At 39.2% G+C, this 72,089-nt stretch overlaps 2 protein-coding genes across 12 annotated transcripts in view; both read left to right on the top strand.

Annotated features, from left to right (window-relative positions):
* The first annotated feature begins 20,474 nt into the window (after positions 1–20,474).
* SLC19A2 (solute carrier family 19 member 2) lies at positions 20,475–58,284 on the top strand. 3 transcript variants are annotated; one of them, XR_004680293.1, is made up of 7 exons: positions 20,475–21,028; positions 27,714–28,301; positions 35,092–35,314; positions 36,428–36,620; positions 36,981–37,122; positions 39,125–39,746; positions 57,807–58,284. XR_004680293.1 is itself a non-coding variant. In XM_035010870.1 (6 exons), the coding sequence occupies exons 1-6, from the start codon at positions 20,825–20,827 to the stop codon at positions 39,251–39,253; spliced, it is 1,479 nt and encodes a 492-aa protein (XP_034866761.1). In that variant the 5' UTR covers positions 20,475–20,824; the 3' UTR covers positions 39,254–39,875. The 3 variants fall into 3 exon arrangements, 2 of the variants coding, with proteins under 2 accessions (XP_034866761.1, XP_034866762.1); XM_035010870.1 differs by lacking the exon at positions 57,807–58,284 and having other exon boundaries at positions 39,125–39,875; XM_035010871.1 differs by lacking the exons at positions 20,475–21,028; positions 57,807–58,284 and adding an exon at positions 26,078–26,154 and having other exon boundaries at positions 39,125–39,875.
* An 11,862-nt stretch (positions 58,285–70,146) lies between these two features.
* CCDC181 (coiled-coil domain containing 181) overlaps positions 70,147–72,089 on the top strand; it is a 42,256-nt gene continuing 40,313 nt past the window's right edge. For 3 of the 9 annotated variants that reach the window (XM_035010879.1, XM_035010872.1, XM_035010881.1), the window contains exon 1: positions 70,662–72,089. This exon is cut by the window's right edge and continues 122 nt beyond it. The gene's annotated coding sequence lies outside the window, so the exon portion shown is untranslated. The other 6 variants (XM_035010877.1, XM_035010878.1, XM_035010875.1 and 3 more) reach the window with 5 other exon arrangements.

A 72,089-nucleotide genomic window follows, 5' to 3' on the forward strand; every position in this document is an offset into this window, starting at 1 on the left:
ATCTTTTAACTCTTTATTTCTAATTTTAAAATTAAATTAAATTAAATTTAATTTAAATTTAAATGTCTCATTTTGACATAATTTACCTTTTTCCCCCAATTACTAGTATGATGAACAAAATTTTTCCAAACGTTAAACTTTTACCACTTATGAAATAGGACTTAACTATTACTTTTTAAGAGTAATAGTTTTATTTTATTTCTTATCTTACGGATAAGAGAAGTCTGAAATTTTAATTTTCACCATGAACCTGTTTGATCAGAAAGTATAAAACATCACTACTAGATAAATTAAAATGAAGAATGGAATAAAAACACAAAAGTGACATCTATATAATGAGCAAATTATGTAATAAGGTATTTTAACTACTTCACATTTCTACCTAGCACAATAAAGAATAAACTGGTTCCAAGGTACCACAAGGTTTGGCATTTTTACTGCAAGCTTTAAATCATAGTGTTATTCTACTCAACAAGACATCTCTAAGAAAATGGCAGGTTCATAAGTACAAAAATTATTCTATCTGGTAGGTGGTATTCTACATAGCCAATAAGAGAATTCTTTATAAAATGAGATTTTAAAAAGTGCAGAATGTCTGATAATTATCTCAAAGGCTAAAATGAGAAAAATGCAGAACACAGCCATTGGTTAATATGTGGCTTTGAGAAAGCCAGAAATGATTCTATTCCAAGAAATAAGCAATAATGATAAAAGATGTAAATAATATACTATATGCCTTTTTAAGCCAAAGCATACTTTTCACCTCAGGACAGTTTTGTTTTTTACATTCTCAATTCCCTTTATCCAGAACAGGATCCCATTCTAAGCCATTATTTGAATAGAGTTCATAACGTATAGTTATTTTTCTCCACAGGATATTTTCATTTCAGAACATAAGCTGCAAAATGGCAAATGATTAAGTCAATGAAAAAGAATTTATAGCATAATAAATGCCAATTTACAGTAACTGTCAACAGACTTCTACACCAAAACCTGAAAGCTGCTGGAGTAGAGGTCACGACTAACATGATTGTTACATGTGCTCCGACTTCATTTACAACAAATTACTGCCATAAAACCCAGAAAAGAAACCTTAGTGGGTCCTTTCAATACACCTTTGTCAAAATTAATTGACCATATATGGATAGGTTTATTTCTGGACTCTATTCTGTTCATTGATCTACGTCTCTTTTTATGCCAACAGCCTATGTTTTTTATTACTATAGCTTTGTAATGTAGCTTGAAATCAGTAAGTGTGATGCCTCTTCTTTCTTCTTCTTTCCCAAGATTGCTTGGATATTTGGGTCCTTTTGTGGTTCCATATGAATTTTAGGATTTTTTCCCTATTTCTGTGAAAAATATCGTTGGAACTTTGATACGGATTGCACTGAATCTGTAGATCACTTTGGATACTGTGAACATTTTAACAATACAAATTCTTATAATCCATGAGTAGGGAATGTTTATCCATTTATCTATGTCTTCAGTTTCTTTCATCAGTGTTTTATAGTTTTCAGTGTACAGATATTTAATCTTCTTGGTTAAATTTATTCCTAAGTATTTTATTTTGATACTATTGTAAGTGGGATTATTTTCTTAATTTCTCTTTCCAATAGTTCATTGTTAGTATATAGAAATGCAACCGATTTTTGTATATTGATCTTGTATACTACAACTTTACTGAATTTATTAGTTCTAACTATTATAAATATATAAATATATATATATATATATAACATTATAAGAATAGTGTTTTGGTGTAGTCTTTAAGATTTTCTAATATAACATCATGTCATCTGCAAATAGAAACAATTTTACTTCCTCCTTTCTGATTTGGGTTCCTTATTTCTTTTTCTTGCCTAGTTGCCCTGACCAGGACTACCAGTGCTATTTCGAATAAAAGAGGGAAGAATGGGCATGCTTGTCTTGTTCCTGATCTTGTTCCACTGAATATGATGTTTAGCTGTGGGTTTGCCATATATGGTCTTTTTATATTGAGGTATTTTTCTTCTATACCTAACTTGTTGAGAGTTTTTATCATGAAAAGATGATGAATTTTATTAAATGTTTTGACTACATCTATTGAAGTGATATTACAATATAGATTCTTCATTTTGTTAATGTGGTATATCACATTTACTGAATGCATACATTGAAATATCTTCGCATCCCAAGGATAAACCCCACTTGATCATGGTGTTTGAGCCTTAATACCGTATTGTCAAATTCAGTTTGCTAATATTTTGTTGAGGATTCTTGCATCTATATTCATCAGGGATATTGGGTTGTAATTTTCTTTTTTGGCATGTCTTTGGCTTTCACATGAAGGCTCATACTCTGGCATTGGTATGGGCTCATAAAATGAGTATGGGAGAGTATCATCCTGTTTAATTTTTTGTAGGAGTTTCAAAAGGATTGGTATTAATTCTTCCTTAACTGTTTGGTAGAATTCACCCATGAAGCCATGTGGTCCTGGGCTTCCTTTTGTTGGGAGGCTTTTGATTACTGCTTCAATTTCCTTACTCATTATTGTTCTGTTCAGATTTTCTATTTCTTCATGATTCATTGGCAGGTTATATGTTCCCAGGAATGTGTTAATTTCTTCTGGGTTATCCTAGAAGGAATTTGTTGGTGTACAATTATTCATAATAGTTTCTTACAATTCTTAGTATATCTGTGATATCAGTTGTAATGTGTACTCTTTCACTTCTTATATTTCAGTCTTTTATTTCTCTTAATTTAGCTAATGTTTTGTCAATTTTGTTTACCTTTTCAAAAAATCAGCTCTTAGTTTCATTGACCTTTTCTATTGTCCTTCTAGCCTATATTTTATTTATTTCCACTTTTATTCCCTTCCTTATACTAACTTTCGGCTTAGTTCTTCTTTTTCTAGTTCTTTCTTTATTTATTTTTTAAAGATTTTATTTATTTATTCATGAGAGACAGAGAGAGAGAGAGAGAGAGGCAGAGGGAGAAGCAGGCTCCCAAGGAGCAGAGAGCCCGATGCGGGACTTGATCCCAGGACGCTGGGATCATGACCTGAGCCGAAGGCAGACGCTTAACCATCTGAGCCACCCAGGCGCCCTTTCTAGTTCTTTAGATGTAGTGTTAGCTTTATTTGAGATTTTTTTTTTTAATGTAGGCATTTATCACTATTTTACTGCTGGACAAGTTGCGGGGAGATGGTAGGGGACATGCCCACCAGCTCTTTCAGGCTCCTGAGAGGATCTCAGTCTGCTCCCACATGCAGTCTAACTAGAAGCCAGAACCTCAAACAGCAGGTAGGAAAGTACAGAGTCAAATGCCTTCTAGGGAGAAACTGGGAGATGAATGTTCTTGCCTCTCCTTTCTGTGCTGAACTGGAGAAGGTAGAGCTGCAAAAAGTGCTTGTGTGCCCATTTAGAAACTGTTTTTGTTGTTGTTGTTTAATATGGTCCTATGGGACTTGTAGATGTCAAGCCCTGGTGGCTATTGGAGTTAGGTGACTTGGGTACCTGTTCCTTGAGTGGCAACTGCAAAACTTGAAGCACTTTATGTGTGGACAATTTCCTTCCAGGAAAAAGCTGGCAACTTGGATTTTTGTTGTTGTTGAAGTGAGCCAGGGAGAGAATATGAGACAAGTGCCCTCCAGCTTTTTAGGGCTCCTAGGAGGATCCCAATCAGCACACACATGCAAACTGATTAGAAGCCAGACCCTCAGGCAGCAGCTGGGAAATTCTGAACTCAAACCCCTTCCAGGGAAAGACTGGGAGATGGGCACATTTGCCTGCTCCATCTGCACTGAGCCCTGGGGAATAGGTGGGGGAGTGTTCATGTGCCTGTTTAACAGCTGCTTCTTTGTTTGGTATGTCCTGTGGAACTTATGAATGCCAAACCCTGTTGACTCTCTGAGCTAGGAGATTTGGGGACCCACCCCTCGCACAGTAGCCTTAAAAGTTGAGCACTAGATGTGTGGTCCAAACCCTTCACTCACAGGAGAAGCTGGGAGTTGGGAGTTCCCTCCCAATTGTAAGGCACTGTGCCAGGACTGGGGTTTATGGTGTGTGTCTCAGCATTTCCTACCCGTTTTGATGTGAGCGTTTTCTCAGTAGGCTAATGTGGAGGAGTTACTCAGTTGGTTTTTAGATATCTTTCAGAGGGAAATGATTCATGTGTAGCTGTACATTTGGCAAATCCGTGGGAGGAGGGAAAGTCAGGAGCCTCCTATTTTGTCATTTTGGTCGATCTAAAACACTGGCTTTCTAATACTGTATTCTCATTATTTCTTTCCTTTAGTGATTCATGTTACTGTTCCACCAAGATGTCTCTGATTTTCATTCTGTTAAGAGCAAAAGAGAGTGTCTGAATGTAAAGAAAAAATTCCTTTGGTCTCTCCAGGGCCAGCCTCATGGATGTGTGATCTGTTCAGTCACAGAGTCCCCACACTCTTAGGGGCCCCATGCTTAGTTTAATGCTCTGTTGTCACCCTCTTGAAATTCTTAGTAATTTTTTAACTAGGAGGCTGATATTTTTATTTTGCAATGGGCCCCACAAATTACGTAGCTAGGTCCCTCTACTGAAGAAGTGAGCAGGATCTCTCCTGATCTAGAATCTACCAAGATATAATAGGGACAAGAAAATAATGTGGAGTAATAGGTAAGGGATGAGATGAGGATGGAACATGAGCTCCAACTTTGTTATCCTATGTGAAAAGAATAAGTCCCCAAAGGTTAAACAACTTGCCTGAAATTATTGCTTGTTTGTGTCAGAGCTGAAGCTAGAAGCCAGATGATCAGACTCCCAGCCTCTTTTTTAGTCTGGTTTGTCTTCCACAGAATGGATATTGTAACATTTATAAATCATCCCCCCCCAAACAGGTAGACATGAATTGTTATTTATTAATATATAAATATTAATTAAGAATGCCTGTCAATTGATCTGAAAACTACTTGTTTGGGGATCAGTGAGATGTTTAGTTACATTTGATGCTATGTGGAAATATTAAAACCCCTCTTTTTTAAATAAAAAAGCATTTCCATATTTTTTATTCCTCTCTTTGAAAACCTTTAGATGAAATTACAACTTTTGTTGCATAATATATCCTCCACTGACATATCATTGTGCACTGTTTGTTCTATCATAAGTAGTTGCTATGCAAAGGAGCTAAATGACTCACAGTAGAATCATGACTTGAAGAAACTAACAAATAAAATCCTAAACATTACTAATAATTCTAGTTGAGAATTAGAAAACAGTCTGTGAGTGTATTGCAAATATGAAAAGTTCAGAGGAAACATAGAATTACTGCTCCAGGATTTTTTCAAGTTGTTAAAAGCAATTACAGACTTCATTATTTTTAGGAATAACTTTGAATAATCACAATTATTTGAGTTCAGAACCACTTTGGCAAATGCAGGGAAGAAGTATTAACCAAATAGCTTGAATCCTCTATAGAGCCATAAGTGCTTTACCATTTACTTCTCCAGATAGGCCAAGAAAGAGCAATTCATGGGTCAGTGGATTTGGGTTCTACAACCGGCACATATGCCCTAAGATAGTGAGCCTGACACACACTTAAGAATATCTGAGATTTCCACGCTACCATTTTCTTGGCATTTTTTCCTAACAAAAAGTGATTTTATAGAAAATTCTGAATGCCTAATTTTCCTGAGTTCTTATGTTTTCAGAGACTAGAGATGGGGCAAGCAGTAAGACACTGGCGGATAAAATGACTTTGTGTGGAGTGACATTTACATTATCAATGCCCAGGTAATAAGTTTTTCATATCTGGATAATGTGCTGTAAGCTTTAAGATTTGCTATCTCTTGATTGTATGAAATGTCCCCACCAAAGATATTTATGTATTTTGTATTTGGTATATGAAGAGAAAAAATAATATGAACATCCCAAGTTGTACCGCCATGTTAATTTGTTTTTAAAAAATATTTATTTACCTCATCCTATCTATACAACAAAGCACAATGATAGGCATTGTAAGAGAGTATATATTAAAAATGAAAGACACTGCTCTGGCTCTTTTAACATTTATTATTTAGTTGGATAGAGAAGACAAACATAAGAAGCAAATAAAACACTAAAAGGAAAAGCTTTTGCACAGCAAAGAAAACTGTCAACAAAACAAAAAGGCAACCTACTGAATGGGAGAAGATATTTGAAAATGATATAGCCAATATCTAACTCCAATATTTGGAGTTAACATCCAAAATATATAAATAACTTATACAACTCAATAACAAAAAAAATCTGATTAAAAAAAAAAATGGGCAGAGGACCTGAATAGACATTTTTCTAAAGAAGACATACAGATGGCCAAAAAAACACATGAAAAAATGCTGAACATCATGAATCATCAGGGAAATGCAAATCAAAACCACAATGAGATATCACTTCACACCTGTTAGAATGGCTAGAACAAAAAAGACAACAAATAACAAGTGTTGGCAAGGATATGGAGAAAAGGGAACCCTTGTGCAACTGTTAGTGGGCATATAAATTGGTGCCACCACTGTGGAAAACAGTATGGAGGTTCCTTAAAAAATTAAAAATAGAATTACCATATGATCCACTAATTCCATTACTGGATATTTGCACAAAGAAAATGAAAACACTAATTTGAAAAGATATGTGCACCCATGTGTTTGTTGCAGTATCATTTACAATTGCCAAGATACGGAAGCAAACCAAGTGTCCATTCATTCATGAATGGATAAAGATGTGGGATATATATATATACAATGGAATATTACTCATCCTTAAAAAGGAATGAGATCTTGCCATTTATGACAACATGGATGGACCTAAAGAGTATCATGCTAAGTAAAGTAAGTCACACAGAGGAAAACAAATACCATATGATTTTACTTACATTTGAAATCTAAAAAACAAAACAAAAAGCAAAGCAGAATTAGACCCATAAATAGAGAACAAACTGGTGGTTGCCAGAGAGGAGAGGGGTAGGGGAGATGAGCAAAATGGGTGAAGAAAAGTGGGAGGTACAGGGTTCCAGTTATGGAATGAATAAGTCACAGGAATGAAAGGTACAGCATGGGGAACAGAGTGAATAGTGTGACACATAGCAGCTATGCTTGTGGTGTGTGCAGTTGTTGAATCACTATGTTGTACGCCTGAAACTAATGTAACATTGTGCGTCAACTGTACTTCAATTAAAAAAAAGAGGCAAACAGAGACTATGGGCAGATTACACTGAGTAGTAAAAAGTCAGTCAAAGCAGTACCCATGTAAGATGGAGTTGCACTGTGAAAGCTTTTGAAGAAGGTCATTTGACTCAGATCTTGAAGACACTAGATGCAAATCAAGGAAATCTATGCAAAATGCCAAAGCAGGGGATTGGGATAAGGTCAGTGAAAACCAGGGTAGTATAAGAGCTTTATGTTTAAGTTCAGGGTCCTGTAAGCTTTCCTCAGCCTGCCCACCCATTCCCTACTCCTGATAATGCCTTATGCATCTGTCTCCATCCCCTGCTCCGTGCGCATGAATCCAGTGTGTTTGCAAGGTCAAAAAAAAAATAAAAACAGCAGCTACCCAGGAGGACCCAACTATCTGAGGGTAGGGCAAGAAACACATACAGATACAAAATATATCCCTAATCTGCAAACTGTGAATGATGGATGGCGGTAACCAGATTAAAAGTAGGTTACCTTTAGAGATGGGACAGAGGATGCCAACCTTGGACAGGATTCTGGCTTGCTGAGTGGATGGGGCACGCTGGTCAGAAGGAATGGTGCTGGAGTAGGGCACCAGGTGGGCATAAGGGTGTCATATGTGGGACACTGACCCACTGAGAGATGAGACAATCACATGGGTCTATTTGGATAATGACAAGAGTTCTGTTTCGTTGTGTTTCAGTACTAGCCCACAGCAGAGCCTCCCGTCGTTCGTCCGCACATCCTTGCTTTACATTCAGGGGCAACTTCTCAATGTTTCAGATAATTTCATATACCCACCTGCCTTTGGGGGCATGAAATTTGGTAATGGGTTTACCATTCTGTTTGTCCCAACTGCCTTCTATCAAAGTTCTTCTTGGGGACTGTAGAGGCTTCTGGAAAGTCGGGAATGTGGCAAGCCTGTTTCCAGATGTGACAGATAAGAATGCAAAACTTTTCTCAGTAGTCTTAGGGAAACAGTGACAAAGACTGTATTTCTATGTAAAGTGCTTAGAATAGTACTTGGCACATATTAAGCCCTATACATGCAATGATTATGTAAATATGATAAACTATATCAATATAGTGGTATTATTATGAACAATTGTTACTGATTACTCTTGTGTCGAACACCTTGTTTTATACCACTCATTACTTTTTTTAAAAAATCGTGGTAAAATACACATAACAAAAAATGGTTGGCACGTACATTATAGGAGTACAGCTCGGTGGCATTAAGTACAATTGCCCGGCTGAGCTGCATTGAGGCTCTTTCTCTGTAAGCCCGCATTTTCCCAGTAGGTGGCGTCTGGTTCGACTGCCAGAGTTCAGCAAGTCTCACCCAGAGGTGGAGCATTAATTATCGGGGCTAAAAGACTTGAACAGCTTGCGTTGACTTTCTTCAGTGGGTTTAACTGGCTTAATTATGTTTTCTTCAAGGGTAGGGACTATTTAACATTCGTTTATGTCTGGAGTCCAGAGGGCTAGTATGGGATTCAGAAATTATTATAAATTATTCAGAGACAAATTGGATAATTTTAAACAGAAGTAAGTAAAAATTTTATGAGTATACAGTTCATTGGTTGCCAACGAAGGAGGCATGAAGCAGGGAGATGTAAATCAGCTGTGCCAGAGACTAAATGAGGAAGAATGCTCACCATGCTACATGGCAGTATGTATTGTGAAGACTATAATTTTCTGCAGTGCGTCATAAGGGTCTTTACAAACTATTGGCTGGTGATGATAGTGTGGTTTGATATTGGTCAGGTATGATAAAGAATCTTCTCTGCCCTCCTAGCAGCTACCCTCCTAAATCAAAAAGTCTCACACTTCTTCCGAGGCAAAGTAATTGAGAGCACCATGCTCTCAGCAAAAAAAAATAAAATGCTCTCGACTTGTTCCCCTAAAAGATGTAAAGTTGCTTATAAGAAAAGAAAAACGACCACTAGATAACTTACGTTAGAAATAGAAGAGAAAGCAAAAACAGAAGTGGGAACATAAACGGGACCCAAGAAAGAGGAATATGGAAATGCAGACCAGAAACCCCCACAGCTTGCTTTGAGAGGGTTTGGGTTTAGCACGAAGTTTTAAAATAGCAGATGTAAAAAGTAAAACCTTATCCGTTGTACAGTAGAGTCCCCCCAAAAAATATTCAAAGGAAGCACTTTTCTTGATACTGAAATTAAAAATAAATTTCTCCCAAAGGACCACAGAAAGAGGTCATCATGTAGTGTATCGAGCATCTACAAGAGCAGATTTTATAAGGCTGTTTCCTGTGCATCCCTCAGGAATGGCTGATGCATCCCCACCAAAGCACAGCTCAGTAAAAGGTCAGTGCTATGTGATCCAAGTGCATGGCTCTCTGATGGTCCAGCTTAAGCCAAAGGTCGATTTCACAGTCTCTAAAGGAAAATAGTTTTCCTTTAGACACAGCTCGTATCATAAATATTATTTTTTCTAAGTCATGATTCTGATAGTCATTTGGTAGCAATGAGCTCAAGATTGTACATGAAAGTTTTGCAGAGTTCTTGCACCAAATTCTATTTTAAGCAAATGGTAGTAGAAGTCGAAAGTTTCTGAACAATTTTTGGGAAAGAAAATGTAAATTGAGAGATGCCTGGGTGGCTCAGTCATTAAGCATCTGCCTTCAGCTAGGTTATGATCCCAGGGTCCTGGAATCGAGCCCCGCATTAGGGCTCCCTGCTCCGCGGGAAGCCTGCTTCTCCCTGTCCCACTCCCCCTGCTTGTGTTCCCTCTCTCGCTATGTTCAAATAAATAAAATCTTTTAAAAAAAGAAAAAAGAAAATGTAAATTGAGAAAAGTATTTCCATTAATCTAATTTTTGCCTGTAATCTTGGAATAGAGCACCATTCTGTTTTGGTAGTAAAACCCCTTAACCCAGCTCACAGAAGGATACCTATGGTAAACACATCAACAATCAAACATTATATGTACAGACATAATCTGATTCTTATTTATAATTTATTTCATTTAATACAGATTAATCATTTCTAATAATCACTTTTCCTGAAAATGAATATAATGTTTTTGGCATCATTCAATTCCTTTAAACAAATATTTATTGTTCATCATTTACAGAAAACAAAGTTTTAGTTACTGCAGAGAAATGCCTAGCAGATGAATAGCCCTAAGAAACTAACAGACTTATTTATAAATTTCTAGCTATTAAAGCCTGGTTTGAGTAATCACATATTAATATTTTCTTACTAGCTAACTTCTTAATATTTTATGGTGTGTTGTCATATTAACACTCAGTCCAATGGACTCTAAACAAATTGTTTCCCCCAGAATTTGGAATCTAGGGCCTAGATTTTGACATAGCAATGTTAACAAGCTCCCTAGATAAAGTATTTGCTTTAAGAAGGTGCCATTTATCAAGATTAAAGCTTTGCAAATAAAAGCAGGTTTATATTTAACTACCTTCCCCCATTCTTTCCCCCCTCCCCAAAGTGCTATTTCCCTAACACTTTACTCACTGTAATTTCAGTACTCAAAAGATGCCAGTTTTTCCTGTTTTCATGTTAAGAGAATGTCTTTCAAAGGAATCATTTTTAAGCCTATTTTACCAAGACATTTCTTGTCCTTTTGTGTTTAACTCCTGTAAAGTACTGGCCTACCTAAACCCAAGGCCACACTTCAAAAAACACCCTTTCTCAGGGCCCCTGGGGGGCTCAGTTGGTTAAGCAACTGCCTTCAGCTCAGTTCATGATCCTGGAGTCCCAGGACCGAGTTTGCCTTGGAGTCTATTTCTCCCTCTGACCCTTCCCCCTCTCATGTGCTCTCTCTCATTCTCTCTCTCCGATAAATAAAATCTTAAAAAAAAAAAACAAAAAAACACCATTTCTCATACTGGGCTGTAGTTTTTTGCAACCTAAATCTATATGGATGTGGAGGGATGTTAAATTCAATTGCAGGCTTCTCCTAGGATATGTACTTGGAATGCCAGGCTTCTGGCTGATTTCCTAATCCTTATTCCGACCCTTTGTTTTCCATCTGTGACCTTTGATCTGTCCCAGTCCTTGGACTATTAAGGATCTGTTAGGAAACATTAGTCACTTGTTAATTTTTTCTTTCTTCTGTCTTTTTTCATTTTCTCTTTCCTCTTTCCAGAGAAAATGACCTTTTTTATCATGTCTTTTTCTCCTTTTGTCTGTACTGAAGCTTCTATTCCATTAAAACTTCACCTTAGTCATGAGCAAGTTTCTCTTCAGTCATTTCACTGATTATTTTGTAAGTGCCAGCCACTTTCATAAGTACTGAAGAGAACAAAGCAGACAAAATCCGCCATCTAATGGCATTTACCCTCAAGTCAGAAAAGAAAGACAATACACAATAAGGAAAGCATATAGGATGTCAGACATTATTAGGTCCTAAGACGAAAATAAACCAGAGGGAACAAGGTGTTTGTGAAAGGGAGAAGGTCAATATTAAATAGTATGGGGGGGGTAACATTTAAGCAAAGACCAGAGGAGGTGGGGTGGGGAAGTAAACAACACAGACACATGGGAGAAAAAACTGGCCCGCAGAAAAAACAGTGAGTGCAAACATCCTGCAATAAACTCACGCTCCCAGGGAGGGGGGGTTGATCCGGGAACAACAAGGAGACCAAGAAGGCTGAAGCTGACTGAGCCCGAGCGGGTGCAGGAGAGCAGGTGAGATCAGTCAACAGTAAGATGAGACTGTTAAGTGGGACAGAATTGGGAAGAGGTGGCTTGGGGGGGAGTGGGGGGGGCGGGGGTTGGCAGTGTAGCTCTGGAAAGCCCTGGGGTTTTTTGCTGAATGAGAATGGGAAGTATACTCAGGAGTTTTGAACAGAAAATTTATGACCTGAGTTATGCTTTAAATGAATCTTTCTGGCTGCTGCGTACCATAGAGGAGCAAGGATATTCACAGGATGACCAATTTAGAAGCAGTTGCTGATATCCCTGTAAATGGAGAGGAGCAATAAAGGTGGTAAAAGTGGTGGGTCTCTGGACAGATTTTAAGCTGACAGGATTTGCTGATGCACTAGGCCGGGTACAGTGTAACAGCTGTCCTCCCACAGATTATGGGTAAACATCCACCCCAGTGAAACATTAGCAGTGCTTTTCTAAAAGCCTAGCGTTTGTCTAAATGATCCTCTCTTTGTGTTTTCTATCAATTGTTCACAGATCACTTCGCCTTCCACTCTGCTTCACCAGCCGATTCCTGTGAGCATGGCCTGAACCTCCTCATCTCTCATAATGAGTCCAGGTGGGCAATGGGAAACCCAACCAGCCTGAAACTCCTTGTGGATCTCCTAAACTTTGAGCCCACCCACTCATAGATTTCCCTCCCATTCTCTCAGCCCGTATCCTCTCCTGTGGGCTCCCTCCTGGCTTCACTTTCTTTTCCAACATTCCTTACAAACCCTCCCAATGCTCCTGTGGGTGTCCTTCCGTCCTTCATCCCTGTGCCCTAGAAGTCCCCAGCCTTGGATTGGTCCAGCCCCCACATTCTGCCAGCCCACAGCCAGTCTGTATCGTAGGGTCCAGCATGCTTGGCTGGGCAACCACTCCGCACCTCCACTGTAGTCTCTTCCCATGTAAAGCTACTGTCAACGTTCTGTACAGCCTGGCAGAGCCTGTCCCATTCCTGTTTTATATACATATATATAAAATGTATATATATGTTCCTCAGATGGAATTCATTCTGCATATATATATGTAGTCCCCAATTTATGATGGTTGGACTTAGGACTTTTTGACTTCATGGTGGTACAAAAGGGACACACATTCAGTGAAACTGTACTTTGAAATTTGAATTAGGATCTTCTCCCCAGCTAGCCATACGTGGGACGATCCTCTCTCATGATGCTGAGCAGAGGAAGCGAGGCACAGCTCCCAGTCAGCCCTGCGATCATGACAGCAAACAATCAACACACAACTGTTCTGTACACAGATGACCATTCTGTTCCTCACTTTCAGTATTCAACAAATTACATGAGATACTCAACACTTTATTATCAAACAGGCTTTGTGTTAGATGATTTTGCCCAACTGTAGGCTAATGTAAGTGTTCTGAGCATGCTTAACATAGGCTAGGCTAAGCGATGATGTCTGATAGCTAAGGTGTATTAAGTATTTTCAACTTACAGTGGGTTTATTGGGACAGAAACCTGTCTTATGTAAAGGAAGATCTGTGTATTAGAAAATAAATTATCTCACCACTTGGCGTGGCTGAATAATCTCGTCTGTTCCGGCCTCAGATGGAATTCATTCTGTGTGACTTGAAGAAGCTCAAGAGCTGAGTCACAGACAGGACTTCGATGGCTGCAACCTCCCAAGTGACTGTCTGCTCCCAGTGTACCTCTCCAGAACTTCCCAGGTCCTTCCCAAGGGCACACCCTGAACCCTGGGCCATGTGCATTCTCGTTCCAGTGTGGTAGCTCAGACAATTGACGAAGGTGTTTGTGGTGGGGGAGATAAGACTTCTGAACAGCATCTTGAGGAATTGGTGAGCAGCTTGTAACTAAACATCGTGGGTATACAGGTGAGTAGTGGAGGATGAGACTGGTGGGGGAGGGGGGCTAGCCAAAGTCAGGAATAACAAGTCCCAGCTTTATTCAGGAAGCACCCAAAATTCTTGAACAACCAAAAGGAAGGATAAGGGTAATATTGGATGTTAGAAAGATTATTCAGACTGTGGTATGGAGGAAGAGACTAGAGGCAAACAAAACAACAACAACCGTACAATCAAATAAATGCAAGTCAGAGGATGAAGGTAATGGTTCATTGATACCTGAAATAAGGTTAACAACAATAGGTTTGTTCTCATAGGGTGTGCTACCTTTTCACACTGGATGGGATATTTTAAGACTGGTGAGTGATGGTGGCATTCTAATTTAGATGTCAAGGATGGCAGCAGGCTGGCAGAGGCAGGAGGGAGGAATGCTTCCACAAAGTGAATGCTGAGCAATCTCCAGGGCACTTTCCCAAAGGGCCCTGTTGGTGTGGCAATCCCTCACCTGTCTGGAACCACATTCCCAGCCCACACAGGCTGAGCAGGCCCTTTAGATGGGTTGCTCCATGACTTGGCTTAGCTGTGGGGTGATGCTTTGATGACTACATACAAAATTCTGGACCCAGTATTTAAGAAACAGGGAGAAGAATTACTTGTGAACTGAGTTGGCCTTTTACTGGAGACCACAGCACAGTCATTTACTTGCTTGTGACAGAAGTTACCAGTTTTGGGGCCATTCAGGAGCACAGGGTTGTGTAGGATTTGGATGACTGATTCACCACCAATTCATCAGATGAGCACCCCAAAGTTGGGGACTGTCTTGTCATTGTTTCTTGGTGGCACCAAGTACAATGCCTTGGAAACAGGCTCTCAATAAACTCTTGTTGAGGGAACAAATGTGACGTTGATGTACTGAGATTTCCTGTCCCACAGTCCCCATCCATAAACTGAGAAAAAAGTCTCTTTGTACCCATCTATTTGTATCTACCATACTTCTGAGAATGAAGTAAAAATATAAGTTCTAGTAAATATATTTGAAAGGCATTTCCATACTCTGCTTTCCAGGATAACTGCTTTGTGGTACATCATATTGAAAAGTAAAAAAAAATATATATGTAATAACTAGAAGAAAACATAAAAGGCTGCATGATATGGAGGATTAGTACTGGACTTCGAGTCTGTACATCCGAATACTATTTTGAGTCTGCTTCTAACTCTCTTGGTGATCTTGGTACGTTGATTTACATTTCTTGGCCTCAGCTTCAATATTATTTTCAAAATTAATAGTGTACGATTATAATTATGTTTTACTAAATTCCATCATTATTTCTACTGTAGAACAAAGCTCAAGCTGGGCCAACAGGCATGTTTCCCATTTCATCATATCATATCACATGTCCGTTAAATTGTCTGTAACTTAGAGTCTTCTTCTGGAAAGTGATGCAATAGACAGGCTGATCTTAATTCTTACCTTTGCTCTAAAATTCTATGTCACACAACAGGTAAGAATCAGTGCTTCTTTCCTAACTGCACTATACCATATGTAAAAAAACCTGTTGGACTCCTTCATACTGTGTAGGTCACTGCTTGCTGGGGCAGCTGTCCTTGAGATTTTGTAATGGGTCATTTAAGGGATTAGAATCAGTGATCTATAGAGGACCATTCATTCACCAAGATTCATTAAGTTCCTTCAACTTGCCAGAAAAACAAGAGCTTAAGACAAGACCTCTGCTCTCAGTCTCCTCAATAAAATAGATCAGGTAAATAAATATGATCATTTTATCATTCACTTTATGTTACTTCTATTTTACTTTATATTAGTGTGTTTCCACTCTTAAAGGGTTTCCTTGTCTCCTAGAGTATACATGTAGTCCCCGAGATTGTTTTTGGAATATTAGTATTACATAAATTTAAATCATTTCTAAATCTAGAATTCGTTTTTATTTATGGCATAAGACTTTTCCAAATTTAATTTCCTTCATATGGATCAACAGTTTTGCCAGTAACATTTATTAAATTATCCATCCTTTTTTCACTTAATTGAACAAAACAGTTGTCATTTATTAAATGTTCATAGATAGTGAGCCCTATTTCTGGATTCTCTGGTCTGTTTCACTTACATAGTTGGCTATTCCAATAACATTACCAATTTTTTTTTAATCCAGGACCTTTAAAGTATGTTCTGATATCTGGGATGTAAGTATACCTTGCTAGTCTTTCTTTGCAAAATTTTATTGGCCATTCTTATACATTTAGTATTCTATATAAACTTTAAGATAAATTTGGAACCATAATTGGATACTGTTTGGATTCCAACTGGAACTACATTAAGATTATAAATTGGTGAAAGGGACATTTTTATGATGTTTTCCTATCTAAGGGCATAGTGTGACCATTTTTTTCAAACTTTGCTTTATGTTCTTCAATAAGATTTGACTATTTGGCAAACAAGTCAATAAAAAGCGTATTTAAAAAATAATATTTTCAATGAAGAGGACAAAGGGTTTATAAAATATAAAAGGCTCTCATTAGTTGATAAGATAGGGATAAACAACCATAAGAAAAATGAGCAAAGGACAAAGATAGGTAAAATACGGAAAAGTAAATCCAAACAGCTTACAAACATATGGAAAGATGTTCAAACTCACCCATAAAGACTTTCAAACTGAAGATAAAAGGGGGTAGCTCTTTATACCAGGGTTTCTCAACCTTGGCACTGTTGGCCTTGTAGGCTGGATAACTCTTTGTTGTGGGGCTGTCTTGGGGATGGTAGGATGTTTGGCAGAGTCCCTGGCTCAGTCCACTATAAGCTAGTAGCACCTATCACCCACCATGACTAACAATTATGACAGTCAAAAATATCTCCAGACTTTGCCAAATGTCTCCTGGAAGGGACAAAATCACTACAAGTTGAGAACCACTGATTTTCCACCTATCCGACTAGCAAAAATTAAAACAAAAAATTGATTACACCTATTGTTGGCAAGGATGCAGTGCAAAACAAATATTCTCATGTTGCTGGTTTATGGAAAACAACTGAACAATGCCTATTAAAATAAAAAAACGCATATACTCTTTGACCCAGCTATCCCACTCCTGGAAATAAATTTCATAAAAATGAAGCCAACAATACATAGACATATATTGTATAAGGATGTTAATTGCAGCATTGTGGGCAGTGAACAAAAACCTAGAAACAGAGTCAATGGCCATAAATAAATTATAGTGCACCCACACAATGGGGCATCAGAAAGAATTAGAGCTTACCCTTATCACAATGGAGCGTTTTCTACAAATTATTCCCGAGGAAAGCAAGATTTGAAAGTACATAATATAATTCTTTTTGAAAAACACACATCCCCACATGCTTTTATATATTAATAGAGAAAAAAAACCTGTCCCTCAATAGCTTATTTACACCTACAGAATAGGCAAAAATATTTACATGTCATCTCTCTGACAAGGCTCTAATATCCAGATTATATAAAGAATTCTTACAACTCAACAACAAAAAGAGAAACAATCCAATCAAAAGTGGGCAAAAGACATGAATGGATATTTCTCCACAAAAGATATATACATGGCTAACAAATACATGAAAAGGTGCTCAACAGCATTAGTCATCAGGGAAATGCAGATGAAAATCACAATGGGATACCACTCCACACCCCTTAGGATACATTTTTTTTTTTTTTTTTTAAAAGGAAAACTACAAGTGTTGGCAAGGATGTGGAGAAACTGGAACCCTTGTACATTGCCGGTGGGAACACTAACTGGTACAGGCTCCACAGAAAACAGTTCAGCAGTTCCTCAAATAGTTAAACAGAATTATGAAAAGACCTGGCAATTCCACTCCTCTGCACCCAAAATAACTGAAAACCAGTATTCAAACAAACACTTGCCCACTCATGTTCATAGCAGCACTATTCACAATAGCCAAAAAGAAGAAACAACCCAAAATGTCCATCAATTGAAGCATGGAGAAACAAAATGTGTTATACACATAAGATGGGATATGTTTCAGCCATAAAAAGAGATGAAGTACTGATTCTTTGCTACAATGTTGATGAGCCTTAAAATTATTATGCTAAATGAAAGAAACTAGATACAAAAAGGTCACATACTGTATGATTCCCTTTGTATGAAACATCCAGAATAGGTAAATCCATAGAAACAGAAAGCACATTTAGTGTTCCCCAGGGGCTGGGGGAAGGGAAGAAGAGAAAGCAATTGCTTAATGGCTACAAGTTTCCTTTTGGAGTGGCGAAATGTCTTAGAACTATGTAGCAATGCTGGTTACACAACAATGCGAATGGACTAATGCCACTGAGTTGTACATACAGAGAGTTAATGGATAATCTTAAAATTATGTGACTACTACCCTGATTTAAAAAATATATTCTATTTGCCTCTGTATTCCTTTCCTATTGCTGCATAACAAATTACCGCAAATTTAGCAGCTTAAAAAATTACAACTTTTAAAATTTTTATTATTTTTTTAAAAATTACAACAACAATTTAGTTCATGCTTCTATACATCAGAAGTCCAGGTGGGCTTGGGTGTGTTCCCTACCTAGAGTTTCACAGGCAGAAATTAAGGTGTTGGACAGGCTGGAGGCTCTGAAGAAGAATCTACTTCTCAGCTCTTTTAGGTTGTTAGCAGAATTCAGTTACTTGTGACCGAAAGACTGAAATCCCCAATTCTCGCTGGCTGTCAACCAAGAGTCAATCTCAACTACTACGGGGAGCCCACATCCTTGGCACATAGCCCCCTCCAGCAGCAGCACATCAAATCTTTCTCACTCTTCAAATATCTCTTTCTCTTCTGCTACCATCTGGAGAAAATTCTCTGCTTTTAAAGGGCTCTTGTGATTAGATTGGGTCCACCTGGATAATCTCATGTTGCCGTATAATGTGTCGCAGGTGCATTATCTCATCAAATTCACGGGTTCCACCCCACACTCAAAGGGGTAGGGATTACACAAGGGCAAGGGTCACTGGGGGTCATTCTTAGAATTCTGCCTAGCATACTCTCTTAGAGAAAAATAATGAAAACATTTTCTGCCCAATTCGAGAACAATTATTATTTGTTAATGCCCAACATTTCAAAGAGGATTTGAGGTGCCTAAGTGATTTATACCTGGGAAATTTTCAGAACCAGTGACTTACAGATTAACACAGTTCAGGTCTCTCAGCCTCAGGGAAGGGACAGAAAGCTGTTCTTAACAGGTAGACTTCTCTTTCTGAGGCCTCTGCTCTTTCTTTCTCTTTCCTTCTTCTCTTCTGCTAAAGCACTGAATGTACAAAGCAATTGCCAAGAGGACCACCGGTGTTCTCTCTGGCGTCATGATGAGAGGTAAATACTACAGCTACAGTTTAGGAACTAGATAATTGTATTATGTAGATTAGATGTTCTCGCTTTTTGGCCTCAAGATTCCCGTTATTTAGGATCCTAAAGACTTCTTGTTTTTGTGGCTTATTCCTATTGATCGTTACCATATCAGAAATTAAATCTGGAAAGTTTATTAAACACATAAACATGCAAGCCCACATTCTCTTAGCCTTTAGAGTGATGATGTCATCACATATCAGGTAGCCTCTAGAGTGGAAAAGTAAGGCTTATTATTAAATAAAGGAAATAAAGTCTTAGTATTATTATGAAAGTAGTTTGACCTCCTGGAGCTCTAAAAAGGTCCCAGGGACCCCTAGGATTTTCTGGATCACACTTTGAGGCCCACTGGTAGACGTAAATACCGTCAACGGCATTTCTTTAGATTAATCAACCCATATTTTGGTGCATTCACTTGTGCAGCCTTAAAAACAAATCTTTTCCTTTACTGGCAGGTTGCTGCATCCGGTAGACTCATTTTTGTGGCTGATGTATCTGCTTGCAAAAAAAAAAAAAAAGTTACTTGCTATCACAGGAGGAAAATTGAGCTAGATGTGTGGTAACATATTAAAGCAAAACAGAGAGTCCAAATACTTGGTTCTGTTAACTTCCGAAAGAATCTGCTACTTTGCAAATACTACAGAGGGAAAAAATTGCTTTAAATGGTGCAGCTCGGTCTGCAGTGGAATGATTGGGACAGAGTCAGGCTGAGTCAGGCAGAAAGAGGCTTAGAGATGAGAGAAAGCACTGTGTATTCTTGTCATGCTTTGCCCTTGAAAACTATGCCAAGACCTCTTTTTTGTTTTTGTTTTGTTTTGTTTTTAATAAAGAGATCGATATTTCTTGATTGCTTTAGTGACTCCGGATTTGCCACTTTCCTTTTAAACACAGGCCATAGCTACAGTTATGTTCGCCTTCTTGGTGTCCTGCTTGAAAAAAGTAATGAGATAAAGCTAAAGCCCTTTCATTAGGACTCCACTGCACCCGTTCATTCTCTAAATGTTTTATCCACTTTCTTCTGTTGGTAAGCGCCCCGGGTGCTTAGATCCTGGGCTTCTAGTGTCTTTTTATTGGCAGATGAATGCAACTTAAGACACGAGAGCTGAGGGAGGAAAGGTCTGGCATTCCCCACCCAAGGTTAAATCTTGCCCGAGCCTTGGCAGCTCCGCCAGTCTCTCGTGAGTAGTCTGAATAAACTCCGGAGGGATGGTGACTAAGAGCGGGAGAGAGTGAGTATGTGGAACAGCGCATTCCTTTCGGCGGGGACTAGGCCCTCGGGGAGGAACACCGGGCCGACCCGAGCGTGCGCGCAAGGCGCTCCGCCTGACTGGCGCGCACCGCCGCAACAAACGCGGCTCCGCAACCGGAGTCCTCCATGTCTTCAGCCCAAGCCCTGCAGGTCGGCGGACGTCAGCGGCCTCGCGCTCAGCCCGCGCCCATTCGCATCCTCTGAGTCAGCGACCAATGGGAGAGAAGCCAAATTCTAGGCGTCCGCTGCGATTGGCTGCGCGCGCGGGGGCGGTGGCGGGGGGGCGGTCCTGGGGGGGGTCTCGCATTCGGGCGGTAACACGCGAGGCGTCCGCAGCCGGGAAAACTGGAGGGCTGCGCGCGGAGGCGGCAGGTAGCCCTGCGCGACCTGGCTCCGCTGAGAGGGCGCCGCTCGCGATTCCACGTTTCCGCGCCGCGGCAGCGCTAGAGCCTCACTGAGGCGGGCGGAGGAGGAGAGGGAGAGGAGGGGGGCCGGGCCGGGTCCCCGCCCTCCGCACCCCGAATGGATGTGCCCGGCCCGGGGTCCCGGCGGGCGGCGGCGGCGGCTGCCACCGTGCTCCGGCGCACGGCCCGCGTGCCCCGCGAATGCTGGTTCTTACCCACTGCGCTGCTGTGCGCCTACGGCTTCTTCGCCAGCCTCAGGCCGTCCGAGCCCTTCCTGACCCCCTACTTGCTGGGGCCCGACAAGAACCTGACGGAGAGGGAGGTAGGCGCGGAGGCGGCCCGGCGGCTGGCCCGGCGGAGAGCGGGCGCTGGGGAGGCGGTTCAGGAGAGGAGCGAGTGAAAAGGGCGCTCGAGCCTCCGGACGCTTTCTGGGCAGGGAGCTCTGCCTTTTCGCAGTCGGAAGGCGGCTCGGTGCTGGCGCTGCACTAGTCTGTGCAGGTTTTCGGGCGTCTGTTGGCTGTATGGGGCAAGTCTTCTGTGAAGGGCTCGGAACACGCGGCAGGAGCCCCGGCACGCGTGCGCTTCAGGCGGAGTGCCGGTGCTGCTGCTCTGCTCTGTGCTCGGATTGGCCCAGCAGTTCCGGCTGGGCGGCGGGAGGGGGCGCAGCGGGGTATTTGGAGAAAAAAGTGAAAACGGCAAGTTGTACTTTGGGCGTGGGAAAGGGTTAGTAAATGTTTGTTGACTGAAAGTAGGGGACCAGGTGCTAAGTAACCCCTGCTTTTTTTTTTTTTTTAATTTTTTTATTCTTATGTTAATTCCCTTACATTACAACATTAGTTTTAGATGAAGTGTTCCATGATTCATTGTTTGTGCACAACACCCAGTGCTCCATGCAGAATGTGCCCTCCTCAATACCCACCACCAGGCTAACCCAGCCTCCCACCCCCCTCCCCTCTAGAACCCTGTTTGTTTTTCAGAGTCCATCGTCTCTCATGGTTCGTCTACCCCTCCGATTTCCACCGCTTCATTCTTCCCCTCCCACTACCTTCTTCTTCTTCTTCTTCTTTTTTTTTTTTTTCTTAACATATATTGCATTATTTGTTTCAGAGGTACAGATCTGAGATTCAACAGTCTTGCACAATTCACAGCGCTTACCAGAGCACATACCCTCCCCAGTGTCTATCACCCAGTCCCCCCATCCCTCCCACCCCACCCCCCACTCCAACAACACTCAGTTTCCTGCGATTAAGAATTCCTCATATCAGTGAGATCATATGATACATGTCTTTCTCTGTTTGACTTATTTCACTCAACATAATACCCTCCACTTCCATCCACGTCGTTGCAAATTAACCCCTGCTTTTTGAAAGAATCTTCCCTCTCCCCGCTGCTCCCTCTTTCTTCCCATACCTTACTTTGTTTACCTTCGACAGGTTGGATGTACTCAAATAAGGACAGAACAGAACAACAAACAAAAATCCATCATCTTAATTTGTTTTGATTATTAATTCGGTGAGGCTTTGTTCAAGGACTTGCTGTACCCCCTCATGCCCTACCTCCTGGGATAAAAGCAGATACTGAGATGGTATCACATAATTGGCACTTAATTATAGTTTTTCTTGCATGGTGAATTGTTGGTTCACAGATGTTAGTTTTGCTTCTCAGCTACAGGCGTGAAACCGGAGGTCTGGTATTCCTTTCTAGAACACTACAAAGGGTGAAAGCTGAGTGGGCGCTGAATAGGTGTTTTTTCATATGCCTACCTTTCCTCCCTTCCCTTCCCTCCCATTTAAACTTTACTCTTCTTCCTGTGGTTAGTAATCACCTCTTTGAGTAGCAACTCACTATCCCTGCGTAACAGGTCAGAGCAGGATATAATTACTCACAGTCCAGTTTGTTGGTGCTTTGCTGCTCCGTTTTCAAGGACACAGCAGGGAATTGAAAGTCAGTGTTGAATCCTAAATGGAGGGCTTCATTTGAATTTCTCATATTGTCTTACTCCAGCAAATATCATTGGCTTTTACCCAACTTTAGATCTTCTATTTCTCGGTCTTAAGGACCACCCCGCAAAGCACAGTCACCGTTACTCGTTACCTATTTGAATTTTAACACTGGTTACATTTTTTAACATTGTGAACAGAATGATTTTGCAAGAAGAAAATTATTGCAGTAAATATGAGAGAGTGATTCTGGAGACAGCCACTGACTCTGAAGTGCAGTCACTGAAGCAGAAATGATACTTCCTGAGCTGCTTACAATGAAAGTTTCATGTGAACTGCCATGTGATCTGCACAGTGTGTGCACCTTGCTTGAGAGAGGGGCACACGGGGGGAAACATGCTCCCAACATTGGTATTTGAAAGTTGATCTGTTTTGTCATATGCCCTGGGCAGAGGAGTTGTTATGTCATGTGTCATCATGTGCCCTGTCTAATCAGAGAGCTTTCTAGGGTGAGTGCAATACGTTCAGTGGCACTGGAGTAGAACAAGGGTGCTAGACCTGGTAAATATAAATATTTGCTGATTATGTAACAAACACATAGCACAATTTCTGTTATTGCAAATTGGAGGCAGGTGAGGGCAGAGTTTGAAAAGAAATCTGGTGGTCTAGAAAGGAGGTCATTTGTCTATGAGGACCTTAGACCTTGGCTGATACTGGTGGTTCGTGCACAGTATGGCTCTGTTCACCCTCTCCGGAACCATGGGTTTTTAAAATATCTAATAACTGAAATAAATAGAACAACTTGTTCTCCTTTCTGACCTAATGCTTGCTTTCACCAGTGGACAGTTAATAAAAAATATTAACATGATTTTTAGGCAAAGTGAATGTCAGGTCATGGTCAGTGATGTTTGTGTTGAGATTTGTATTTACTTATAAAACTTTAGAAGGACCAACTTAGATCGTCTTAAATGGAGCTATTGTTAACCAAGTCCAAAGGCAGAAGAAGGAAAAGAAGGACAGAATTTCCTCTATCTTTGCGTGCTCAAAGGATTTTGAGATTTCAGGAAAAATGTTTACCTGTTTCAGGTACCAGTTTCTAAGGTTTTGTTTTGTTTTGTTTAAGATTTTATTTACTTATTTGAGAGAGGGAGAGCACAAGCGGGTGGGGGGGTGGGAAGGGGCAGAGGTAGAGGGAGAAGCAGACTTCCCGCTGAGCAGCGAGCCCAATGTGGGGCTCGGTCCCAGGACCCTATCATGACCTGAGCCAAAGGCAGACGCTTAGCCAACTGAGCCACCTAGGCGTCCCCGGCACACACACTTTCTAAGTTTTAAAGAAGTTAAAAATGGGCTGTGTTCTAATAGATGAAGCCAAACTTTTAATAAAAGAGAGCTCTGTGTCTCCAGCAGTTTTTTATTCATCTTTTTTAGCATGTGATTTGACAGACATTCACTACCTTTCTTTGATGATAAAAAAAAAAAAAACTTTCTACCTATTCTGTCTGATATTCAGAGTCCTACAGAATTTGGTTCTTACCTTCCTTAACAGGCTTATCTCCTGCTACATCTTTCCTCTCCTTGCATCTTCCACATGCCCACATGCCATCCACATCAATCTTCTAGTCATAAATCCAGCATATCCGGTCTCTCCTCTACCAGTCTGTACTCAAAGTGTGGTCTCTGCTTGGAATAAGCTTCCTGTACCCATCTGTGCATATGTTTGTTAGCCTCTAACTTTCTTCTCCTTCAAGGTCCACCTCAAAGAAGTAACCCCATATTTCCTGTCTCTCTTATCAATAACGTACGAATATATATTGCTCATTAGGTTCAGAACTCCTGAAGAACTGAGGATTTGTTTTATTTTATTTTATTTTTTGTAATCCACACAGCTTAAAATATTGTGCAAATAAGAGTTTATTAACTAGTTGTTTAATTGAAACTGGATTCTAAAATAAAGTCTAAATCCGAATTAGAGCTTAAAATGAACATGTTTTCTCCTGACTTTCTGTATCTCAGAAAAAAGCACAAACAAGTTCTGATCCAAAGAATGGTGAAAGGCACCTTACGATAAAATCAATTCCCTTTGCTCACATGGCAGATTTTACCTCAGATAAGCAGGTATTGTCCAGGGTATGGACAATAAGAGTCTGTAATTTGTACATTTTTGCATGTGGGAAGTTTCCCTTCAGGATTAAAAGTATCTATTGAAGAAACATTTTTTTGGTGTAACAGTTTGTCCGTGGTAGCATTGAAAAAGAAAGGATCTTTTGGAGACCCAGTGGCTGAGCTCTGGAGAATGTGTGGTCTTAATCTTCGTGAATGCCCTATAAAAGCACCTTAATATAGGTTGAAAAAGCTGCTGCCGGCATTAGAAGTAGCCCCGGAACATAGTAGATGATCAGCAACAGTTTTCTGATTGAAGAAATGAGGCATTTTAGTGTGGTGGATTCAGAATATCAAGGTTCTGATCCTCCCTCTGCCAATGCTGGCTGTGATAACTTGGGGTAGCTTACTTAACCTTTCTGTAAGGTCAAGTTTCCTCAGTTTGTAAAACAGCGGTAATAAAAGCATCTACCTCTTAGGGTTATTGTTTGGATTAAATTAAGTAAGATAGGTGAGGCAATTAGCATAGTGTGTGGTGCTTCAGTAGACCTTTGCTATTATAATGCTGATAACACTGTGAGGGGGACATTCATCTTGGGCTGATCTCTCTCATAGGAGAAAAGTCAGGTTTCTCATGTAGAATGAGTTAAAGAGAACCCATCTCTTGCCCCTCAACCCGCCTTTAATTTTATTCCTACTTGGCATTGCAGGTTTGCCCAGGTTCCTTTTCCTCATCTTTGTTACCTTAATTGTGCTTTTGTGTTAGGAGTAGAATAAGACTCATAAGCACGTTAAGTTGATAATTAAAAGGAAGAGATTTCCATAACGAAAACCTAGCAGTTAATCATTTTGGGACAGCCGTTATTGAAGGGTATGGAACATGCGTAGGTACAGACAATATTGCTGGAGTGAAGAAGTCGAAGTCCTGAAGGGTGTGGTGGGAACAGGAGAACGTGGGGTGTGGAAGGAAGTGATGGAGAGTGTTTGTAAAGCAAAGGCATGGCAGCTAATGGTTTGTGTTGTTGTGTTGGGAAGACGTGAAGGTGAATAAACGTGTGGAGTTAGAGGAGGCAGTTTCACACTTAATTAGAGGAGACTGTCTATAAAACCAGAGGCAAAAAAAGAGTGGGGTGTCGTGAATGGAACACCACTGTGAAAAGTCACAGCTTTTATCTCAAAGTTAATCTGTCCCCTTTGGTTTTCTGCTGAGGTGTCGTAGGCTGTGGTGGTGCCAGCCAAGTGCACTTTGTTCCTCAGTCGCTAAAATTTACACACTTTTGAAATAACAGTCATTTCTACAGGTCACGATTATTCTTTTCATACCCATATTCAGGTGCAAGAAATTTCCTGATCGAGTGGAGATTGCTAAATGATTTATGCGAATACAAATTAGGCTAAAATTATGAAGGTGAGACTGTTAGACCATTACTTTTGATATCTGGCCAATCAAAAAAGGAATCAAGTCTGGAATATATTTCAGATTATGTTTTGCTTTTGTAGTTGTGCTCTGCACTAGCAAAAGATTTTACAATAACTGTTTACTTTATTGTTCCTCTAAACCCTGAACACAGTTAGCCCATTTTACATTTGGGTGAACTGAAGCATACATGAGAGTAAAAAAGAAAGTTGCCCTTGGCCTTAGATTGTCAGAGTCTAGGATTAGACGCTCCGTGGCCAATTATTTAGCCTGGTACCAAGACTGCCTTTCAGAAAGCACTTAAAAATCAGGGCCACTGATTTAGACTTTGAAATGATCATTTAAAAAACCAACTTATATACATCCCCAGGACCTTGCCAGACATGGTAGGTATAAAAGAGGAGAGGGTCTCCTATTGTGATTGATACTGGAACAATGGAGATGGCAGGTCAGTTGAATTACTTCATTCATATTGTCCCAGAGGGTCTGTTTCAGCTTCAGTCCTCAAGTCTTGACCTCTAAATACATACAATGAGGGAGTGATTTGCCTGTATCCTCTCATTTAATCCTTGCAACAAGCAACCCTGTGGTGTAGGGTTTATGCTTCTTTTATTGGTAATGGAGACGAAACCTAAAAGGAACTTGTCGATAATCACACATCGAATGTTGGGGGTGAAATCCCTGTGGGGTCTGTATGGCGGAGAGCTTATTTCAGAGATTATTTCTACTTTCTTCCAATTTTAAAAATCCATTAAAAACAAAAACTTCTATCCTTTTCATATTATAGACAAGCAAAAAGAAGGACATCAAAGTTGCCTATAATCCTATCATCCACAGATAATTATTCTGTCAAGACTAGGACAGAACTATCCTCTTTATCTGTTCCCCGCAAGCAATAAAACTTAAAATCAGAGAAACCTAATCAGACGGTAGGATCAAGGCTCCCTATTCTGTGGCTAGAAGGGAGAATCGATGATGATTCCCAAACACTTAAACCTGTTTCCAAAACAGTTATTGAGCCAAGTACCCTGCACACAGCTTGCTGGTTGCTAGGCTGTGCAGGTCAGCGTTGGACGGTGAGTCAGCCCTCAGGAGTCTGCCCTCTGAGGCAGTGGTCCTCAGCTCTGGCTTGGACAAAAGTCTCCTGGGAGATTGTTGGCTAGGCATCCGCATTTTTTAAAGCTCCGTGGGAGATGTGCAACCTCGGTTAGGAAGCAGTGCTGCATGGGACCTGGGGGGACGGGCACACACAAAGGTCAGGGGAGCTCCGAGGGTTGCTCCACGAACACTGTCAGCTCAGCAAAGTCTGCCAGGACGAGGACGGCTTCCAGCTAGGCCTTAATGAAGGGGGAGGATTTTCAGAAAAAGATGATGGGGTGAAAATGGGAAAGTATATGCCAAACAATTATCAGAATTGTTGTTGAGATCTCTTTGGTTGATAAGGATGATTTATTAGAGGTATTGGTAGGTTGTTTTATAAGAATAAATTGTTATGAATATTCCAGGTCTGTTGATACCACTAATGGGTTTTAAATTTCTTTTTCTTTTAGGTCTTAAATGAAATTTATCCAGTATGGACTTACTCTTACCTGGTGCTGCTGTTCCCTGTGTTCCTTGCCACAGACTACCTCCGTTATAAGCCTGTCGTTCTGCTGCAGGGACTCAGCCTTATTGTTACATGGTTCATGCTGCTCTACGCCCAAGGACTGCTGGCCATTCAGTTCTTAGAATTCTTCTATGGCATTGCCACAGCCACTGAAATTGCCTATTACTCCTATATCTACAGCGTGGTAGACCTCAACATGTACCAGAAAGTCACAAGTTACTGTCGGAGTGCCACCTTGGTGGGCTTTACTGTGGGCTCTGTCCTGGGGCAAATCCTCGTCTCCGTGGCAGGCTGGTCCCTGTTCAGTCTGAATGTCATCTCTCTTACCTGTGTTTCTGTGGCTTTTGCTGTGGCCTGGTTTCTGCCTATGCCACAGAAGAGCCTTTTCTTTCACCATGTTCCTTCCACTTGCCAGAGAATGAATGGCATCAAGGCACAAAATGGCGGCATTGTAACCAACACCTCAGCTTCTAACCACCTTCCTGGGTGGGAGGACATTGAGTCAAAAATCCCTCTAAATAAGGAGGAGCTGGTAAGTTTAGCCTTAAATGTCTTATGGTTGCTAGAGCAGTGGTGACAAAACAGACAGAACACACCCCCTCTTTCTAGACCTTGTACTCATCTGTTCAGGTTTTTATCCGGAGTTGGTCCATTGGTTCATTCATTGATTAAAGGTAAGGCTGATTTATATAAGGGATGACAAATATATTTGGAGTGAATGATCTCCAGAGTCAGACTACACAACATTGTATTTCTTGTGACAGAGATGCCCAGTACTTGGTATATAAAGAAAGCACCCAGAAAATATTGCTAAATGAATAGATGAAATGATTCCAATAAATGATGAATATCTACTTCTAGTTTTCTGAATTGAAACCCGAAGTATTTAAGGTTAGAAACTTAACTTCCTCTTCTGTGCTGGAAGTGATATCTATATTTTCAATTGACACTTCCCCACAGTGGGATAGTAATGAATAATACAGAGGAAGATAATCACAAGAGGAAAATTTAAGATGATGATGGAATACATATTAAAAGTGTGACTATGAAATTGTCTCTTAGGTATGGCATTAGAATAATCCATCCAGGGCGCCTGGGTGGCTCAGTTGGTTGGGCGACTGCCTTCGGCTCAGGTCATGATCCTGGAGTCCCTGGATCGAGTCCCGCATCGGGCTCCCTGCTTGGCAGGGAGTCTGCTTCTCCCTCTCCCACTCCCCCTTTGTGTTCCCTCTCTCGCTGTGTCTTTCTCTGTCAAATAAATAAATAAAATCTTTAAAAAAAAAAAAAAGAATAATCCATCCATATGTTCTGGCTAGCCAGGAAGATTAATTGCTTCCCCCAATCATTCACCTTTCTCTATAAAAGCTTTTTATCTTTCCAACAGGTTATAAGCTGTGAGGGGCAAGGTTCATTCCAACCATACTGAATTAGTCTTCGCTTTCATGGGGCATGTTTGGAAATAACCTGTTAACATTCTCACTCTGCTGGTGGGCTCTGTCAGTCATAAAACTGAGCTCTATAAGCCTGGTAGTCTGAATGAGAGTAGAGGACCCACATGAGTGGTTTTCGGCTCCCCACCTGGAGTTAACTCAAATTGTTTCTATGTGGCATCTAATTACTCTCTGACGCCTACCCCCGCTCTTCACTTGTGGGTTACTAGTTGAAACTTAGATTATCATCCCAAAGAGCTTGAGCCTAGGTGACTCTGGTCATGAAACTCACTTTGATTACTAGGGCACCTGTAGCAGCATCAATCAAATTCCCAGGATTAAGTAGGAATGCAATGCTGATTCCTTCATAGTTTGTTAAGTGATGTTGGCAAGTCAACAAAGGGTTGATGGAGGAGGGAAAGAGTTATAATCATTTGATCTTATATAGTAGAGAAAAAGAATAAGGACCCTTTTAAAATTCTGTTTCAAATGTGTTAAAATGACTACTAAAATTAATATGTATATACATATGCATAATATCTATATATATATTTTAAATATTAACATTGGCCATACTTCTAAAGATTTGTATAGACCAGTAAATATTAAACCATTTTGAACATGAGTAAAAAACATGGTAAGAAACACATCTTACATAGGAACAAGTTCCACTTGTAGGTGTGTATATATTTTCTATATAACTGAAGCAGAGGTTTTACAGCACAATACTTTATCAATAGTTTGATGAATTCATTTGGTAAAAACTTTGCAGTTTTATTTTAGTTTTAATTTTTTAACTTAAATTTAACATATCGTATATTATTTGTTTTATTCATTTCATTTTTTACAATGCAGATCACTGCCCACTACATTAATTTTATTATCTGTTAATGAGTTGTAACTGACCATTTAAAAACTCTGTCTTAGACCAGCTTGACATTTGCTGTTTATACATATGCAAAATGTCAGTACTTGACATGCTGAAGAATTATGAAATTTTAGAGTTTGAAGTGATTCTAACCACAGGCTGTAGGACTGTCAAAATATCTTAAAGTTACAAGGGACTTCAGATGCCATCAACCTCATTTTAGAGAGAAGGATTGGGAACAGGGATTAGTGGCTTGTGCCGAATTGCGCTGATAGACTCTGTAACATCATTAAAGAGCATATATGAGGTCCACTTTGATCTGTACTTTGGCTGCATAAAGCCTTTCACTGGGGCGACAACATGGTCAGAACCATCATGTTGGCTACAGTGTGGTAAAAGTTAGAAGCAAGTCAGTTCCATCATATCCTTGGCAGCTGTATAGGGCTAAAATAGTGCTGTTTCTCTTGACAAGCTTGAAGGAAGTCACAATATGGATATTGGGGATCGCCATGCCATATTAAGTTGACAAAGTCCATAACCGAACTGTAAATCATAATTGTGGTAAATATAGTAAAGAGTAGGTAGGTGGGTGGGTAGTTTGATCTTGACTTTATGGAAAGGGAAAATGAAGTAGGAGTCAAAGTGACAGCCCCGTCCACAAGTTACCTTACAGTATTTGTGAGTTCTTTTCAGAATGAGCCTATTGCTGTGGGGCAGAGTATGTCGACATCCCAGCAAGGCCAGGTGTTCTCTTTCCTAAATAGGAAACGGGATTCCTTCTGTGCTTGGCCTATAATTGGACCTGGTTTATTTTCAATTGCTCATCCATTAGAAATGATAGAAATTAAGCCACTTCTTTAGCACAGGGCCTGACACACAATTAATACTTAATAAACAATAACTGTTAGCTATACTTTTATTTGTAGACTGATACCCTTTACGATGAGTAAGCATTCTTTGTGTATGTGTGTGTTTGAGTGTAGCAACATTAATGTTTCCACTTTGTACTTACTGTAATTTCTAGCAGCACACCATAGTGGATTTTGAAGATCAAACCAGCATTCTAGTACTTACCAACAGGGTGATCTTGGGCAAGTTACTTAATTCTTTGAGACTTTAGTTTCTTTCTCATTCTTCTGTCTACCTCACAGGGTTATTTCGAGTGTTAAATTTAGAGGCAATGTAAGGGTCTCAAGTGAGTATTTGTAGTAGGTAATCAATATATATTCATTTCTGTTATCATCTTTATCATTAGACATGAGTAATCAAGAACAGCTTTGTGCCTTCACTGCAGATAGTTATTGTGAGGCTGCAAATAATCTTTCACTTTGAATTGTTTCCCCTTGGTCTTCTGAACTTTATGAAAGGTGTCACTAGAATCCGGTACTAATTCTACCACTAATTCTTTAACTGAGGCTACTCTTAAACGTAGAATGTTAAACCAGATGATCACTAAACTTTCCTTAGCTCTAGAATACTGAGTTTTACAAGCTGATTGATCTGAAGGTACATTTTTCTTCAGATTGCCAGGCATGACACGAACACCTTGTCCTTTCCTGTCCAATCACCCGTATAGTTAGGAACACATAATATCATAGAAGTGGTTTAATTGCAGTCACCTGCCCTTGACTTAAATCTTCAGTTTAGGCATTAAACCCTACTTATCTTATCCCTCACCCCCACATAGTTTCCTATGGTATGTAGAAGAAAATCCAGAACTCGCATTGTGGCCTTGAGACCCCCTACAATCTGGCCTTATTTCGCGGCTCTGCTCCACATGGACCTGGCTGAAACACATCAAACTTATTCCCACTTCGGAACTTCAGCCCGAAGATTCTCAGTCAGGACTGCCCTTCATTTAGATTTTCATGGCTGGTTCCATATTTCACTCAGGTATCAACATGAGCTTTTCAGAAAGCCTTTCGACACTCTCATTGTCCTTCCTTTTCTCTACCACGGTCCCTTGCCAGCCCATTACCTGCTTTCTTTTCTTCATAGTATCATTCCTACTGTAAACTCTCTCATGTGTGTGTTTATCGTCTATCTCCCTTACCAAAATGTCAGTTTAATGAGGGCAGGGACTTTTCTGCTGTATTCCCAGAATCTATCGCCAACCACGCAGTATGGGCACTCGTAAATATTCGTTGATTGTATCAATGGGTCATGATAGAGTACAAAGGAAATCAGCATTTAGTGAGCACTTGCTACATACTGAGTAACACCCATTTAGTTCTTCCAAAAGCCTGTTGAAATAAACATTAATTTCCATTTTATAGTAAAAAGCCTAAGATTTAGAAATTTTTTCCATCTGCGTGTAGGCAGGTATACTCCTGCTGTTCTTTATCATCATTATCGCCTCAGCTCCCATTTATTTTGACCTGGGTACTTGGATACTGTGCTAAGAATCTTAGATTCATTAGCTCGTTTAATCCTTATAAAAACTCTGTGATGTAGGTATCACTGTCCCCCTCGTACAGTTGAGGGAATGGAAGCTTACATCAGATAACTCACCCAAAGGCACATAGAAAGTAGCATGGTCAAAATTCAAACCCAGATCCAGTTGACTTCAGAAACCACTGTATTAGAGACTCCTGTTCCTTGGTGAAGAGAAATAATTCTTCCAAGATTTTTTGTTGTTGTTTTTGTTGTTTTGTTTTGTTTATAGAGTCAGAACCCATTCTTAAAGTGAAATCTGAAGCTAGATGCCCATTGTGATAAATGAGTAGGAGTTGAGTTTAGGGATGGTGTGAGTAGGCATCTATGGAGCATTGCTTGGTTCTCATTCCACTGAGATTATCCTCGCATTTTAGGGAGAAAATGGCCTTTATTTACTTAATTTCAAGAGTCACTATAGATAAAATATATAGGTAATAAATATATCATCTTAATAGGAAAAAATCTGATTTTATAAAAAGATTTATACTTCATTTTTTAATTAAACAGTAAAAGAAAACTACATAAAAAGAAGTCAGAATCATCTGATCTGCTAGCACCACAATAGTAGATTGTATTAATAAACTATTAATAGTTTAGTGACCTTCCTAAACATCTCTTTTCATATATACATAAGTATGTATTCATAAGTATACATTTTATAGTACATGAAATTATAGTCTACATGGAGTTTCATAACTGCATGGGGTTTTTTGCTCCATGGTATGTGATACTTATCTTCCTATGTCTTTTCATGTTAAAATAGCTTTCAGAATCTAAAGAAATGAAATGGTGACAGTAACTGGTGGGAGGTCTGTGTTGGGACAGTGGGCCCCCTTTCCCTCCAGGCTGGCCCCAAGCACAAAGCCAGAATTGTATAGAGACTCACATGAAGGACATAGTCTGCCTTTTCCTTGTCACAAACCATTCCCTCTGGATATCTCCAGTCACACCCCGGCCAATGGATGTGTCTGAGTTGCGATGAGGGGAGAGAGTGTGTAGCCATACATGGTTGTGCCCTTCCCTGTTATAGCTTAGTGCCCTTGAACTTCAGATAAGTGTACTCTCCCCAAAACAGTAGCCAAAGACAGGTCAACTCTTTTTTTTTTTTTTGCAAGATTTTTATTTATTTATTTGACAGAGACAACAAGAGAGGGAACACAAGCAGGGGGAGTGGGACAGGGAGAAGCAGGCTTCCCGCAGAGCAGGGAGCCTGATGCGGTGCTCAATCCCAGGACCCCGGGATCATGACCTGAGCCGAAGGCAGATGCTTGACTGAGCCACCCAGGCGCCCCAGACAGGTCAACTCTTAACCGGTGGTTAATGCCCTACTTTCTAGTTTAGGAATGAGGGCTCGGTGAGATACCAGGCCAAGGCAAGAATGACTGATCTGGGAGCAGAGTAAGTGTACAACAGGCCGGAGCAGGAGAGAGAGTGTCCTAGAAGCATTTTATGTTTGGCAAGAACTTCACTGTTGCTAAATTGCAAACCTGTCTCAATAGTACCAATTCTTCCCTGATCCATATTTTGTTTTTGTCTTTTTTTCTTGAAACTAAATGTACATTGTTACCATCACTTAAGTCTCACTCTGTATGTTTTTACTGTGTTTCGGATAATGGAATATCAACAGCTCAGGAGATAATGATAGTCTCCTTTTCGTCATGAAAATGTTTGTTGTTTGTAGCAAGAGTTAGTATTGGGATTGTGTCCTTCAGAAGCACTTAATAAAAGAAGCAAACTTACGCTCGGAAATTTTTCTATCCTAGCTGTTGTTTTGGCTACAAACTAGTCCCCCTCTGTGCACAGCAGGGCTGAGAAATGCATGGTATTGTAACTTGGCCTTGCAAACACCCAACTATACCAACTATACCTACCTGTGTTCACATCTGGAGGTTCTCATGCCCTGCAAGACCTGGTGTTTGAGATAGACTTTGGGAGTCAGATAAGATTTGAATAGAAGAATAGTGAAGAACATTCTAGGCAAAGGAAATAGAACAAAAGCATAGCAGAAGGTACTGTTAGAGGCCATTTTAGGGTTATTAATTGGCCTAATCTCAATGTTGCTGTGCCTCAGGGAATAGGGAGGCCTGAAAAGAGGGAAATAGAGGGAGAATGGCCAGTTGGTAGGGCAGACAGAACACACACATTTACTGATTAAGTTGGCCGTCTTATGTGGGCACTGTTCATGGCACCCCAAAACAATTACAGTAGTAACATCAGAGACCACTGATCACAGATCACTATAAAAAATACAATAATGAAAAAGTTTGAAATATTGTGAGAATTATCAAAATGTGACAGAAAGACAATGTGACAAACACCGTGGGAAACCTGGCTTGATAGACTTGCTCGACACAGAGTTGCCATAAACCTTCCATTAGTTAAAAACACATATTTGCAAAGTGCAGTAAAGGGAAGCACAATAAAATGGAGTATGCCTCCATGCCGTTTGTATGCATAAAAATAAATAAGCAGTTGGTTTTCACAAGGACAAAGAAAAATGTGTGTCAAATAGAACATGAAGTCTCTAACAGTTGTTTTCTGTGGTTGCCTTCCTAGTATTTGAGCTTTCTTCCCCTTTTCCTCTGTAGGAACCCAAGCCAGACCGTCTCCTTGTGCTGAAGGTCCTGTGGAATGACTTCTTGATGTGCTACTCCTCTCGCCCTCTGCTCTGCTGGTCTGTGTGGTGGGCCCTCTCCACCTGTGGCTATTTCCAGGTGGTGAACTACACACAGGGCCTGTGGGAGAAGGTGATGCCCTCTCGCAATGATGCTGTCTACAATGGTGGTGTGGAGGCCGTGTCCACCCTCCTGGGTAAGCAGGGTGGGGCGGTGGTTCTCCCTCTGGTGGTTTAGTCAACATTAATCAGATTTCCCCTCCCCTCCTAAATTTGAAGTGACCCCAAGGAATGGTTTCTTTATTTTGAGTTCTGATTTTGTAATTTAGGAAGAAATTTAGCAGCGCTCAAGTCATGGATGAGCATGATTAACAAACTTGAATTCTTTATGTCCTTTAGGGAAGCCTTAATGTAAATGATTTTCAAAATTGTCTTCTTATTCAGGTTTCCATTATCTCTGTATTTATAAGGTGCTTTTGCCACTTGATGTGAAACTTTGAATGGCAATATACAGTAGTTTATAGCAATGGCTACTATATGTTGAGTGTTAATATGCAGTAAGTGCTATTCTAAGGACTTACGTGTATTAACTCAGTCCCCACAAAATGCCTGAGACACGTACAGTTGCTATCCGTATTTTACAGTTAAGGAAACACGGACGGATAGGTTGATAACCTGCCCAAGATCAGATAGATGGTAAGTAGTAAAGTCAGGATTTGAACTCAGAGCCTGTGTCCTTGACCATTGTATTCTATCGCCCCTTTCTAATTTGTTGACCTACTTCTTAAGATTTTTAGAAGAGATCCCATGATGTCTATAAACACTTAGAACTGTGTCTGGCACTTAGAAAGCACTCTGCACATTTTAGCTATCATTATCAGCCTCGTCATGTTACCAAAGAGCAGAGATGCCCTTTTGCCATGTTCTAAACAGCTCCTCAGTTAGGAGAGGGGTGATCCCTCCAGCCACATTGTTGAGCTGGAAGCAGTGGCTGTTTTTGACTCCTGCCATGCGCCAGCCTCAGTGGCTTTTCCTCAGCAGCATCCCTGGGTCTGTGTCCTCCTTTTCCATCTCATTATCAGTTGCTCTCATTCAGTCTCTCCTTGTCTCTCAGTGTGGCTCCATGTTATTTATTCCATCAAGTCCAAAATTCTCTACCTGACTTTCCAGGTACTCCCTAATCTTGAGCTACCCTATTTATAAGTTGCAGGGTTTTAAAAATTTAATAATCTAAGTTGAATTTTTAATTCATTAAAAGAGCACTTGTTTAGCAAAGTAACTGGATCGGTTTTCTCTGTCTTGTTTTGTAGGTGCTGTTGCCGTGTTTGCAGTGGGTTACATAAAAATATCCTGGTCAACGTGGGGGGAGATGACGCTGTCTCTGTTTTCCCTGCTGATTGCTGCCTCCGTGTATATCATGGATACTGTGTGTAACATCTGGGTGTGCTACACATCCTATGTGGTCTTCAGAATCATCTACATGTTGCTCATCACTATAGCAACGTATGTATTTTGAGTCAAAGAAGCATTCGGAAAAGTTGTGACAGGATAAACTTTTTTGGTTTCTTTACAAACCAATTGAAATTTCTAGTTAAAAGAGGCAAATAGGAGGAAGCGTTGTATTATATGTTTTTCTCCTGAGGAAGCACGTAGGTAAGGCTCATTTATTTCCTTGTTCGTATATTCCTATGCTGTTCGGAAGTTTGCATGAGCTTTACACCGCTTAGCAACAACATGCTTTTCACCTGGTTGGCAAGGGAAGTGACAATAGAAAGAAGGGGCTACTCTTCACAACTGAAGTAGAAATCTTAACCACCTTGGCAGTGATTCTTATCTATTCATTCTTTTGTGGATTGTTTTAAGTTTTCAGATAGCTGCTAACCTCAGCATGGAGCGCTATGCCCTGGTGTTTGGTGTGAACACCTTCAGTGCTCTGGCCCTGCAGACACTGCTCACCCTCATTGTGGTGGATTCCAGTGGCCTTGGCTTAGACATCACCACTCAGGTAAGATTTCTGTTTCGACACTCAAGATGTTATCACTCGATCAGGGTGACCGAGTGGATCTTCATGAAAGCAAATTCGAACAGTGTAGACAGATATAAAATAAAAAGTAGAAGTGTTCCCTCCTTCCTTTAGTCAACCGCCATCCTTAGTTCTTTTCTCCCTGGAGGATGTTGGGACCATCATCTTTTTGATGGGGACCTAGAACATTTCTGAGCTGAACATTACTAAACAGCCCAGTAGAGCCAAGAAGTAATGTTGGTTCCTTCCAGGCCAAGCTTTTCTGCTTCCTTGTCCAGTATTTCCTTCCATTTTTAATTCTGTGCGTGGAACACTGTATCCCGTGTTGGAGATGCTCTGCTCCATCTCACAGTACTGTATGTCTCCTCCCTTCTTTATCGAAAATACCACCCACCCAAATACCAGGGTAGTGACTTGCTGCTGCTGAATAGCATGGAGATTCTTAACAAGTGACCCCTCGAGGAGACAGCTGCACACTGTGACATTGTGGATACTTGTGTTCATTCAGGAAGCGTACAGTCGTATATGCTTCGTGCGTTGTGAGTTCGTAGGTGGGGCTTGCTCTGTACTCTGGCAAAATGGGCAATTGAATCAAAAAGTGCCTACCGCACCCCCATCCCAACCTAGATGACTCCCTCCATACTTAGATATTAGTTTTCTTACTATACAAAGGCCCAACATGGTAGCAGTAATTAACTTTGTTTTTACTAAAGAGATCTAACAGAAATGATAATCATAGTAGCTGATGGGCACCGAGTGCTTTCTGTGTGCCAGGTACTCTGTATAGCGTTTTGCAAGGTTGTTGTCAGGCTTAGACATCGAGAGAATGAGTCTGAGAGATGTTACGTAATGTAAAGTGTTGTTTAAGGTTGCATGGTCAGTAATGATGTGGCAAAGCTGGGATTTAAACCAGCTTCTAATTCTAAAGCCTAATCATCCCTCACTGGATCATACTGCCTCAAAAAGGTGGGCGGGGGGAGCAGAGGAGTGGGAGCTTATTACTTTCTGTATGATCCCCAATTACTACCAGCAGTGAACACCTTGAGAAGACCTCTCAAGGGTTAGGTGCTTAGATTTGGAACGGAGGGTAGGAGAGAAACTAAGTGCTTATCATCATCCTGCTATAGAAATAGTGGGTTTGAAAATTAATAATTCTCGAATTGTGTAGGCTCTGCTGAAACTCTTAACTGCCATAATTAATCAACAGGTTTCCTATAGGAAAATGTATCCAAATTTTGAAGAACCTGGCTCGAAGACTTACAGTGGCACCCATATGGCACTCATGAGCCAGCTGATAGTTATTTCATAAGTTCTTTTAAGAAGATGATGATCATGATGAAGATGCTGATAAACTATATAGTCACATTCAAATATTAGCCTAGAGAAGATCCGTATGAAGAGTAAAAGGAAATCCCGTAATGGAATATAGTTGACTTTCTACTGCCCTCGTCTGGGGAAGAACAGAAGTTCTTTATCTTCAGAATTTGGCCTGCTAGTCACACTTAACCTACCAACTTGGGGGCAAGAGACCATGATTCATTTGTAACAATAACAGCAACAAAAATAAGAAAAAAAAACACAAAAAACCAGTAGTATTAGCAGCCTTAGCATTGTGTGTTAATAAACACTTATATACATGATCTCATCACTTCCAAGCAACCCTGTAAAGTAGGGAGTGTTGTGAGTTCCATTTTGTAAATGAAGCCGAGGCTCAGAGATGAAGTATCTCAGTGAGGGTCACACAGCTAGTAAGGGATGGAGTCAGGAGCTGCACTGAGGCGGTCAGGCTTTCGTCCCACCAGGCTGTGCTACCTCGTTTTATTGTCAGCACCTGGCAGGTTGTATAAGCATACAGTGTTTTGTGAAGGCTTCCTGAGAAACTGAATATACCTTTAATTATAGGATATGTTCACATATATAAAATAAAACATCTCATCTTCTAATTGATAATTCTCTACATTACTTCTTTCCCCATCCCCTTTAGTTCCTGATCTACGCTGGGTATTTTGCACTCATCGCTGTGGTTTTCCTGGCTAATGGTACAGTTACTATTATGAAGAAATGTAGAAAGCAAGAAGATGCAGAATTGAGTTCTCAAGTATCTACGTCATAATACACGGCTGATAAGCTGCTGCTTATAGCAAAAACTGCACAGCAACTGTGCCTGGATGTATTTAATGTTTTAATATGTAGACGTATATTTATGAATGTGCTTTTTAAGGCTTCAAAGCAGCCAACTGACTATACTCTGTGTTCCTAGAGTAACAATACTGTTTAGAGGAGCCAGAGGTGAAGTTTATCTCGTGGATTATTTGTGAAAGCTGTTTTAAGGATTACTTTGTTCTGCTTGAACTTGATTTTGAAAACCAAGTAATAAGAACACTCAAGCACCACATGGCGTTTATACTTTTTTTTTTTCAAGATTTTATTTATTTATCAGAGAGAGAGACAGAGGCAGGCAGAGGGAGAAGCAGGCTTCTTGCTCAGCAAGGAGCCCAATGTGGGACTTGATCCCAGGACCCTGGGATCATGACCTGAGCCGAAGGCAGACGCTTAACCGACTGAGCCACCCAGGTGTCCCACATGGCGTTTATACTTGATAGCAAGTGAGTATGGTGTTTCATAGGTCAAGTTACTTCCCTGTATCTGATCAGCCAGGGGCTTGGCCTGGTGGGACCAGGGCCTCCCAGGGGCCATGGGATATTACAGGTCAGAAGAGAAATAGGTTCTAACAGCACCTGCCTCTGTTCAACTTAATTCTTATTTCTGTGTTCCTCATGTGCATTTGTGTTTCTGTAGAAGAAAGTTGTTCTTATCACTGGCAATATTTGCTCTGGTTTGGTGTTCTGTTGTATTAGGAATGTGTGTCATTTCTAATTTTCAGTTATTTTTAAAAATTCATTGTATGAATGTTCTGTTTCCATCTTGACAATTTTGTATTTATGTAGATTATCTTTAGAAATATACTTCTGCTTTATTCATATGCTTCCTAGAGAAGCTCATTTAGTTAGAAAATAAGGCAAGTTTTGAGGCTTGCTAATAATCTAAATGAAGAGACCTAATCAGAACACTTAAGGTATGTTTTGCCTGTCTTTTAGTCTTCAGTATGAAGGACTTTTAATTCTATGATGAAAAGTTAATATATGAGCTAAAGATGCAACTAGCCCATATTGTATTCGTGTTTCCTTTTATTTCCAAAATAAAATGGAAGTCTTTTTTTTAATATCTTCATCCCTATTTATAGCTTATATATTATTTGTCCTTCTTATCCAAGATATAGATGTCATTAGGAGTTAGATTTGTTGGATTATTAGAAGGCCTTTTCACAAACTGAGCCTCTTTTTAATTATTTCAGTGGGACAGGAACTAGGATAGACTTGATTCCTGCATTTCGTACGTTAAATCTGCCTTTGTAAGGGTGGATCATCTTGGAATATCTGCTTAAAATAATAATTGCTAGTGATTTCATTTCTAAGGTACTGGGGAAATGTTATTATGTAAGCATCGAATTCTGTAATTAGTCAACCAAGTGGCTGCTAGTGTATGTGAGACATGAAAACCATTTTAAAGCCGACTTTGTTACCTTATCTTGAAAAAAAATATCTAGGTTAACTTATTTAGAATAACACAGGTAAGTAGTGTGAATAATAATATCAAGATTCCAAAGTTGGCATATTCATTTAGTATAAGTGGGAACACTAGAAGTAAATGAAAGAGGATAAGTATAGGCCATTTTCCACTCACTTTCCTTTCTGATCAAGGCAAGAGCAGAACACTAAGGGAAGGAGAAGTGATGTCATAAAAGGACGGCCTCTAATTTTATATTGTGTCTTTTGTTTTGCTACGTAGGGGATTGTTTATTCAGAAACAGGTAGAAAAGTGGTGTTTGAGGGATTTTATTTTAATGTTTTTTAATAAAATGGACTGTGGTACAATCAAAATCTTCCTGTTACCAAAGCAATATTTCCCTGGAATTTAATTCAAAGTTCGTGATACACAACTGGAGCCTTTACTTATTTAAGACAATAATAAGTTCATATCCTGGTGTGTGGCCATATTTACAGAATGCTGAGCCCAGTTTGTAAGTTGTACTGTATACAGTTTTGCAAAGAAGTGAAAGTAATTTGTTGTACTTTTTATTCAATTCTGTATAGATTATAAAATTATTTTTATTAAATAAATATTTTACATTATATTTTTCCTTTTAATCACAATTATTTTAAATTTTTTTGCTTCAGTAGGAGCTTTGGGTTACATATTTAAACCTTTTAATAATTTCTCGTAGGACAAATTTCATATAAGTCTTCCTTCACCTGACCTTCCTGTTTAACCTTGTCATCCTGTGAATTCTTCTCATTGCTTTGTGATCCTTACCTTTGACTTTTCCCCTTTATTTCTGTCGTTTTCCCTGTTATTTTTAGCACTACACGGCACTGTTTATTTTTCTTGGTCTTCATCTTGGTACCTCTCATCTCTCTTTTTAAAGCATTCTTCCTTTTAGAAACCAAAAAAGACCCACATTCCCTTTAATGTTAACTGAATTTTACAAATAAAGGAAACTCAATCAAATCAAGGGCTCAAGGTACCATCTTGATTTGAAACTTCATAGCATCTTTGTTCTAGCCCAAAATATTCTAATATCCAAGGAGGCATCCTCTTGCCATCAGCTGAGAATCACTTGTTCATTATGTCCCAGAAACCAAATCACTCGTTTCTCACAGTATGCAAATGAGTACCTTCCCTTTAATATCCCATTCTAAAACCTGTTTCATTATCACCAAAGACTCATTTTTCATGCCAAAAATTCTTTTAAAGTTTTCTGTCCCTATAGTTATATCCCCTGTATCTTAATGCCTTTCAGATTGTAAGCCTTCTGAGCAGGGACCATGTCTTATTTTTGTCTTTTGTTGTAAAACACATCTTAGTGCCGTATGAATATTAAATTCCATAAAGGATATGTAACAGATTCAGTACCTTCCAGTATAAATAGCTAAATGTCATTACTTTTTTAAAAAATTATTTATTTATTTGACAGAGAGAGAGAGTGCCAACACAAGCAAGGTGAGCTGTAGGCAGAGGGAGAGGGAGAAGCAGGCTCCCTGCCTACCAGGGACCCAGTGCGGGCCCAAACCCAGGGTCCCTGGGATCATGACCTGAACTGAAGGCAGACCCCCAACTGACTGAGCCATGCAGGCACTCTGTCATTACTTTTTTTTTTTTTAAGATTTTATTTATTTATTTGACAGAGCAAGAGAGCACAAGCAAGGAGAGCAGCAGAAGGAGAGGGAGAAGCAGGCTCCCTGCTGAGCAGGGAGCCCAATGCGGGGTTCGATCCCAAGACCCTAGGATCATGACCTGAGCCGAAGGCAGATGCTTAACCATCTGAGCCACCCAGGTGCCCCCTGTCATTACTTTTTTAAAGATTTATTTATTTATTTATTTTAGAGAGATCGAGTGGGGGGTGGGGCAGAGAGAGAGGGAGACAAGCAGACTCCCCGCTGAGCAGGGAGCATGATTCAGGGCTTGATCCCGGGACCCTGAGATCACGACCTGAGCCAAAACCAAGAGTCCGGCCCTCAGCTAACTGCACCACCCAGGCACCGCTGCCGTTACTTTTTTTTAAAAGTACATCCACATGAAATGTTAAGATTAAAATGCCTATCGATGACCTCCATGCCATGGGACAGTTTATTCAAGGCTTTGTGCTCTAAATGATAGAGATTGGATACCTATTTGTTCTACTTATTATGATGTCCTCCTTGTAATTAATACCTTACCCTTGAGTAGTAACATGTTCTAGTTTGGAAAAGGCATTTGTGAACATCATCTCCTTTGATTCTGGAAAAGGATCTTGTAGTAGTACTAATTATTTTTTCAATAACTAACGCTGATAGGATGGAAGAGAGTTCAAAATGCGAGGTTTGCCATTCGAAGCTCTGCTACGTGGGGAAGTCACTCTTGCACTTCAGCTTCCTCATCGCTTAGTGGAGGTAACACTGACCTGACAGGATTGTTGTGAAGAAATGAAAGAACGTAGGGGCGCCTGGGTGGCCCAGTCGGTTAAGCGTCTGCCTTCAGCTCAGGTCATGACCTCAGGGGCCTGGGATCGAGTCCTACGGATTCTCTGCTCCGTGGGGAGCCTGCTTCTCCCTCTGCCTGCCGCCCCCCCTCCTTGTGCTTTCTTTCTCTCTCTCATAAATAAATAAAATCTTAAAAAAGAAAAAGTCATAATTCCTGCTCTCAAGGAATTTAAAAATGGGTGATAAGTAGAAAGGATAACATAGATGCCCAACTGTATTACAAGATAGTGTCAGGTACCATTAACCATTTTCCAGTAGAATTAAAAAGTCTTGTCTCGAAGAGAACAAGGACATTGGGAAAATCCTAAGTGGCTCCCTGAAGGAGATGGCATTTGAGTTGGCTATGCAGGATCGTAGGATTTTAACAGAAATTTAGAAAGGGAAACTAGTGGAGAAAGAGGCATAAATAACATTATGAAGACCCAAATGTGTACCATCAGAGGAGAAGGGTAGTGACAAAGTTTGGAAAGACAGTTTGGAGTCATTTTTTCCTAATGTTTATTAATTGGAAGTGGGGGTAACAAGCTTATATTCAAGATATGTAATCTGGCAGCAGAGTATAGGATGAATTTTATGGGAACTTAACCACCTAAAATTTTAAGTCCAATGGCCATTTCAGTTGGCTAGGTGTAGGTGAGGAAGGCCTTTTTGACTTGTGGCCCTAGAAGAAAATTAACATTTTAAAATGTGTGTCCATATTTCAAAGGTGGTTTAAAAAGTGTAAATAACCACCCAAAGTCACGCATCTGTAAAGTGGAGAAGTCGCTTTGGGATTCTCAATCCCACCCTACATGGCAAATTGATGGGTCACTTCGCCCATGTACCCCCATCAAGTCTGCAGGAGTGAGACCTCAGTGACAAGAGGAGCAGGAATCGGGGCTCAGGAGAGGAAGAATGCCGGCAGGGCACCAGCAGCTGCCGGATGGATACAGTGAGGGGCCGTCCTAGACCGGCTGAGTGTAGGAGAGTGAGGAGCCCTGGGGACAAGTTGTGGGTGCAGGGCGAGGCAGAGCTGCCGAAAACCAGACGCCCGATCTCCTGGCCTCCCTTAGGGCGCGGAGTCTCCGGATCGGAAGCTGACCCGGGGACCTTCAGTAGGAAGAGCGTGCAGCTACTAGGCTCCGCCCCGCCCCCAACCCGGCACCGCGCCTGCGCAGTGCAGCAGGCCCGTGCCCGGGCCGGCGGTTGTGCCTGCCCCACCCCCACCCCCGCCGTTCCCGCCGCTCCAGCGCCTGGGGACGGGAGTGGGGCTTTGGGAGACGGGGCGGTGTGCTGCAGGTGACCGTTTTTTTGAAACTGATGTTCCAAAACCACACGCAACCCCAGTGTGAGGGAAACCCTCGGTGAAGGTTATATGCTGTGAAGGGCGTCCACTGCTGTCTAGGACGTTTAAAAAACGTCTTAAAGCGCCTTTTTAACAATAAGGGGGCAATAGCTTTTTCCAAAGGAAAGTCTTACACTCCAGAAGAATCGCAGTTAAGAAAATGCAAACTCCCGCCCCAAATGCTGAAATGTTAGCCAAAACTAATGCTTAAAATTTTAAAACCCCTGGACATGCTCATGTTTGATATAGTTCCATTTTCTCCTACTCAGAATCCCTCCCCTCCTTTTTTAAATAGCAAACTGCGTGACTTGATCATTATTCCCTTCAGGATGCCAAAAATCCTGGAGGACCTACCTGCAGTGTTCCTGGAAGTGTTGACAAGAGTGGAGCTTGAACTCTAGATCAGTACTTACAGACAGCCCTGGGACAGAAACAGCTTCCTAGAAATTCTTGCCCCTGTCTTGTGCTTGACTGATAAAGAGGCCATGGGCCAGAGACTGTGTCCGTAGTGGGAAATTATCCAAGTCTGCTTAAAGATCCGTTCTGATCTCCAACTCTTGAAATTAAATCCCAGTTACAGTTTTTGGTCCTATCTTCCCCACCCTGAATTTTTCTCTTCATGTTAGTCTCCTTTCCTTAGGTATAAGCCATTTCATACCCAAAGTCATTCCTCCATATCCACTTCAAAAGATCTGGATATGCCTAATGGCAGAAAAGACTCCAGCCTAAACCAGGGATTCTAAGTGGGAGCTAAAGCAGTCCCAGATGAGTAGAAACCACTGGCTTATGGTAGAAGCAGTTTTTAAAAAATTATCTCTAGGGGGGCCTGGGTGGTTCAGTGGGTTAAGTGTCTGCCTTCCACTCAGGTCAGGGTCCCAGGGTCCTGAGATCCAGCCCCACATCCAGCTCCCTGCTTAGCAGGGAGTCTGCTTCTACCTCTCCCTCTGCCTCTCCCCCTACTTGCGCTCTCTCTCGCTCTGTCAAATAAATAAAATCTTTAAAAATAATAATAAAAAATTATCTCTAGAGAAAAGCATTCCCTGAGTCCAGGGGAGTGAGGCTGCACTATACACAGTGTGGAATGGAAAATCACAGACAAAAGGATACCTTAATTTTTAATAAGTAGTCTTCTAAGAAGTGACCTGAAATCCCAACTCACAAGGCACAATAAAATTTTACTAATTGAGTTTTCTTGTGGTTGGCAAATATTTTGGTTCCATGGTTATTTTAACATTATTTCATGGCTTTAAAAGCATTATGTGTTTGTGGTAGGAAATTTGAGAAATATAAATATGGTAATTCGCAGGCTCCTCAGGAGCTTCCCAGGTGTAATGTGAAACTGGCCTCCTTACTCCGAAAGCAGGCAGAGACTGAAGAAAGAGACCACACCAGATTGGTAGGTGGCAGGTTTAATAAGCAAAGGGAACTTACATACAAGGCTTATCTTGGGCTGCTGTAAGATGAGCAGATCCCTGCACCCACCCATGATATCTTATACATTTACACAGAGGCCTTAGCTGGGTTCAGTCACGTTTACTATCCAGATCATCTCAATACCACATCACTGTTTCAAGGCTGTGTCCTTGGGCAGCTGCTGGGAGCGGGCAAGGCAAGCAGAATGCACATCCAAGGACAGGGGGGAGGGGGTGTGGAGCCTCCAGTTGCCAGGGTCCAGCTCACTGTTCAACCAGTAGTCATGTCCTCTCAATGACCTCCCTCAACAAAAAAAGCATAATAATTATTACTCTTAATATTTGTCAACTCCAATGCCATATGCATAATTTTTATCCTCTTGCGGAGCCAAAAAGCCACACTAGAGCATAAGCAGTTAATAGAACACTTGGTGACAGATCACTCTCAGATCAAATATATAAAATATTACAGTTGGAAATTAATAAAGTCTTGCAAATTAAATACATTACTTAAAAAAATCACCAAAGACATAAAGCAACCACGAATGAGAGTCAGCAGAAACAACAAACAACAGATTAAGAGTCCTAATGATTTCAGATATTGGAATTATCAGATACAGAGTATAAAATTAATATGCATAAAATTTTAAATATAAAAGATGAAATCACAAAAAGAGCAAGTAACAAGAGTAACAAAAATGAAAAGACTGACTTGGGGCGCCTGGGTGGCTCAGATGGTTAAGTGTCTGCCTTCGGCTCAGGTCATGATCCCGGGGTCCTGGGATCGAGGCTTGCATCGGGCTCCCTGCTCCTCGGGGAGGCTGCTTCTCCCTCTGCCTCTTTCTCATGAATAAATAAATAAAATCTTCTTAAAAATTTAAAAAAAAATGAAAAGACTGACTTGAAAAAGGACATAAAGATATATCTTAGAAATTAAAAATAGAAATGTTTAAGTCAAAATTCAATAAATAATGCCTCATTAATTGCTGGTGGGAGTGTAAATTGGTACAACCCCCCCTTGAATAGCATGTTTTGGCATTGTCCTTTAAAGTCAAAGATATGCACGCACTATGACCCAGCGGTTCCACTCCTGGGTATATACTGTAGAGCTACATTTTCCAATTTGGCAACTGCTAGACATGTGACTATTGAGCATTAGACATGTAACTATACAGGAATGAAAATGAATAAACCAGAGCCACAGGCAACAATTTCAATGAATCTTATGAACATAATTTTGAGTAAAGGAACTAAGACACACAAGAATATATCAATACAATCCTATTTGTTCAAAAGCGGACAAACAATATTATTTAAATCTATATACATAAGTAATAAAAATATAAAAGAAAAATGATAACTATAAAAGTCAAGTATTTACTTCCAAGGAATGGAAGAGAGGTATGATTTCTTCAAAACTATTACAATCAAAGGACCTTCACATTACTTAAAGAGGGTAAATGAGTGACATTCTTTGGAGTAATGGAGACAAAAAAAAAAAAAATCCATTCCTCCTGTGTTACCTATATTGTACTCCAATAGTGTTGAAATATAGATTTCATTTTTTCCTGATGAAAAACATTATAAAGTGAAAAAAACACGTCTAAGAGGTTATGCTTTTGTCTGACTACTGCAAAAATGGCTACTTTATAATGACAGTAATGAAAAGACATTGTGAAAATGGAAAAAGTCAGCTGTGGGTTTGAAACTGTTTCAAGAATGCATCTATTGGATCCTGAAGAAGAGAGAGATGCCAAAAGCAACAACTTGGGTAAGGCTATGGAGAATCCACGTGTGTCATACAGATGGAGAAATCTGGTGTCACTTCGGAAAAGCAGCACACCACTGCCAGGTTAATTTCAAAATTAACTGGAGGTTAATTTCAAAATTCATTTAACCGGGATTCATCAGCTATGTAGGTATTTTAGTCTCTTGCTCCTATTGTGGCAATCATGATTCTAGGAAGGCATTTTCTCAGTGATGTCCACTTGGAGAAAGGGGCATTCACTTTATGCTTCTAGATTACTGCCAAAAAAGGCAAGGAGCGGGGATTGCCTGCAGAGAACAAAAGGTGAGAACCAGGGGGATGAGGGAGAGTAAAAATAGAGTGAGTTTGGGAACAGTGTCTGTAAGGTTCAAGGCTCTGCTCCATGCTTGCAGTCATAGAGCTCTTTGCTTATAATGTTGACGCAGAGTAAGCAACAAAAATATGGGCTTCCTGTGAACGTGACAGATTCTATGTCCCCCATGTTCTTCTAGGAGAGGCCGAATGATCACGTATCTGTATGTTATACTAGGAAAGAGTTGTATAAAAATCCAGCAGTTTATAAAAAGTCATTTAGAGATCTCTGGAAATAAACAGAAGTTTCATGTGCATCAAGTCACAGTTAAATTGTAGCATTCATACAACACCATATTTTACAGGTTCAAATCAATATTAACAAGATTATGGCTGTCTAGTTATTTCAGAAAAGTCTTAAGAATTCTGATGGAAATAATTGCTAATTCTATTTTACTATGTTTACTAAAGAGGATTGGTTGTGGGATAGAGTAGTCATCTACTGTAAAGGATGCGTGTTTTGCTAAGTCATGTTCCTTAGTATCTCATAGCATTTCATTTCTTAAACTCTTCCATTCTTTCTCAAGTTTATTTTGCTTCACATGATTACATAGTCTTCAAAAAATGAAAATTATAAACCCATCTAGACTACAGCCAAGAATAACTGCATTGGTTTATAACTTAGTGACCAGAAATTTGCCACAATTCTTGGCACTTCTGTTTCTATAGTACTTTAGACTTGGACAGGTAATTTTATTTTCTCTCCCTCAAGGTCTTTCAGATTTAAGTGGTAGAGAAAAAGGAAAATAATTCTCAATTCAATGTGATTATAGCTTTTATTATACTTGAAAATATTTTTTGTTGTTCAGAATTAAAATATTAACCCAAATTAAATGTATTCTTAACTCTCCTTTAGTCAAATTCCAGCAGTGTCTGCAGCCAACCAAAGGCAGAGAACACTTGATGGAGGACGTTGGAATGGAAGGAGACACTGGGTTATTGTCATTAAAATATTCTATTTTTGGAAATTTTATGAAACCATATTTTCACATAAACACATTATTGGGGCCCCTCTGTGGGCCCTAGAAGGAGCCTGTGCAGGTGAGAAGCCCTGAAATGTGAGCTTCATTTAGCTTCATGATAAATCTTTTTTTGCGTGAACCTCTCTGTCCCATTTCTCCCTTTCCTGCAGAGCAAAACTCTTTGAAATCATGCCTGTTGTCTCTTCTTTCTCTCATTTTGTTTAGGATCCACCATTCCATCAAACTGCTGTTAAAACAGTGGTTCTCAGTCCTCATTGTATTTGACCTGTCAACAGCACGTGACACAGTGGACATGACCTTCCCCTGGTTTCTGGGATGCAACTGCCTCTGGATTCTCTCTCTATATCTCACTAGTCACTCCTGGGTCTTGTTTGCTGGTTCTTCCTCTTCTTCCTGACAGCTAAATGTTGGACCACCTTCAGGCTTACTTCTCTGATCTTCTTTTTCCCTCCTCATCTACATTCCCTTCCTGTGTGTCTTCATCCAGTCCCACGGCTTTATTTTTTTTTTAAGATTGTATTTTATTTATTTATTTATTTATTTGAGAGAGAGAGAGAATACGAGCAGGGAGAGGGGCAGCGGGAGAGGGAGAAGCAGACTCCCTGCTGAGCAGGGAGCCTGACACACGGGGCTCAACCCCAAGACACCGGGATCATGACCTGAGCCGAAGGCAGACACTTAACCGACTGAGCCACCCAGGCGCCATAAGTCCCATGGCTTTATAAACCATGTATACACTGATCACTCTCAAATTTATATTCTTCAACATACGATGGGGTCACATCCCAATAAACTGATCATTAAGTTGAAAGTATAACTCGAAAATGCATTTAATACACTTAACCCACTGAACATCATCGCTTAATCTAGCCTACCGTAAGCATGCTCAGAACACTTACATTAGCCTGCTGTTGGGCACAGTCATCTAACACAAAGCCTGTTTTATAATAAGGTGTCAACTAGCTCATGTGATTTATTGAATGCCAACTGAAAGTGAGAAACAGAACGGTTGTGTGGGTGTGGAGTGGCTATCGGTTTGTTGGTGGTTTACCGTAGTGATTGCCCAGCCGACCGGGCGCCGCATCACTGCCCCTGGCCAGTATCACAAGAGAGGAGAATCACACTAGTTACCACTAGCCTGGGAGTTCCCTTTTTTTCTCCACCAAAACAGAAATGCACCAATACAAAGTCTCAAAATAGGCCACCTTTTAAAACAAAGTCAATGATTTACAAGAAATCATTAATATAACATGTAATTAGCTGATGCAAATCTAATAGAGGTATAATAATAATACATCTGAAGTGTTCTTGAACAAAATATGCAAATAAAAGATTATCAATGTCTGAAAAAGCCTTCTTCATAGATAATCTGACGAATTATCATACAGTATTTAAAAATTTCCATTATTTTTTTTTTTTACTTGTTAACAATGTTATTATGTTATGGTAATCACCATACATTATATCATTAGTTTTTGATGTAGTGTTCCATGATTCATTGTTTGCATATAACACCCAGTGCTCATTGCAATACATGCCCTCTTTAATACCCATCACCAGGCTAACCCATCCCCCCACCCCCCTCCCCTCTAGAACCCTCAGTTTGTTTCTCAGAGTCCATAGTTTCTCATGGTTCGTCTCCCCCTCCAATTTACCCCCCTTCATTCTTCCCTTCCTGCTATCTTCTTCTTCTTCTTTTTTTTTAACATACAATGTATTATTTGTTTCAGAGGTATAGGTCTGTGATTCATCAGTCTTACACAAGTCACAGCGCTCACCATAGCACATACCCTCCCCAATGTCCCTCACCCAGCCACCCCATCCCTCCCACCCCCCACCACTTCAGCAACCCTCAGTTTGTTTCCTGAGATTAAGAATTCCTCATATCAGTGAGATCATATGATACATGTCTTTCTCTTAAAATTTGATTACTATTGGGCACCTGGGTGGCTCAGTTGGTTAAGCGACTGCCTTCGGCTCAGGTCATCATCCTGGAGTCCTGGGATTGAGTCCCACATCAGGCTCCCTGCCCAGCAGGGAGTCTGCTTCTCCCTCTGACCCTCTTCCCTCTCATGCTCTCTGTCTCTCATTCTCTATTGCAAATAAATAAAATCTTAAAAAAAAAATTAAAAAAAAAATTGATTACTGTTAAGAGGAGGATTTAAGTCTTTTGATAAAGTAGTGATTGTTGGATGATAACAAAAATTTGAGAACCATTCCCTCAGGTGACCTAGCAATGTTGGGAACAGTGAGATGGTCAACAGACCACTAAAGGGTGGTATTGAAGGTTCTTTACAGCCTTGCCCTACCCGATTTTCCAGCTTTGCTTCCCTATACCATCCCACACTATTCCAGAACACATCTGCACTGTTGACATTCTCTAACAGCCTCCGCTTCTATATATTTGCACAGTCCCTGTGCCTAGAATACTCTCACCCCCATTTCTACCTCTGATATTCAACTTACTCATCAAGATTAGTTCAAGTGCCACTTTTTATAGGCAGCCTTCCCTACTGTTTTTACACAACCGCATATACACTCAGGTATGTATGGTGGTCATTTGTATGTATATATACACTTTAATCTCTTTGAGGCAGGAACATGTTTTGTCCATTGTTTGTCTCTTAGTACCTAACACAATACCCTATAGAAGTTTACTGAATTGATTGTTTAAAATGGAGGTTTCTAAGTTTTTTCTAAGGTTTATATCTTTAGTGATAGGAACTCATGGAACAAATATCTTTGGGAGATATGGTTTAGATTGCATGTATTCAAAGCTACTGACTAAAGAAAACTCTGGCTTTATTACTGATAAACCTGTGATGTATAGGAATAAAATATATACTGGTGAAGCTCTTAATATATGTCAACCCATCACTGCTGATTTGATTTCATAGTCTGCCAAATTGTCTGCTTTGTACAAATATCAACACTTTAGAAAAGAACCCTGTGTCAGGTTGTAACAGGTATCCCTGTAAGAAGGGCAATGGAGACTGCCTCTAGAGGTAGGAGTTGCTGGAGTTCCTTAGGTCAGAGGTAATGATGGTTTACAAACCATCTGAAGGCTGAGCTTGTGGGTGGATTAATGAAGAAAAACAAAGGAAAAGCTTAGAACCAAAAGTGAGATTACATAGCCCCAGACTGGGAAAAAATATTTACAAATCATATATTTGATAAAAGACTTACACCTAGAATACATAAAGAATCCTTACAACTCAATAATAAAACAAGTAACCCAATTTAAAAATGGGCCAAATACTTGAATAGACATGTCACCAAAGACATACTAATGGTGAATAGATATATGAAAAGTGCCTAATATCATTAGTCATTAGGGAAATGAAAATTAATGCCAAATGAGATACCACTATGCACCCTTGAGGAAGTTATAATTTTAAAAAGCAGAAAATACCAAGTACTGTCAAGGATGTAGATGAACTGGAATTCTCATATGTTACTGAAACCTGCCTGGGATTCTCTCTCTCTTTTTCCCTTTTCCCTTCCTGCTCAGGCTTGCAAGGCTTACATGCTCTCTCTCCCTCTAAAAAAAAAAAAGGGAACAAAATACTGATGCATCCTACACAATGGATGAATTTCAATAACATATACTGAGAGAAATGTAACATAGAACAGCCACTTTTGAAAACACATTGGTAGTTTCTTAAAAATTACATACAACGCAACAATTCCACTTAGAAATCTAACCGAGAAAAATGAAAAGTGTCCACACAAAGACTTGAACAAATATTTTCATAGCAACATTATGACAGTTAAAAGTAGAACCAACACAAATGTTCATCAACTGGGAAGTGGATAAAAAAAATCTGGTATTATCTATACAATGAATACTATTCTGTGATAAAAAGGAACAAAATAGGGGCACCTGGGTGGCTCAGTCCATTAAGCATCCAACTCTTGATTTCGGCTCAGGTCATGATCTCAGGGTGGTGAGATCAAGCCCCACTTTGAGCTCTGTGCTGGGCGTGGAACCTGCCTAGGATTCTCTCTCTCTCCCTTTCCCTTTTCCCTTTCTGCTCAGGCTCACAAGGCTCACATGCTCTCTCTCCCTCTAAAAAAAAAAAAGGAACAAAATACTGATGCATCCTACACAATGGATTAACTTCAATAACATTATGTTAAGTGATAGGGGCCAGATACAGAAGACTACATATTGTCAGAAAGTAGAATGTTCGTTGTCAGGGGCTGGAGAGGAGGGAAAATAAGGAGTTAATGTTTAATGAATACGAAGTTTCAGTGTGGGAAGATGGAAAATTTCTGTAGATAGAGGGGGAAAGTACCCACTGTGAAATATGACTACAGTCTTTTCCAAAACAAAGGCCTACTCTTCAGGAAAAAAGACAATAACAGAGCCTTATCTTATGTGGGGGATGTGCATTTCTTCAATTCCAGCTCCCTCTAGGCTTTCTTTCTCACCTAAATGCAATGAAGGAGGAGGCTAACAAACACGTGTCAGGTCACAGATCAGGGACAGAGGCCTATTAAAAGATTGAGATTTAATCATAAGATTATACAATGACTCTCTTCTTCCATACCTTACCACCATACCAATAGGTCTCTAGTATAATAACATTGAATTACAACTGAAGGAGTGGCAAGACACAGAGTCTCTCTGAAATAATATAAGTCTCACACTAAAGTCCTATTTACCTCATGATACATCATATCCAGCTTTCAACAACAACAAGAAAGTTTATAAGTCATGCTAAAAGGCAAGAAAAAAGACACTCTAAAGAGACAAAGCATCACAACCAGAGTCAGGTCAACACAAATATTAGATGATCAGAATGGGAATTTAACTATGGTCAATATGTTTAAGGGCTCTTGTGGAAAGTTTAAGAAAACATGCGTGAACAGAGATATGGAAACTCTAAGACATAATCAAAAGGAAATGCTAGAGGTCAAAGGTACTGTAACAGAAATGAAGACTGCCTTTGGCGGGATCATCAGTACACTTGACATGGCAGAAGAAAAAACAAGTAATCTTGAATATCAGTCAATGGAAACTTCCAAAAATGAAGTGCAAAAAGAAAAAAGAATTAAAAAAGAACAGGACATCCAAGAACTGTGAGACAAAAGGTGTAATGTACATATAATTGGGATACCAAAAGGAAAAGAAGGAGATAATGGAGCAGAAGAAATATTTAAAGTAATAATGTCCCAAGAACTTTCCAAAATTAATGACTGACAGTAAACCACAAATCCAGAATGCCCAGAAAATATCAAGCAGGATAAATATAAAAAAAAAAACCCTCTACTTAGCATGTCATGTTGAAACTCCAGAAAACCAAAAACAACCTTGAAAATCTTGAAAGAAGCCAGAGATGGGAAAAACTTACCTGTAGAGGAACAAGGAGAAGAATTACAGCAGACTCTTATCAGAAACCATGCAAAGAAAAGGAGAATGGAGTGAAATGTTTAAAGTGTTGAAAAAAAAAACCCCACCGACCTAGAATTCTATATTCAGCAAAATTATCCTTCACTCGTGACTTTCTCAGAAAAAGAAAACCTGAGAGAATTCACTGCAAGCAAGAAATGTTATATTGTTCTGCCCTGCAAGAAATGTTAAAAGAAGTTTTTCAGGGAGAAGGGAAATGATACAGTTCAGAAACTTGGATCTACATAAGGGAAGAATGTCAGAGAAGGAATAAATGAATTAAAATAAAATCTTTTGTTCTCATTCTTAATTTATTAAAAACTAAACTTTAGACTGCATAAAGTAATAATAGAAACAATATATTGGGTGATTATAGCATATGTTTAAGTGAAATTAATGAAAGTGATGTCGGAAGGGTCAGGAGGAAAGAACCAGGAATACTCTATTACAAGGTACTTGCACTACATGAAATTAGCTTTAGATTTAGTTAAAAATATACATTGTAAACTCTAGGGCAACCACTAATATTTTTTATTAAAGAAATATGATGATTGCTATCCTAAGAGAAGAGATAAAATAGGTAATATAAAATTATCAGTTAAAATCAGAGAAGGCAGAAAAAGAGGGAGAAGAAAGTAATGAAGAATAAATGCAATGGATTGAAAACAGTTAAAAACATGGTAGATACTAATATAGTTATATCAATAATCACTTTAAATATAAGTGGTCTAAATACAACAATTGAAGTACAGAGATTGTCAGAGTGACTAAAAACAAGACCCAACTATATACCATTTATAAGAAACCACTTTAAATATAAAAACACATATAGAGGGTACCTGGGTGGCTCAGTTTCTTAAGTGTCTACCTTAGGCTCAGGTCATGATCTCAGGGACCTGGGATCAAACTCCATGTTGGGTTCCCTGCTCAGTGGAGAGTCTGCTTCTCCCTCTCCCTTTGCCCCTCCCCCCAACTTGTGCTCTCTCTTTCATATAAATAAATAAAAATTTTTAAAAAAACACATAGATTAGGGGCACCTGGGTGGCTCAAACAGTTGAGCACTGGACTCTTGATTTTGGTTTAGGTCATGATCTCAGGGTCATAAGATGGGGCCCATGTCGGGCTTCATGCTCAAAGGGGAGTCTGCTTTTCACTCACTCTCTCTCTCCCTCTGCCCCCTCATGCTGTCTCTCTAAAATAAATAAATAAATCTTTAAAAAAAACACATATAGATTAAAAGCAAAGGTTAGAGAAAGATATGTTAATACTCATTAAAAGAAAGCTGAAATAGCAATATGATTTTAAAGAAGAATCAGAATAAGGACAATTATCAGAGATGAAGAGGGCATTACAATGATAAGGGGGGTCCATTTTCCAAGAAGACATAACAGTTCTTAGTATGTATGCACTTAACACAGAGCATCAAAATATGTAAGATGAAAACTGAGAACTAAAAGGAGAAACAGAAAAATCCACTACTATAGTTAAAGACCTCAGTATACTCTTTTAGTAGTTAATAGATCAAAACGGCAGAAAATCAGTAAGGATACAATCAACCTGAAAAACATTATTAATTAATTTAATCTAATTGACATTTATAGACTGCTCCATCCGGTAACAGCAGAATACACATTCTTTTCAAACTTGAATAATCACCAAAATAGGCCACATTCTGGATTATAAAACACACCTTTACAAATTTGAAAGTATAGAAATCATACAAATTATATTTTCAGACTACAGTACAATTAAACTAGAAATAAATAACTGAAAGATAACTATAAAACCTCCAAATATTTGGAGATTGAACACCACACTTCTCAATAACATGTGTCAAAAAAGAAATCTCAAGAGAAATGTGAAAATACTTTGAAATAAATGAAAATACAGCTTATCAAAATTCACAGGATGAGCAAAAGCTGTTTAGAGGGAAGTTTATAACATTAAATACATGTATTAGAAAAGATCTAAAATCAATAATCTAAACTTCCACTTTAGGAACTAAAGAAGGGTAATTTAAACCTCAAGCAAGCAGAAGAAAAGAAATAATAAACATTAGAACAGAAATAAATGAAATGAAAACAAGAAATAGAGAAAATCAATGAAATCTAAACGTATTTCTTTAAAGACATCAATAAAATCAATAAACCCCTAGCCAGGCTAACTATGAAAAAAAAGAGAAAAGATATAAATGACCAGTATCAACAATGAAAGAGGGATCATTACTACTGATCCTATGGACACTTAACAATAATAAAAAAGTAATATGAAAAGCTCTGGGCCTACAAATTTGATAACTTAGATGGACTGGACCAATAACTGAAAAACACAATCTGAATGGTCCATAACTATTCAAGAAATTGAACCACTAATCAACTGTCCAAAAAAGAAAGCACTAGGACTGGATGGTTTCAGTGGTAAATTCTACCAAATATTTAAGTTGGAAGTGATACCAATTCTCTACAATCTCTTCTGGAAAACAGAAGCAGAGGAAACACTTCCTAACTCGTTTTATGAGTTCAACATTACCATAATGCCCCAAACAAATGAAGACAAAAAGAGAAAGAAAACTACATAGCAAGATCTCTCACGAACGTGGATGCAAAAATCCTCAACAAAATATTAGTGAACTGAATTTAACAATGTATAAAAAGAATTATACATCACAACTAAGTGAGATTTATTCAGATGTTTGCAAAGTGGCTCAATATTTAAAAATCAATCAATAGAATATATGCAAATATCAAATCATGTTATACAAGTGAAATTAATATAATTTATGTCAACTTAATAAAAAAATAAAATGAAATCTCTGACTTGGTAAAAAAATCAATGTAATCCATCCCATCAGTAGTCTAAAGAAAAATAATGTGATCATATCAATTGATGCCAAAGAAGCAAACAACACAATTCAGTGGCTATTTATGATAAAAACTCTCGTAAACTTAGAGGAGAATGTTCCCAACTTGATAAAGACCATTTACAAAAAACCTATCCCTAATATCATACTTAATGGTGACAAATTAGGCATTTTCCTCCTAAGATCAAGACCAAGGAAGGCATGAATGATGGGGAGGAGTCAGCAATGCAAATATCTGGGGAGGAACATTCTAGATAGAGGCACTAGCAAAGATGGGAAAGAGCTTGACATGCTTGAGGAATTAGAGTACTTTGAGCATCATGCGTTAGCAAGATAGTGGCAGGAGGTGAGATTACAGGAATAAGAAGAGGCCCAATAATGCAGAATCTTGAAATTAAGGTAGGGGGTTTGGATTTTATTATAATAGCATTGGAAAGTTAGAGAGGGGTATGGTGTGACTTAAATTTTTAAGCGTGTTTTTGGTTGCTGACAGGAACTGTGGCAATCTGTGTTCTTGGGAGGTGTTCACTCTGCATCTGGATTCAGAAGATAAGTCCATTATCAGCTAATGCTAAATGTACTCTCGCATATCCAGCTTTTGTAATGAGCTTTAACAAAATTGCCAACCCCAGAGAAGAAAGGTATGTAGCCACCACTGCTTTTGGATTGGCATTATAAGGCAGAAGGCATTCACTAGGCATAGGTGAAGAGAACAAAGTTGGAAAAGTTCAAAGCCCATTTTTTAAAGTCTGTGGTTTTGAATGTAGTTTTTCTACATTCGTATTCTCAAGAAAATATGAACAGACCCAAGGAATCTATGTCTTTGCTATAAAATGCTATTGAAAGCCAGGTCTCTCTCATCACTTACTTCCTACTTAAAACCCTACCTGAGAAATTATTTTAAAAATTAATGCCAGGACAACATGTTTTTCCTGAGGAACACGTGTGATTTTTTTTCTTTCTGATAAGAGCTAGATAAAATATATTTTATTTCCTTTTTTACACTGGCTGCTTAAAATTTAAACTCAGCTACAGAAACTGACTCTTAGCGTTAGCACATTGGCATTCTTACCTCTATCCACCACCCATTATGTTTAGGACGTTACTGAAAGCAGCTTCAAACCTGGTGGGGGTGACGACGTTCACAGTGAAGAATATAAGTGAATACAGAGGACTATGGAGACTTAACTCAAAAGCATTTTTATGACAACCAAGTGAATGGAAGTGCATTTCCTCACATATATGAGTCAGTGGTTCTTTGCTCTCACACAGCACAGAAGCAGAAAACAGGCTCATTGTTACCGCTACTCATCAACACTATGTGTATACCTTAATTAGACCCTTTGCAGTTTAGCTTCCTTATTTTTATTATTTTTTTTGCTTTTCATGTTAAATATGTATGTCTGGAAGTCAAGGAAGTGAAACTTCTATAATACTGCGCTGAAAAGAGCAAGACTTATAGCCGACTTAGAGAATGGCACTTATGTTCAAACATAGGTGGGTACACAGTTTCAAAGAGTAATCATTTATTAGGCAATGAAACACCACTTATAAACAGAGGGTTTTCCTGTTAGTGATTGAAAAAAGTAAATTCTATTTGTTGCTTTTATCAAAAGCCAACCTCTGATTCATTTTCTTTTCCATGATGATTTATTGCTGTCAAATCCTTTCTCCAGTTCAGGGTTGATGACAGGATTCCAAATCACATACTGAGTAAGCTGGAGCCTCAGCAGGAGATCCCTTGAAACTTTTGCCTTATGGGGGTTGGGCATACATCAAAAGTGCTGAACACATGAAAGTGCTGAACAAATCTGCTGAACAAATAACAATGATAGTGTAAATACTTTTTTTTTTAAATTAGAGTGTTTTAAGGAATGTATTGCTGGCATACAAGCGAAAAGTGGGTTTATCCTGCTGCTAAAGGTCACAAGCAAACTCAGGCCCTCCAGTTTTGAATGTGACACACTCATAATAGTAAATTACAGAAAGTCTTGATTTGGGGGGAAAGTTGTTATATGTTCATTATAACTATATCTAGATAAGAGATATATCTGATATGTAATTACATGTATGTAATGTATATGATATGATATATATGTCAAATCTGTATATAATTCTAATAAAAGTCTCAAATGTCACCTCAGGAAGGCTTAATTACTTTATGTAAAATTTCAACCCCGCTTTCAGAACCCACCCCCACATTTCTGATCCCTTCTTGCTTGTTCTATGTTTGTGTATCATTTATCACTTTCTAATACACAATAGGAATTACTTACTTAGTATGTTTCTTATTGTCTTCTCTCTACTGGAAGGTGAGCTCCATGAAGACAGTGAATCTCTAAAGAAAATATTCCCTACATTATCAAATAGTTTTTAACTTAAAAAAGATCTAGATGTTAATGTATCGATTTCAAATACATGTATGTTAAACATTATAATTATAAGCTGTTCTGCAAATGAGTAACATTAAAGATGGAATGTAAAGGTAAAGAATTCAGAAAAATATCCCACTTACATATCTCTCCTCTTTCCCTTCCTTTCAACTGACCACATTCTAATTTCTGGGCTGGGAACTCAGAGATCTGAGCTTAGAATGAAGTAAGCCAAAGAACTGGGAGAGATTCTCCTACAAACCACTCACACTGAGCTCACAAACTTTATAGTAGCTTTATATTTTTGCTTTCAAGCTTTTTGCACTTCCTTTTCTCTTTTTTTTGGAACTGGGTTCTAGATGGCTGAGGTAATTGAAACTCTGATTTCCAGGGAATGTAATAGTTCATTGATATATTCCAAGTATCTAGAACAGTGTCTGGCACATAGGTGCTCAATAATTTTTGTTGAATTATATTATGACTACACAGAATCTGAATATTGTCTGTGAAGTATATTACCTGGAACAGTTTTATAGGTGACATGTATGGTCATGTCTTCTTAATTCTTGACCCTTATTTAATCTCTTCTCTTTGGCTAATTAAGTTAAATATCGGCTTGTCAAAGCCTTCCTTCAAAATGTTCATTTATTTAAAGAGAGTTGCTCAATTTAATGCTACTCTCTTGCCCATGGTGTGTGCTTACTTACTTCTATGCATTGCATAATGACGAATCACAGAAAACTGGAGGAGTGCTATCCATTTCTGGGATCTTTTTTTCAGAATGCACATTTAAAATGTAAAGTTATAACTGTAGCAAATTAAAAATGGAAAGGGAAAACACATGGCACCCGTCACATATACAGTGATCTTTTATTTGTAGAATCCCATAGTCTTTAATGAGTCATAAATTCCTAACACATTTCTACTGCCTATAACTAAAATACAGTTTTCATTGATATTTAACATTTTCAGACTTTAAGAAGCATAAAGCACATTTAAATGAAAGGCCCTGGATAGCAGTCAACTTCTTTTCTTTACCTGGCTCTTCCTAAATCATCCTGTTCCTACATTTCCTTAATTCTTCTCTCTTGTTCGGTCATCAAAAGCCTGAGGGCACTTACATCAGAGGGGAGAAGGAAGAGGATTTTATGTATTTATCCAGCTGTATTGAGATATAATTGACAAAAATTGTACATATTTGGGTTGCATGACATGATTTTTAAGGTGTATAATGTGATGATTTTATATATAGAGAGAGAGAGAGAGAGAGAGAGAGAAATGATTACCTCAATCAAGTTAAACACATCCATCACCTCATATAGTTAGTTACCTTTTTTTGGTGACAATACCTAAAATCTACTCTCTTAGCAAATTTCAAGTATACAATACAGTGTTATTAAGCTACAGTTATCATGTCATACAGATCCCAAGAACTTATTCATCTTATAACTGAAAGTTTGTGCCCTTTGACCAATATCCCGCATTTCCCGCTCACCCTCCAGCCACTGGCAACCACTGTTCTACTTTCTGGTTCCATGAGTTCAACCTTGTTAGATTCCACATATGAGATCATACAGAATTTTCTTTCTATGTCTGGCTTATTTCATTCAGCATATCTTCCAGGTTCATCCATGTTGTCATAAATGGCATAATTTCTTTCTTTTTGTGGTTGAATAATATTCCATCATACATATGTGATATATCTATATCTATATATATCAATTTTCCTTATTCATTTACCCATTGATGAACTCTTATATTGTTTCTGTGTCTTGGATATTATGAATAATGCTGTAGTGAACATAGGAGTGCAGATATCTTTTTGAGATATTGATTTCATTTCCTTTGGGTATATTCCTATACATGCTTTTGCTTGGTTATATGGTAGTTCTATTTTTAATTTTTTGAGGAGCCTCCATACTGTTTTCCATAGTGGCTGCACCAGTTTTCATTTCCACCAACAGTGTACAAGGATTTCTTTTTCTCCACATCTTCACCAACACTTATAACATCTTGCCTTTTTGATAATAACCATTCTAAGAGATGTGAGGTTTTGCACTGATCATTAGTGATGTTGAGTACCGTTTCATATACCTATTGACCACTGTATGTCTTTGGAATAATGTCTATTTACTTTGCCTATTTTTAAATTGGATTATTTATTATTATTTTTGCTATTGAGTTGTATGACTTCCTTTTATATTTTGGGTATTAACCTCTTATCAGATATGTAGTTTGCAGATATTTTCTTCCATTCCTCAGGTTGCCTTTTCATTTTGTTGATGGTTTCCTTTGCTGTGCAGAAGTTTTTAGTTTAATTTTTTTTTTAGTTTAACTTTTTAATTTCTGCTTGCATTGCCTATGCTTTTGGTGTTATACCCAAAAAATCATTGCCAAGACCAATCTCAAACAGCTTATCCACTATGTTTTCTTCCAGGAATTTTACAGTTGTAGGTCTTACATTTAAGTTTTCAATCCACTTCAAGTTAATTTTTGTATATGATGTGAGATGAGGGTCCAATTTTATTCTTTTGTATTGTAGATATCCAGTTTACCTAAAGCCTTTTATTGAAGAGATAATCCTTTCCCCATTGTGTATTCTTGGCCTCACGGTCAAAGATTGGTTGACCATGTAGCATGGATTTATATCTGGGCTCTCCATTCTGTTCCATCGATGTGTGTGTCTGTTTTTGTGCCAGCACCATACTGTTTCAATTACAATAGCTTTTCTAATTATTAAATTCACTTAGCCAACTTGTAGTACATCATTAGTTTCAGATGTAGTGTTCAATAATTTATCAGTTCCATATAACACCCAGTGCTCATCACATCATGTGCCCTCCTTATTGCCCACCACCCAAATACCCCTTCCCCCCACCTACCTCCCCTCCAGCAACGCTGTTTATTTCCTATACTGAAGAGTCTCTGATGGTTTGTCTCCCTCTCTGATGACTTGCATTCTGTTTTTCTTCCCTTCCCCTATAGTCCTCTGCCCTGTTTCTTATTTTCCACAGATGATAATTGTCTTTCTCTGATTGACTTATTTCGCTCAGCATAATACCTCCAGTTCCATCCAGTCGATGTAAATGGTAAGTATTCATCCTTTCTGATGGCTGAGTAATATTCCATTGTGTGTGTGTATATATATATATCTATATATATATCTATATATCTATCTATCTATCTATATATATATATACCACATCTTTATCCATTCATCTGTCGTTGGACACCTTGGCTCTTTCCACAGTTTGGCTACTGTGGACATTGCTGCTATGAACATTGGGGTGCAGGTGCCCCTTTGGATCACTACATTTGTATCTTTGGGGTAAACACCCAGTAGTGCAATTGCTGGGTTCTAGGGTAGCTCTATTTTTAACTTCTTGAGGAACCTCCGTACTGCATTCCCGAATGACTGCACCAGCTTGTATTTCCACCAACAGTATAAGACATTTCCCCTTTATCCGCATCCCCACCAACATTTGTTGTTTACTGACTTGTTAATTTTAGCCATTCTGACTGGTGTGAGGTGATATCTCATTGTGGTTTTGATTTGTATTTCCCTGATGCCAAGTGATGTGGAGCATTTTTTCATTTGTCTGTTGGTCATTTGTATGTCTTCTTTGGAGAAATGTCTGTTCACATCTTCTGCCCATTTCTTAACTGGATTATTTGTTTTTGGGGTATTGAGTTTGATAAGTTCTTTATAGATCTTCGATACTAGCCCTTTATTTGATATGTCAAGCAAATATATTCTCCCATTCCGTAGGTTGCCTTTTAGTTTTGTTGACTGTTTCCTTTGCTGTGCAGAAGCTTTTTATCTTGATGAAGTCCCAATAGTTCATTTTTGCTTTTGTTTCCCTTGCCTTTGGAGACGTATCTTGAAAGAAGTTGCTGCATCCAAGGTCAAAGAGGTTGCTGCCTGTGTTCTCCTCTAGGATTTTGATGCATTCCTGTATTACATTTAGGTCTTTCATCCGTTTTGAGTTTATCTTTGTATGGTGTGAGAAAAAAGTCTAGTTTCATTCTTCTACATGTGGCTGTTCAATGTTCCCAGCACCATTTATTGAAGAAACTGTCCTTTTTCCATTGGATATTCTTTTCTGTTTTGTCGAAGATTAGTTGACCATAGAATTGAGGGCCCGTTTCTGAGTTCTCTATTCTGTGCCATTGATCTATGTGCCTGTTTTTGTGCCAGTACCATACCTTCTTGAAGATTACAGCTTTGAAATAGAGCTTGAAGTCCAGCATTGTGATGCCACCAGCTTTGGTTTTCTTTTTCAACATTCCTCTGGCTCTTTTGGGTCTTTTCTGGTTCCATACAAATTTTAGGATTATTTGTTTCAGCTCTGTGAAAAATGTTGATGGTATTTTGATAGGGATTGCATTGAGTGTGTAGATTGCTCTGGGTAGCATAGACATTTTTAACAATACTCATTCTACCAATCCATGAGCATGGAATGTTTTTCCATCTCTTTGTGTCTTCCTCAATTTCTTTCATAAGTGTTCTATAGTTTTTATTTTTTTATTTTATTTTTAATTTTTTTTTAAAGATTTTATTTATTTATTCATGAGAGACAGAGTGAGAGAGAGAGAGAGAGAAGCAGGCTCCCAAGGAGCAGGGAGCCCGATGCGGGACTCGATCCCAGGACCCTGGGATCACGACCTGAGCCGAAGGCAGACGCTTAACCATCTGACCACCCAGGCACCCTCTATAGTTTTTAGAGTACAGAACCATTACTTCTTTGGTTAGGTTTATTTCTAGGTATCTAATGGTTTTTGGTGCAATTGTAAATGGGCTCAACTCCTTAATTTCTCTTTGTTCTGTCTCATTGTTAGTGTATAGAAATGCAACTGATTTCTGTGCACTGATTTTATATCCTGCCATGTTACTGAATTCCTGTATGAGTTCTAGCAATTTTGGGGTATAGTCTTTTGGGTTTTCCACATAAAGTATCATGTCATCTGCGAAGAGTGAGAGTTTGACTTCTTCTTTGCTGATTTGAATGCCTTTTATTTATTTTTGTTTTCTGATTGCTGAGGCTAGGACTTCTAGTACTATGTTGAACAATAGTGGTGAGAGTGGGTATCCCTGTCATGTTCCTCACCTTAGGGGAAATGCTCTCAGTTTTTCCCCATTGAGAATGATATTCGTGGTGGGCTTTTCGTATGTGGCCTTTATGATATTAAAGTACATGTTCTCTATCCCTACCCTGTGGAGAATTTTAATCAAGAAAGGATGCTGTATTTTGTCAAATGCTTTTTCTGCATCAATTGAGAGGATCACATGGTTCTTGTCCTTTCTTTTATTAATGTGATGTATCACGTTGATTGATTTGTGAATTTTGAACCACCCTTGCAGCCCAGGAATAAGCCCCCTTTGGTCGTGGTGAATTATCCTCTTAATGTACTGTTGGATGCTATTGGCTAGTATCTTGATGAGAATTTTGGCATCCATGTTCATCAGGGATATTGATCTTTAATTCTCTTTTTTGATGGGGTCTTTTCCTGGTTTGGGGATCAAGTCAATTATTATAGCTTTGTAATATAGTTTGAGATCAGGAAGTGTGATGCCCTTATTTTTGTTCTTTCTCAAGATTATTTTGGTTATTTGGGGTCTTTTGTGGTTTCATGTGAGTTTTAGGATTTTTTTTCTATTTCTGCAAAAATCCTATTGGAATTTTGATAGGGATTGTATTGAATCTGTAGATTGCTTTGGGTAGTATGAACATGTTAGCAATATTCTTCTAATCTGTGAATGTGGAGATCTTTCCATCATTTGTGTTTTCTTCAATTTCTGCCATTAGTATCTTATTGTTTTCAGTATACAGATCTTTCACCTCTTTGGTAACTTTATTCTTAAGTATTTTATTCTTTTTGATGCTATAGTAAATGGGGTTGTTTAAATGGTATGTGTATGAAGGAGAGAGTACAGTGATGTGCTGAACTCTATAAAACTGACAAATGTGTCATTAGCATTTTCCCATCATTTCTTCCTCACTTGCATGCCAGTTCTGTGCTCTCATGGTCTCATGGTACCTCTGATTATCCTAATTTACCAAAGTTCTGCACTTTCTAAAATGCCCCATTTTGGGGGTGCCTGGGTGGCTCAGTCCGTTAAGCCTCTGCCTTCAGCTCAGGTTATGATCTCAGGACCCTGGGATCCAGCCCAGCATTTTTGTCGGGCTCCTCACTCAGTGGGGAGTCTGCTGGAGGATTCTCTCTCTCCCTCTCCCTCTGCCCCTCCCCCTGCTCGTGCTCGCTCTCTCTCAAATAAATAAATAAATAAATAAATAAATAAATAAAATCTTTTTAAAAAATAAAAAAATAAAATGCCCCATTTTAGAAATGCATTCTTCTTCCTGATCATCAAAACACTAATTCTTTCAATAGCTTCTGAGCAGATAAAGTATTAGGAGGAAATTATAAATTTGATATAAAGTGCATGATTAAGGTTTTCACGATAAATTTAGTTCATTTATTCAGTTATGTCAACTCAATAAATATTTATCAGACATTTAAATGCCAGTTCTGCTAAGTATACAAAGAGATCTAAAATTCAGTCTCTGCTTTAAGGAACTCACAGTTTAGAAGAAATGAATGATACACTTAACTTTCCCAAAGATGCTATCCATTTTAATGGAAACGTTGTTTAACAATGTGCTTTAATGGAAACTGCAGTTGTTTTCACAATATGCTTAAAATATCTCAGAGGCTGCCATAGGCAATGAAGGACAGATTTCATCTTATGCCACTCCTCATCTTGAGTCAAACCAGCAATTCTGAATTACATAAAGATCCCAGAATAAACTAGTTAATGCCTCCATGCCCTCACGAATCCTAACGTCTCTGCATAATGCTCCATCCTTGTGCAATTCTTTTCATTCTTCAAAAGTCAGCTCTAATGTCAACACTTGCAACGGAATTTTTATTGTCACTCTTTTCCTAATTGAGCTCCATTTTTGAGCTAAATCTGCACCTTGTGTGTCACACTGTGTTCCCTTTGTTTAAGTTTATCTCCTTTATAAGTCTGTGAGCTCCTTCATGCATAGATTGGGAATTATTCACCTCTCAGGCAGAACCATAAGTAAGGAACTCAACAGGAAAAATTGAATTAAGTTATTGAAAACCTAATATTTCTCTGCTTTCTTAAATAGATGACAGTGAATAAATCTTTTTTTGATAGTTTAGGTTTATCACCACAGATTATGAATTATTATTTTACAATGTTGTTATTTAGTGTTTATCTTTGCTTGCCCTTAAAAAAGATGATCAAAGATTTTGGTTTTATTCTAGGTAGTCTCTGATTTCAATTCTTTTTATTTTTCTCCCTGCATGTCAGTCAGCCACCTCTCTCTAGTTCCTTCTGGTGTCAGTGTACCTGCTTTCAACAGCCCACCTCTTCTCTTTCCCTTCCTTTCAAATGATCACATTCTAATTTCCAGGCTGGGAACTCAGAGTCCTCAGTTTATTAGAATAAAAGAAGGGACTGTGACAGACTCTTCTGCAAATGGCTCAGGCTTAGCTCACAAACTTTGTAATAACTTTTTATTACTATTTTCAAGCTTTTTATACTTACTTTATGTGCAACTGGATCCTAATTGGTGTGGTAACTGGAATTCTGACTTCCATTTAAGCGTGATGTGTTTCTGAATTTTTACAGCTAACCACCCCATTTTATTTTTATTTATTTATTTATTTAATTTATTTTTTAAGTAGGCTCTACACCTACAGTGGAGCCCAATGTGGGACTTGAACTCACGATCCTGAGATCAAGACCTGAGCACAAGCCCTGAACTGAGATCAAGAGTTGGACACCTAACCTACTGAGCCACCCAGATGCTTTTTTAGTTTATTTATTTTTTTTAATAATCTCTACATCCAATGTGGGGCTTGAACTCATGACCCCAAGATCAAGAGTCATATGCCCTTCTGACTGAGCCAGCTAGGTGCTCCCTATCCATCCCACTTTCTTTTAATTAAAGATTTTATTTATTTATTTATTTATTTAGAGAGAGTGGGGGTGGGGCAGAGGGAGAGAGAGAGAGAATCTGTAGCAGACTCTGCACTAGCACAGAGCCTGATGGAGTGCTCTATCTCACAACACTGAGATCACACCTGAGCTGAAACCAAGAGTTGGACACTCAACCATTCAACCGCCTGAGCCACCCAGGCACCCCTCCATCCCACTTTTAAATCTCATTCAGGTACATAACACAAGAGTTCTATAACTATCATGTTTAACATACATTTCTCTGAAATTGACATATTAACATCTGGATCTTTTGTAAAATAAAAAAAAACTGACAATGTAGGAAGACTTTTAAAATAGAATTCCACACATAATTTAAAATTTTTCTTATTTGAGTTTTGGACATTTAAGGATATTTTAGAACCTACTTTCATCCTTTTGGATGTAACGTTGTAATGATAATAAGTAATATGTAAGGATAACAGGCACATTTTTTTGAGCACTTTGTATACATTAGGCACTGTGCTAAACACGCAGATTACCTCATTTAATCTTCATAATCCTAAAGGCAAATGTTACTATCTCTATTTTATAAAAGGGACAACTAGACTTAGAAATTAAAATCTTCTATCAGTTTAAGCACAGGAGATAGAATCTATATTCAGAATCTTGGAAACTTAAAAAATATTTTCATCTCTCTACTTATGCTTTGCCCACCATTCCAATAATATTTTGGTGGGGCACCAGTTTTACTGTTAGCATATTATTCATATACCATACAATTCAACCTAAGCAGTGACTCACCCATTTTTTCCCCCAATGGCAGGCCAACCCCATCACTAGGCAACCACTAATTTACCTTCTATCTCCGTAAATTTGCTTCTTCTGGACATTTCATATAAATAGAATCATATAATATGTGGTTTTTGCTTCTAGCTTCTTTCACTTAACATAATGTTTAGGTTTGCAAGGCTCATCCCTGTGGTAGTATTTACCAGTACTTCATTCCTTTTTATCGCTTAAAATATTCCATTGTATGGATATACCACATTTTATTTATGCTTTCATCATTTGATGGGCATTTGGATTGTTTCCACTTTTTGGCTACTATGAACAATGGTGCTATAGACCATAACATTTGTAAAAACATTTACAAATATTTGGGAGGATCAGTGGAAAAAAATTAGTAGGAGTTCTGAAACCTAGATGTTACAGTAGCTTTTGTAGTAATTCTATACTTATTAAAGGAGATTTAACTAAAATTCCTTGAACCTTAAACACTCAATGATTTTGTATTTTATCTTTTTCAAGTGTTTGGCCTAAGATCTAAGCCCTGTAGCAGAAGAAACATTAAATCATTAGAACTATAAGTTATACATTGCAGCTAGGAAGTGCACTCAATATTGTAATCCATTTTAACCTTAAATCTTTTTATTTTTTAACTTAGTTTATTCTGCAGTTTGGAGAATACTTTAAAACTCAATTTTACATGATCCTCTTTGAAGAAAAGATGCTCTCCAATGTACCAAGTGATAAAAATTCTAGTAACAAACAAAAAAATAATCTGAAAATTCTGGAGTACTGAGGAAACATTTTCATATTTCCTCCCTGTTTTTTGTCTATTTCTGGGAGGGAATAGACAATTTCTAAAATCTTATCATTTGTTACTGCAACCTAAAATCCATCTTGCGGGGCGCCTGGGTGGCTCAGTCGGTTAAGCCTCTGCCTTCTGCTCAGGTCATGATCCCAGGGGTTTCCCTGCTCAGCACGGAGTCTGCTTCTCCCTCTGCCCTTCCCCCTGCTTGTGCTCCCTCTCCCTCGCTCTCAAATAAATAAATAAAATCTTAAAAAAATACAATTCATCTTGCTTCCCCTTTATAATAAAGGCGATCTTTAAAGAGGATTTGAGAAAATCCTAGTTGACCATTTTGACACGCTTGAAAGCTGGAGCAAACATCTTTTGACCACTCTTTTGGGATTTGTTTTTTTCATTCGCGGTCGTGGGAGGGAAGCTTCGAGTGAAAAATCTGGTAACTAGTTAGCAATTTGGTACCTACTAGTCAAAATGGAAATGATTCTGATGCCAACGGCGAATAACATACAGAAATATATATATATCCAGAAACTGTTCTAAGAAATTCCGTATTTGGCGAAAGACTGCTACACGTGGGAAAACTTTTTTTTTTTTTTAAGGTTTTATTTATTTATTTGACAGAGAGATACACAGCGAGAGAAGGAACACAAGCAGGGGGAGTGGGAGGGGGAGAGGGAGAAGCAGGCTTCCCGCTGAGCAGGGAGCCCGATGCGGGGCTCGATCCCAGGACCCTGGGATCATGACCTGAACCAAAGGCAGATGCTTAATGACTGAGCCACCCAGGCACCCCTACATAGATTAACTTTTTATTTTATTTTATTTTTTAAAGAATTTATTTATTTATTTGACAGAGAGACAGTGAGAGAGGGAACACAAGCAGGGGGAGTGGAAAGGGAGAAGCAGGCTTCCTGCTGAGCAGGGAGCCCAACGTGGCGCTCGATCCCAGGACCCTGGGATCATGACCTGAGCCGAAGGCAGACGCTTAACGACTGAGCCACCCAGGCGCGCCCACGTGGGAAAACTTAAAACCAAGAAAGTGATCCTTCACCAATTCGGACTCACGCCCCCAACCTTGCCCGTGACGCAGGGCTTTCTTGTTTGTCTCCTTGGAAACCGCAGCCTGACAGGTCCTCTGCAGATTCCAGGAAGAGCTTGTTTAAGGGGGGAGGGGCAGGTGTTCTCAGGTTGTCGTCTGCGCCTGCGCTGGTCCATCGCGCGCTCGTAGTAAGAGAGGCCCGGATGGAGGACGTGGAGGCGCGCCGTTGCTATGGCAGCCGGGTTCTCTGCGCCGTGGGAGCCGGTGCTGGGGTCTCCCTCGCCTCACTGTCAGAGCTTAGAAAGAGGAAGAGAGGAGAACTTCCCCGGCCATCTCTGTGACCCCAGCCGCTGCATCTTACACAGGCAGGAGGGGATACAGAGGGAGAGAAGGGAAGGATGGTGTGGAGATACTTATGGTGGGAGAGAGGATACGGGGGTAAAACGTGTGGGACAACTGGGAGGAAAGGTGGTTAGAAGAGAGGAAGAGCCTTCCTGTTGGCGCCTGATCCTGCCGAGTGCGGGTTCCACGGAACCTGCGGGGATGTCTGGCAACACCTCGCTTGGTTTGTACGAGGGAAACCCGTCTGAGCGTAGCTTAGTCTCTCATTTGTATCATTTTCTTTCCCCTCTCAACGTTCTCATCCCTGGGAGAAAAAAGTCACTCCTGAAGTGGTAGCTTCCATGAAGAGGCTCAGGTATTCATTTAGTTGATGGTACCTGGGGACCCTGGATACAAATTAAAGTTATCACCTAATGTGTGTAACATATCATTGTCATACTTTGTGACGGAGTATGAATTTAAAATTTTTTTACTCATAGGATTTCGGTTTGGAAAAATGCAGCAAGAAGAATGGGCCAGATGGTCTCATGATGCTATTAAGGGTTAGCTTTTGCTTTAGTACTTATTTTGTATTAAAACAGGTTCTCTTTGAGTTTGTTTGTTTGTTTGTTTAATTCTCTTAGATTTTAAACAAGCCTATGTTCAAAAGGCTACGAGATAAGACTGGAGTCAAGGAATTAGATTAAACTATTTTCAAATGTCTGAATCCTGAAAGAAAGTTGTCAAAAGTGTATAAATACAGACTCGGCTTAGACTCACACTAAAAGATCTGCAGTCACATACCCGCATGGGATTTAACAGACACCCAGGGGGAAGGAATTAATTTGTCTCTTACTACAGTTAACCTATTAAGAGGGTGGTTCTGATCTAAGCCACTTACATAGATTTTTACTGATGATAAACATTGAAATTTAAATGTGTGAAACTCACAGGAGTGTTAGGTGATTCATTTTGTGTAAGATATATTTTTGTTCCAGCATGATGACTGTGTACCATATGGCCAGTACCCTGGGGATGATGATTAAAAGAACTGAAGGGGATTGAATATCCTGTGACGCATTTGAAAAAGGCTTAAGGGACTTGGTAACAAGAGTTTATGATTTATGTTCTTTGTTTACTTGGCAACCAGCCATGAGGTTTTTGAAGGTACAGGAGAAGGCGGCAGTACAAATTTAATGCATTTACTTCTCAGAGTCACTGCAGCTGAGGCTTTTCCTCTTTTTAATTATGGCATAATCGTATGATTTAATAACACCTAATATGTTTGATTTGTAATCATTTTATTTTTATTTATTATGCTGATATTTTGGCGTTAAATTTGAGTTTTCACATGGATGAGAGTCTTTGTAAATAATAAAGGCATAGCTAACAAAAGTCCTCAGGCAACTATTTATTTACAAATTCAGAACTATGTTTATCAAAAAAGTTAAAGGAGAACACTGAAGAGTTCCATAGAAATC

This window comes from Mirounga leonina, unplaced genomic scaffold (genome assembly GCF_011800145.1).
Source record: "Mirounga leonina isolate KUSES-001 unplaced genomic scaffold, KU_Mleo_1.0 Mir_154, whole genome shotgun sequence".
NCBI classification, from domain to species: Eukaryota; Metazoa; Chordata; class Mammalia; order Carnivora; family Phocidae; genus Mirounga; species Mirounga leonina.

What these genes read in the sequence shown, in the direction of transcription:
- SLC19A2 (XM_035010870.1), top strand. Translation starts at nt 20,825, where the DNA reads ATGGATGTGCCCGGCCCGGGGTCCCGGCGGGCGGCGGCGGCGGCTGCC. An exon ending in AGAACCTGACGGAGAGGGAG is followed by an intron (nt 21,029 to 27,713) that starts GTAGGCGCGGAG and finishes TTTTTCTTTTAG; the next exon opens with GTCTTAAATGAAATTTATCC. An exon ending in GCTTAGACATCACCACTCAG is followed by an intron (nt 37,123 to 39,124) that starts GTAAGATTTCTG and finishes CATCCCCTTTAG; the next exon opens with TTCCTGATCTACGCTGGGTA.